The following is a 72089-nucleotide window of genomic DNA, read 5'->3' as shown; positions in this document are numbered from 1 at the left end:
AGAAGCCTGAATGGTTCGATAGTGTATTTGACCGGTGACAGACGAAGGCAGATAACTAGTCAACTTGTTTCAGGGTCTAGAGGATTTAGTCCGAATGTACCTTTAAATATGTTTATTGTCTCTTAAAAGATAAAACACTTTTGTCTCAATAAAGATTATTTATAATAACAGACATGTTTTATGATCAATGCCTCGAACATTTCATGCATTTTTGTATTTTGCATCTACATTTCATTTTTAAGTATTTTCATAAACATTGAAATTTCTTCATGGAGGATTCGATGAAGTGGTTTTAACCACATGACACCACAAGCAAGATTGTAACATCAAAAGAAAAAAACTGAAATCAGTACAGTGGGAGCCCGATCAACTGATTGTATGACTAAGACTGCCAGGATGATCTGAGAAAGGTGTTCACATATCCTAAGGGCTACGATGTTGAAGCTGTTTGCAGTTGCCATATAGGATGCTCCAAACACTCCCCAAATAACTATAAGGCACCGAAGCGCAAAACTTGATGGATTCAGGGGCATGAACAACCGAAGAAGGGGGCATTGCATATACTATTTACACTTAGAGCATTGTTTTGTTTGAACACGTCTTTGATCTTTCATGTTTTTCTTAATCTTTTAAACGATTGAATGTATGCTACTTTCTAAGGTGGAATAATTGAACAAATTTTAATCTTTAGTTCGTCGAATATTAAATGAATTAAGGATTCTTTTAATTCTTCAAGAATTATAGATTTTTGACATATGAAAAGATTAGACCTTTCTTATCTTGTCTCAAACCCCAAAATAAAAATACCTTAATTCTTTACCTAAAATAATTCATGGTCATTACCAAAAGACCAGATTTTGACATTACCACTCTTTGAAACTTTTGAACCTTTCTCTAGTCAATAAAGTCACACCACTGTCTTTTTAGACTCAAAATTGACTTTTTTATACCACTAAAACCCAAGGTATTGAGTTGTTCATTTGAACATGAGTATTCTTTTAAGACACAACCTGGGGCATCTCGTAGGGAGCCTGAACATTGAGACATGTTGGGAGCAAGAAGAAGAAGAAAGAATTCATTCGAAATAATTCTATCATACATTAATTACATTGTTTTCATGTGAATAAAATTAATTCTGAAAATCTATCCCCCTAGGATACCTCTTCTGTGAAGACTTCTATATATGAAATGATGAACGTCTTTCTTTCTTTATCCCTTCACAGCAGTAGAAAATATATATATCCCTTGTGTCCCCTTTTGAGCCTATGGTATTTTTCTTCTGATTCAACCTTAACCAAGGATCACCCTCCACACTGGGGGGCAAAGTGGAAGAAATCTGTTCATATGAGTGAAGACATCAATCCAAAGGAGATACCAAATGCCAAGTGCGAATATCCAATCAGAACAAAAAGAAAAAAGAGAAAAAAACAAAGAAAAAGCAAAGAGAAACCAAAACAAAGGAAAAAGTGAAGAAAAAGAAGACATGACGCATATGCAAAGATTCACTCGATTCAAATGACGCGTCGAGATTCAAATTATGAGATTGATCAAGCACAATCATTCCATAATCACTTCACTCGAAGATCATGGAACATCCAAAGAAAATCAAGAGAAACACATACGAGCAGATTCAAATTGGTCAAGACAGGATTGAAGGCATCATAATGAATTGATCATTGGTTCAATACCCTGAAACACTTGTTTGGGCCTATTTATCCTTTTCTTTCATAACCATGAACTATGGCCTACATTACGTGCCTTAAAAGTCCCTTCTAATCATACATGAAGTTCTGAACAGAAGAGACTATCTTCATAATTCATCTCGCCCATCAGGATTATTCTTTATTTGCAAAAAAACAATGTAATTAATGCATGATAGAGAAAAATAACGTAGGGAGATTCAAGACGTAAATTCTGAATGACGTCTTGAAACCAAAGGAGGATTCGAGTTGAAAACATGAAAAGGCAGCTCGAATATAAAAATTGGGCAGCTGAGGCGATCGCACAAATTCCTTGATAAGACATCGCACAATCCGAGCATGACCATGAAAGCTGGGAGTCGGAGAACACTTCCAGTAGAGGAGTATACAAGCTACCTCATAAAACCTTTGAGCATCAAATGAACAAAAATGTCAACCCTTTGACCAAACACAATAACATGAGACTTTTTTCCTTACTTAACCATTTCCCAAAGATAGCTTTGATCTTGGTAGTTGTCAAATAGCTATAATTTATTGAAGGATTAACAATGTAATTAATTCTTTGATATCCAATGAACTCTAGTTTTATGATTCGTCTCAATTGTAAAACCGCGAAAAGGGCAATATTTTCAAAAATTTTGATTAAACATTTTTCGAAACTCTTTTTTGATATTTTCAGAACTTTGAAAGAGAAAGAAAAATATTTTTTTTCTTAAAAAACAAGACAATCTCTCTAGAGTGGATCTTGGTAAACGACATGTGGCTCTCAAACACAAAGTTCATGCTTAGAATAAATGCTGAAGCAATAAATGAGGAACAATGAGGGCATCTTTGAAGATTCAACATCAAATGTTGGGGCATTTTTTGGGAATTCAATATCCTGACGGGAATTATCAGATCTTCTGAAGATATTTCTCCACGTGCAGGAACCAGCAGACAAAAAATGAGATTTTGTCTGATAAATAAAACAAGAACTAATTCATTATGCATGCATTTTAGAGCATCATTTTTTCACATACATAATTTTTGCAGCTTTAGAGTCAAGTTTCAACTTCAAGACGAAAGATACTCGATTCAAAGCACATTGATGGTGGTGCTCAACTTCACAGCGAAGGGGCAACTGTCTGTCGATAAACAACTTTCCAATTTCATTCAAAGTCAATTTAAACTTCACAGCGAAGGATATTGGACTCAAAGCGACACAATTTGCTCGAGAGTAGATTTCAACTTCACGACGAAGGATATCTAGATCGAAGTCAACCTTCACAATAAAGGGGTCATTCACAGTTTCAACTTCACGATGAAGGGAATTGTGTCCACCCGCAACATACAATACTTGGATTTCAACTTGACGACGAAGAATATTCAAGTCAAGGCTCAACTTCACGATGAAGGGGTCATCCACGATTTTAACTCCACGACGGAGGATATCGTACCCACACATCCACGATTTCAACTCCACAACGGAGGATATCGTGCCATTTGAGGCTTAACTTCATGACGAAGGGGCTTCCCAGTTTCAGAGCCAATTTCAACTTCACAGCGAAGGATATTGGACTCAAGACAACACAAACTCAACTTCACAACGAAGGGGCTGCTGGATGTCAACAAACAACTTCCCAATTTCATAGCCAATTTCAACTTCACAGCGAAGGATATTAGACTCCAGACAACACAAGCTCAACTTCACAACGAAGGGGCGGCTGATTGTCAACAAACAACTTCTCAGTTTCAGAGTCAATTTCAACTTCACAGCAAAAGATATTAGACAAGAGACAGCACAAGCTCAACTTCACAGCGAAGGGGCGGCTGGCTGTTAACAAATAATTTCCCAGTTCCATAGCCAATTTCAACTTCACGGCGGAGGATATTGGACTCGAAACAATACAACTTACTTGGATTTCAACTTCACGATGAAGGATATCCAATTAAAGGCTCAACTTCACGATGAAGGGGCCATCCACGGTTTCAACTTCATGACGAAGAGAATCGTGCTCACCAGTAACATTCATCTACGATTTCAACTTTACAATGAAGGATATCGTATCCTAAAGATTAACCCAACTTCACGATGAATGAGTCATCTGCAGCACAGCAACACCAAAGTCTTCAGGTCAAGTTTCGGCTTCACGACGAAGTATCTTTAGCTAGAAGACGGTTCAGAGGCCACGTGCAAAAGGCTTTGAGTTCGATTTCAACTTCACGACGAAGGATATCGTGCTCAGAAATTTCTAGTTCAACTCAACCTCACGACGAGGGATTCATTTCGAGATTCAATTCAGATTGACAAACCAGTTATGACGTCGGGTTTCAACTCTACAATAGAGGATATTCGAAAAAGATGGGAATTCATCCCTATAATGGATGGTGTTAAATTTGGATACATTCACGAAAAGTGTGTCTTCTAATATTTGCCCTATACCCCGTTACATGACTACGGGCAAAGAGGGGCATCTGTAGACACTTTTTTGACCATACAAATATACATTTATATAAATTATTATTATTATTTTATTAATATTTTATTAACATTTTTGCACAACAATCCACTCAAACACTACCCAATCACCCACCTTCCACTACCCCATGTTCAACCCACTAAACCACTAAACACCTAACTACCAACCCCACCCACCACCTATCACGTTTCTCTCTAAATGAAATTGGAGTGTTGCCTATTTATTGAAATCAGTTTTTGACTTTTAAACGAGGGGGGGGGGGAAGAAATGGAGAATGGGGGGCCACCATTTTTGGCTTTATTAATGGATGATATATCTGTTTCTTTTTCCATTTTTTTGAGGTAACGAAAACAGTGCTTGTAAGGCACAATGATCCTTTCTGGATTCAATTTCCCCACCGGGCCTTTGGCCATTTTTATTCGATGTTTCTCTCATCTTCAAAGTCTTCTTCTTCCCTCGTTTTAAGCTTGGAAATTCCTAAGCTCCCTTCCTTTCACTCTGAAATCCACGCCTCTCTTTCACACTCTCCTCCTTGCAGCAGCTACAAGGTCTGAGCTTTGAGTGTCATTGTTGTCAATCAAGCTATGACTTTGGTCTTGCATGATGGAAACACAAACAAAAATGCCTTTAAGGCACTCATTGCCGCAGAATACAGTGGTGTGGAGGTCAAATTGGTTCAAAACTTTGAGATGGGTGTATCAATAAAACTCTTGAGTTCCTCAAGATGAACCCCATTGGAAATGTTCCTGTGTTGGAAATACCCGAGGGTCCCGTATTCGAGAGCAATGCTATTGCTCGTTATGTTACTCGCTCAAAGGCTAACAACCCTCCACATGATTCTACATTGATTGATTATGCTCGTATTGAACAGTGGATTGATTTTGCATCCATGGAAGTTAACGCTCATATTGGAAAATGGCTCTATCCAAGATTGGGTTTTTCTGTTTAACTTCCTCCAAGCCCCCAACAAGAAGAACAACAACCATCGTCGGTGAGAAGATTTGGATGCGGAAATCAACAGTCCGACTCACTTCCGATGCCCAATTTCTCTTGATTTGATGAAAGATCCCGTGATGATGTGTACTAGGATCACCTATGATCGAGAGAACATAGAGAGATGGATTGAAGCCGACAACGAAACTTGCCCATTCACCAAACAAATCTTGAACATCTTTGATCAGATCCCCAATCATATACTGCGAAGGATGATCCAAGATTGGTGCGTTCAGAACCGTTCTCTCGGCGTTGAACGGATCCCTACCCCACGAATTCCAGTCTCTTCATTTGAAGTCTCCGAGATTGGTTCAAGGATTGCCAGTGCTACTCAACGTGGAGATGCAAACAAGTGTGGGGAATTGGCTAGAAAAATCAGCTAGGGCCAATTCATTTTCTGGAAACACGCGCAAATGCCATAGTTTTGGTTTTATTGATTTTTTTGGGGGAAATTTTTATTGATTAAAGGTAATTATTTGAATTGAATTTTTAAATTTAAATTTAAATTTAAATTTTTTGTAATTAAAGATAATTGACGAATTAATTAGTATCGAAAGGGCGGTTCAAGGGTGCTAATCATTCTTTGACTGTAATCGACTCCCGAATCTGATATATTTTTTATAAAACACAGATCAGATAAGAAATATGGTATCCGATCAACTTATTTGTTTTAAAATAAATTATCGGTGGCGACTACTAATCATTTAATCCAAGTCAAAGCCCAATTCAAGGCCCAACTGAAAGACGGTCGCGACAGATTGCATTACTCGTATTCCTATCAATCTGATCATGGACCTGATCAGAGAATTGAATAGAAGGAATATAACCAGTTCGATCCGTAATAACATCTTTATGACAACTTCATCGTCCATAAAACATGATGTTGAACCTTTCTTACCAGTCAACTGCTTGCCATCCGCAACCATGCTTGCATAAGTAGCTTTGTTCTTACCATTCTGAGCATGCGTTTCATCACCCATACCTTCCTCATTATTATTAATTTTCGATTTAGGGCTATGAGGGACCACATCTTCTCCATCAGCATCCATAGCAGAATACGACCTCATGGTCCTCACTTTCATTCACGTCTCTACCCTTTTTTAAGGCTCGCTCAACACTCAACTGCGTTGGGGAGACTGGGCGTTCTCGAGCAGGAGCGATGGGGATGATCGAAATATTCTCCTACAGGGTTAACTTACGTTGAGAATAAAAAATATTTTTAACTTCCATGTCCAACACATTTTAGTCTCATCTCAGCACTAAACTACCATGTAATCCATATATTAATGAGTTAACAAACCAATGCTCAAATTGAAACCAAAACAAAAATATAAAACTAAAATTGATTTTTTTAAATATAATGGAAAAATCGATACAAATTTTAAAATTAAGTGGAATTTAGTTTATCCGGAAATTATTGTAGGAGCCTCGCCCTCACCCAAATCGACCTATAAGCATTTGATTACAAGAGTAGCGACAGATATTTCTTCCCCGGCAGCCATGGATAATATAACATTTATCTCCGGTTTTAAATTTTTAATTAATCCAAACATCCTTTGTTAAATTACCCTCTCTTTCTGATTCGTTTGTGCATCTTTTTGTTTCTTCATTCAATCAATGACTCTATTTCATCCAACAACGACCACCAAATCAACCTTCTTTGATTCATTTCAAGCCTCTCTCTCCAGGTTCCATGGCCTCCCTCTCCCTTTTTTCAGGTCTAATCTCCCTCTCAAAACCCTAATTTTTTGTGCTGCTAACCATACCATCGCTTCAAGCTCACATGTTCACCGATACCCAGAAAGCCAAACCAAAACTTTTCCCACCGTGAGAAGTAATTGGTTAGATAATTGGAACAAAACCCTCAAAAGAAATGGGCCGAAACCACCGAAAACAGTGTTCAACTATAGAAAAAATGGGAATTCATGGAGCTTGTCTTATTCAAAGAGTGGTAACAATGGTAGCAGCACCAGCAGTAGTACAATAGAGAAAATAGTGGAGAAATTGAAGAAATTTGGGTACGTTTGAGAGGAAACTGAACAGAAAGGAAAGGGTGAAGAACAACCAAGGAGAGAGACTGAAAGAGGGTCTATAGAGGATATGTTTTATGTGGAAGAAGGAATGTTACCAAATACCAGAGGTGGGTTCTCAATGGAGTCGCCTTTGGGGGTCGAAAGTGTGTTTGAAAGTGATGGGGAAGTATGGTTTCAATGGGAGAAAAGGAAGGAAGAAGAAGAAGAAGAGAAGTGGACAGCCAGAAGAGATGCTAAGACTTCAGTGGCTGAGTTGACTCTGCCCGAGTCTGAACTCAGAAGGTTAAAGAACTTGACATTTCGGACCAAGAGTAAAATGAGAATTAAGGGATCTGGTGTTACTCAAGAAGTGGTGGATACAATTCATGACAAGTAGAAGACTATGGAGATTGTGAGGTTAAAGGTCGAAGGGGCACCTGCGCTTAATATGAAAAGGACGCATGAAATATTGGAGGTTTGCCTCTGATGAACTTTCATTATTTTTTGTTTTTATTGTAGAAAGATCTTAACCATTTTCTTGGAAAGTAGAAATATTTGAAGAATTAACCTCTTTGAAAATGTGTATATACATATCCTGTTGCTATGTTTACTCCATAGATCGTTTGGTTGGGGAATGATATCATCTCACATGAGGAATGTTGTACAAAACTGAAGGAACTATAAATAATAATGTAATTTTAGGGGATGAAAATATGTAAGAATGTTATAAGTCCTATCTCTCTGAGTCGGTATGAAATTGTTAGTTATCTATCTGTTGCTAATTTGGCTGTTTTGTCTTCTCATTTGTGCAGAGAAAAACTGGAGGATTGGTAGTTTGGAGGTACGGGACGTCCGTTTCTTTATATAGAGGTGTTAGTTATGAGGTTCCCTCGGTGCACCTGAACAAACAAATATATAAGAAAAATGAGATGTCTACATATTCATCACCCCCAGTGTCTAATAAAACTAAGGATCCTTCTGACTCGGGTTTTCAAAATGATGGGGCTCCACCAAAGGCGAACTCTGAAACTGCAGCTGAGGAGCATAAAAATGCAGAGCCATTGCCGGAAGTAAAGTATGAAGATGAAGTGGACAAGTTGTTAGAAGGCCTGGGTCCTAGGTATGCTGATTGGCCAGGATGTAATCCCTTACCAGTTGATACTGATTTGCTTCCTGGAATAGTTCCTGGGTATCAGCCTCCATTTAGAGTACTTCCTTACGGAGTAAGATCTTCTCTCGGAGTAAAGGAAGCAACATCTTTGAGGAGACTTGCCAGAGCTCTTCCTCCGCATTTGCTGTAGGTATGCTACAGTTATTGTGTCACTGCATATGATCTAAATACGGTTGTTTTGAATGTCTAATGAAATATACATCACCAGGTAGAAGTAGGCAGCTCCAAGGTCTGGCGGTGGCCATGATTAAATTGTGGGAAAAAAGTTCTATTGCTAAGATTGCACTCAAACGAGGAGTGCAACTAACTACTAGTGAGAGAATGGCGGAAGATCTCAAGGTAATTGAACTAAATTTTCTCAGCCATTTCGTTGTATCTTTGTGTCAACTAGTATCCAATGCTTCTTATCCTTTTTATGGTGTTATCTTTATCCTCTGAGATGTGAAAGGTTTTTGGTAAAACGCTTAGCTTTTTGAACAGTTAATGAATCAAACATGAATGTATTTTGTTTTCTGTTCAAGAACATAGCCTATGTTGAGTCGTTCCGACTAATGGGAATATGTTAGTGAACGTTGTCCAATTGTCCCTACTATTATCTTATTGCACACCTGCCTTCTGTTTCTAGAAATCCAGCTTCTGAATTCCTTGTGATTGAAGCCATGAGGAATAATTTGAATATGAAATATTTGTGCTATTTATGCGCAATAATAATTCAGCGTTCCTTCAGTAATCAATGAAATCATTCAACTAAATTAGACAACTTGATCAAACTTCCCCCATTCTTCTGTTTTGGCTATCATCATCTCGTAATCATTCTAACAATGTGTTGGTGGTACACTACTGCCCGAGGCTGAATAAGTAGTACATATCAGTTATATTTCACAAACATGTTATGTTCAACTATTTGTGCTCCGAAAACACCAGATTGAACTGTAGATCACGTACTTTTTATGATTGGCTTCAGAAATTAACGGGGGGGCATGCTTCTCTCCAGAAACAAGGACTTCTTGGTCTTCTACCGGGGAAAGAACTTTTTGTCAGCGGATGTTGCTGAAGCATTATTGGAAAGGGAAAGATTGGCAAAGTCCCTGCAAGATGAAGAGGAGCAAGTGCGGTTAAGAGCCTCAGCTTTGTTTGTATCAAGCACTGAAGTAGCCAAGCAATCAGGGGCTGCAGGTACCCTCGGAGAAACTTTGTATGCAGATGCTAGATGGGGAAAGATGCTGGACAATCATCGTAAGGAAAAAGTTATGAAGGAAGCAGAAATGTTGAGGCATGCCAACCTAGTCAAGAAACTTGAAAAGAACTTGGCTTTTGTGAGTTCCTTGAATAGTCATTAGCTACGTTTTCATGCATTGTTTCTTAGTTTTATACTCTGAATACTGCCACTAGTAATTTGTATATTTAAACGTACATAGGCTTGAATGTGAGGTTTTTTCCATTTCAGGCTGAGCGAAAGCTATTGAAAGCTGAACGAGCTTTATCTAAGGTTGAAGAGTCTTTAAAACCAGCTGACAGACAGGCAGATCCGGAAAGCATAACTGATGAAGAAAGGTTTATGTTCCGCAAGATCGGGTTGAGGATGAAAGCTTTCTTACTTCTTGGTATCTCTCTTCTACAAGAGTTATCATAGTCTTCGTTTTTAGAAATCGAGATTTTTATGGGAGTTCAATTTCTCACTTCAGGTAGACGTGGAGTTTTCGATGGTACTATAGAGAACATGCACTTACACTGGAAATACAGGGAATTGATTAAGATCATTATGAAGGCTAAAAATTTTGATCAGCTAAAAAAGGTCGTGATAGCGCTTGAAGCCGAAAGTGGTGGAGTTTTGGTTTCTGTTGATAAAATCTCCAAAGGATATGCCATAATTGTTTACCGAGGAAAGGACTATGAGCGACCTTCTACAATGAGGCCGAAGAATCTTTTGACAAAGAGGAGGGCTTTGGCACGTTCTATTGAGCTTCAAAGACACGAGGTATCTCTCGATAACTCCTTAATTTACCGATTGACATTGCATACACCTCTGAAAGGGCTAATCTTTTCTACTCATTCTGTTAACAGGCACTCTTAAAGCATATTTCAGCACTGCAGGCTAGGGTGGAGAAAATAAGATCTGAAATAGTATGTTTTCTTCTGTACCATATTAGCTTTTTTCTTCTTCGTTCAATGGTTTGACCATGGATATAATGCATTAACCTTGCATGCAACTTTGGTAGGATCAAATGCACAGCATGGACGGCCGAGGAGACGATGAATTCTATGACAGTAGATTCTTCATATCCTACTGATGACGATGATGCCGAGGTATAGCCTTTTATTCTCACGCTCGGTCTGCTGCTGCTGCTTGATGTAAGATATTTGATCGAATGCTTTGTTTTCTTTCGAAAATTTTCCGGTATCTACATGAGGAAGGGGATGAGGCCTACCTTGGGACATACGACAGCGAAGATGATGGTGAAGACGAAACCGAGTTTCCCGTTCCATAACCGACATCAAGAGTATAAATCATATCACATCTCGTCTCTTACTTGCGGTGTTTTTTTTATATCCATATCAATTTAATTATTTTTCTACTTAACTTCCTAAAAACTATTTCTTTTTTACTTTCAACTCTTATAAAAATATTTTTGAATAAAATTACCCATTTATATAATCAATAGTGTTAATTGCATCATACACTCAAAGTTTGATATTCATTACAAATTGATCTATGAACTTTTAAATATTTTAATTTCATCCCCAAACTATAACTATCATTCTAAATTAGTCCTCAAACTTTTTGAATATTTCAATTTCGTCCTTAAACTATGACCTTCATTCTAAATCAATCTCAAACTTTTTGAACATTCTAATTTTATTCCAAACTATACGTATATACTATTCACATATATTATTAATAAAATCTTTAGGCTAAATCATATTATAATATGTATGGAACAAAGCAAAATTTAGGGTAAACTATAGTTGAAACTAATTATATATTTGGATGAATTTGAGGATGACATTAGAACATTCAAAAGTTTGATGACCAATTTAGAAAGAGGGTCAAAGCATAAAATTTATCAGGCTCATTCGCGTCTATTACCCTATCAAGTTGGGCGATGAAATTTGAAAATATTGTAGGCAGATTTTTTTTTTGAAAAATATATGCGTTGAAAAATTATTTTAGATTCTAAATTGTTTATTATAATACACATAAATTTATCATGCTCATTCGACGAATTATATAAAATATATTAAAAAATAAAACATGTCATATGGATCGAAAAAATTTATGCAAAATTCGTCTTGTTCTCATGATAAATTTTAATTATTTATTATATTTTATACTTATCATATCCCCTTATTAATTCTGAACAAATAACTTAGATTTCAAATTAATTTCTGAATCAAATTGAGATAAATTATTTAAATTTCTATTTAAATTTAATTATAATTATTCATACTATTATTTTATTTTAATTTAAATAATTTTCATAACCATATATATTATATAGAATGCAAAATGCAAAATTGAAGGACTCAAAATTTAAAATTATTTCACTAATTATTAAAAACTTTGCACTAATAAAATTTTATTTTATAACTCGACTCAAATTTAATTTTTTTAGTTGAATCAAGTTTATAAATTTTCAGTCCTCTTTAATCCACAATCTTGTTAATCTACTATATTCAACCCTTTTCCCCCCAAAAATTTCTGTTCTCTATGAACCCTAACCCACAATCTTCATCTTTTGATGAAATAATATTAAAATTTTAACAATTTTCAAGGAGAATGACGGATCGAATCAAATCACATTCTAGTATCAAAGTAAAATTAATTAATTTACTTATTGTTTTATTTGAGTTTTCAATGTTTCAATATTTTTAAAATTATTATTTGATATCGGTAACGAGTTTGTGTTTTTAATGTTTGGAATTATTAAAGATATTAGGTTGATTTTAAATTTTGAGATAATTGTTGTTATTATCCAAGATATGTTAATAAGTTCATTATTTTTGTTCATCGTCTAAGATAATTTCGTTCAATTTTAATAGCATCGATAAAGAAAAAACAACTCAACGATTTCAAAACATGAAAAAGCTTCTTGGACAATTGTAAGAAAAATGTATGAGTTGTTGAACTTTATTTGATGTTTCTTTTCTTTTAGTTATTTTTTTAATACTCTTATGTTACTGTAGTTATATTTTACATTAATTTATCGAGTTTTAGTGTCATGCATTGCTTTATGTGATTTTATCTGAATATCGTTTAAAATTATGATACCGTAATTATGTTACATTTTTTCTTTCATTTAATATTATAGAGGTTTTCAATTAGACATAATTTGGATAAATTTGATTCGATATATAATAAAATCATCTTTCCAAGCAAAAAGAAATTGATTTCAAATTCTATATGAAATATTGCGAAGTGTTCCCATCTTGGTATTATACGAAATCAAAAGACTACTTCATTACACTTCAGTATAATATGTAAAGCTTCTGTGCCATTCTGCTGACCATCAAAACAAAACATGAATCCTTGGAATGCTTAATTATTTACCATGAAAGCTCTAATTCTCTTGTAATAAATTTCCCACATCTCGTGTTATTGCCATGTCATTTTATCATTTTGATTTCTATATTGTTTTGGTATAAAATAGCTTGTCTGTTTTGTAGTCACCATGGAAGCGTAACTTTGTGTATATTTTCAGTTATCCAAACTTTGAAACCGTAAGATTTTTTTTTTGGGATAAGAAAGAGAGACCTTATTAAAAAATTCTTTCATAACCGCCGAAACGTCAGTAGGTATATCAACAGATATTGGAATGAGGAAAAGAGTTCCTCGGAGGTTTTATTACCAAAACAAAACAAAGTACAGTCTTACAATCCGCAACACAACTTAAACCATGAAAAACTACCTCCTAACAGAACATAAATATATCACCTACGACAACCCTTTACAAAGCAGAACCGAAACACCAAACACAACGACGAAAACACACAAACAAGAGAAGACAACACCCCTGAAACCCATTAGCCAATTCCAGATTTGGCTAACTCATCTGCCTCCCAGTTCGCGCTTCTCGAAATGAGCCTCAGAATAATCCTTCTGTCCGAGATATATGCTGAAATTTCCTTCACCGAGCAGAAAAGAGGAGAACACGACCCCAGATTCTTTATCCCCTCAACAGCTTTAGTACAATCAGTTTTCAAAATTAGGCGACCCTTGTTGCACCAGACTGAATCCGCAAACAGCTTCAGCCCAACTTTATTGCCAATAATTCTGACAGAACAGGAGGGCTAGCATTGACATTTTTAGAAAAAATATACAGCACATTACATTGTGTCCCTTAACAAACCACCGATTCCTTCTTTGGACCAGTCCTTAACCATTGCACCATCAACATTAAATTTGTAAATTCCCACATGAAGAGGACACCACGCCGAAACAACAGAAGGATCTCTCAGGCCACCTGACCACTTGTCAGCCAAAGATGGATCACCCACCAGACAATCAAAAGGAATAGCAACTTTAGGGAATTTTTCTGAAAACCACACAACCACCTTGTACCTTGTTAAGAAAAAAAATGAGCGTAGAGTCTACTTTTCTTCTCTCAAAGACTACCTTGTTTCTATATTTCCAAATTGACCACAACGCCGCACTAGGGATGAAAGACCATATAACTGACCTAGGAGTTAAACTAAACCAAGCAGACAAAAGCCCTGCAAGGTTCCCAGGCAAAGCAAAAGACAAGTTCCACAACCGCAGGAACTTTGTCCAAACGTCCCAGGCTACTCCACACGAGATAAATAAATGGGATATTGTCTTCGAAACCAAACCACAAAGAGGGCAAGCAAAGTCTTCAATCCCTGAAACTTTACGTTTCAATAAATCAACCCTTACAGCCATTTTCTGGTGAGTAACCTGCTACACGAAAGTTTCCACACGCAGTGGAGCTACACCAAGCCATACTAAATTAGACCAGAGAAACTCCTCCTCCCCTGATCTATTTAATAACTCAACACATGAACTTACCGAGTAGGACCCCTCACCATTACCTGTCCAAACAAAAACATCATCCTCAAGGAACTCAAAAGACATATTGTTCAGCACATTATAAAGAGACATCCATTGATCCAACTCCCAATCTGAGAGGTTCCTCCTCATTTATAAGTCCCACCACCATCCAGCTGAAGAAAACTTCCTAAACTCAGCAACTTTGCCCTCTTTATTCACCGATAGAGCAAAAAGTCGCGGGTATTCCACTTTTAGAGGAGAATTACCCAACCAAATATCATGCCAAAACCTGATATCTCTTCCCGAGCCCACTTTGAACCGGATAAAGAACGCCTTAAAATAATCATTTTCCATACAATTCCTAATCACCCCTTTCCACATCCACGATGCTTGAGACAGAACAGAATTATCCACCAAGATTGACCTCGAATCAGAGTTATTTTTATAGCAGATCACTTTCATTAGCATATTTTCACACCTATTTCCCCAATAAAGCTCTGTTCAACAAGTTCAAATTCGAAACGCCTAGGCCACCCACATTTTTCGGCTTATAAACATTTGACCAGCTTACCCAGTGAATCTGACTCCTATCCACTGAATCACCCCAAATGAACTTTGCCATTATTAAATTTAATCTCTTTAGAACACACTTAGGTAGTTTGAATATGGACATAAAACACAAGGGTAACAAGCAAAGAAGAGATTTAATTAAAACTACCCTTCCTGCGAGGGACAAAGAAGCTGCCTTCCACCCGACCAACTTTTTGTAGAATCTTTGGATAACAGGATCCCATAACAAAACGGAGTTCTTTGCCTCTAGAGGGAGGCCTAATATTCTATCGGGAAGGCCCCCACCGAACAACCAATCACTGCAGCCCACTCACTCAGGACTTCAACACTGACATTGATTCCAAACAACCGACTCTTTGTCAAATTTAATTGCAACCTAGACATTATCTCGAAAATTATCAAAATCCTACTCACATTCTTTAGCTCACCAAGAGAGGCATTACAGAAGATTAAAAGGTCATTGGCAAATTGAAGGTGAGAAAACATAAAAGAATTACTCGGTTTCCCAATTTTGAACCCTCTAAACAGCCCCAAACTTACAACCTTGGACATCATCAAGCCCAAAATCTCTCCCATTAAATTAAATAACAGAGGAGATAAAGAACACCCCTGTCTAAGGCCCCTCTCCATCTTAAACTCTTCTAAATGAGACCCATTCACAAGGATGGAAACAAAGGCTGAATGTAAACGATTATGAATCCAAGAGAACCACCTCTGACCAATGCCCATTAATTCCATAACTTTCACTAGCAACTTCTAATTCACTGAATCATATTCTCTTTTGAAGTCAACCTTGAAAGTAAATCCTTTGAGACATTTCTTCCTCCAAAAGTCGATGCCCTCAATAGCTATAAATAAGCAATCCATTATTTGATCCCTGGAATGAAAATAAATTAAGAAGGGACAATTATCGAATCCAAGCAACACCTCAACCATCTTGATAACACTTTTGATAAAATTTTATACAGCCCTCCAACAAGGCTGATTGACCTATAATCCTCTATATTTACCGAATTTACCTTTTTCGGAATAAGGGTTATAAAAGAATGGTTAACCACATTCTCCCACCCTCTTCCTAAGTAGAAAACATTGAAGAAACTTAAGATGTCATTTTTCAACCTCGGTCAAAACTTCTTAAAGAACCCGGATTCATACCATCCAGACGACACTTTATTACTATCTGATGAAGATACCACATCCCAAATTTCATCCTCCGAGAAAGGCCTCTCCAGGAAAGAACTATGCTTCTCCGAAATCTTTGAGAAATTTAAATCCATGTCCTCCACTTCAATTGTAGGATCTCTATTAAAAGCCTCTTTAAAAAAATTCCACAATGTTGGATTTTATCAATTTAGGATATGAAATTACCTTGTCAGCCACTCTCAGCATCTTTATAGCATTTACCTTTTATCTATTAGCTGTACATAAGTGAAAAAAACCTAGGTGGCGTTTGGTTGGATAGAATTCCTTGGAATTGGTGGGAATTGGAATCCAATTCCACCACTTTCCCATGTTTGGTTCAAGTTTTTCAAGGGAATTAGAATCCCTGATGGAATTCAATTCCATCAAATGAGGGAAAGTGAATTCCATCAAAAAATGGATGGAACTCAATTCCCTTGTTGGAGGGAATTGAAATTTGACCATACTACCCTCATCAATCCTTTGATAACTTATTCATATGTTGAATAAATTTTTTTTTTATTATTTCGGGTCAGGTCGGGTTTCTAATTCATATATTCGGGTCGGGTCGGGTTCGGGTTTAGGGTAAAAAATCAGACCGACTCGAAAATATATATAATTCAGGTCGGATCGGATTAAGTCACTCTTTTTATTAAATAAAAATATTTTTTTATTATTTCGGGTCGGGTCGGGTTGGATTTCTAATTCATATATTTGGGTCGGATGAAACTTTATTTTGTTCGGGTCGGGTCAGGTTTTTTAAGTGAGATATTCGGGTCGGGTTCGGGCTTAGGGTGAAAAAAATCGGACCGACCCGAAAATATATATAATTTGGGTCGGGTCGGATTAAGTCACTATTTTTATTAAATAAAAATATTTTTTTATTATTTCGGGTCGGTTCGAATTTCTAATTCATATATTCGGGTCGGGTCAGATGAAACTTTATTTTGTTCCGGTCGGGTTTTTTAAGTGTGATATTTGGGTCGAGTCTGGTTTTTTTAAGTGTGATATTCGGGTCAGGTCGGGTCGGGTTCGGGTTTAGGGTGAAAAAAAACTGGAATGACCCGAAAAAATATATAATTTTACCTTATATATTTAGGAATAATTACAATAATACCCCTCTATATATAATTTTTTTTCAATTAAGTCAATGTTTTTATTGAATAAAAATAATTTTTTATTATTTTGAGTCGTGTCGAGTCGAGTTTCTAATTCATATATTGAATAAAAATAGTTTTTGGTATATTTTTTGGTAACTAATTAACATACTCCGATTGGAATGTATCGAAATATTGCTCTATTTTTTGGTAATTTATTAACATATTTTGATTGCAATGATTTTAACTTATAATGTTTATTAGCATGATTTTTATAATTTATTGAAATGAATAATCAATCAATAAAATGAAAAATTAATATATTTTTTTATTTTTTATAATATATTACTACATGTAAGTTGTAAAATAAACTAAAATAAAGCAAAAAAAATAAGAAGGGTAATTCTGTCATTTTACATTACTAAAATCAAATTCATCTGACATGTCTGCGAACCAAACAGAATATGGAATTGGATTCCAATTCCTTCACATATTCCAATTCCCTCATAAACATTCCAGCGAACCAAACACCACCCTAGAGTTTCAATCTCTTTCAGAAAATCATTTTGCACGAGACTTCTGAATCAAAATCTGCTCCTCCTCCTTATATAAATCCCATAACTCCTCCTTCGCCTTCACCAAACCTTCACTAGAAACGAACTTGGACCCTTGCTAGAGAGCTAATTCCATCTCATGAATAGACTTTTCCAAACTCGAAACTGAGTTCTGCAGCTTTCGAAAACTTTTTTTGGACCATCTCTTTATGGCAGCTCTTGACCTTCTTAAGATGCTAAAAATCCCCTTTTTTCTGCTGCCCCTCTTAATCTTTTGAAACTCTGATTCCATCATCTCCTTGAATCCATCCTCTTCCATAATATAATTAAATAGCCTGAAAGGTTTTGGGCCCCAATTCACCCTACGGTTTTCCAAGATCGCATTATGGTCCGATAAAGACCTTGGCGGTAAGGTCTCACTAATTCTTGGAAACTCAATTTCCACCAGTGACGTCCCCCCTCCATTCTCCAACGTTTTAGATTCTTCCCTCTTCCTCTTGTTCGAAATCAAGGCTTCTTTATAAGATATGTCATCTCTTAAACTACGTAGAGACTCATCTCCCTCCCTAGTATTCATCTTCTCAGCCTCAGATTGCTTTTTCACCACTGTGGACACTTTTCCTTAAGCAACTGCTCCTTTCCTAACCTTCTTATACTTCGCAATCTCAACTGAGACTCTCCTCCCATCAATCAATGTACCATTGACATTCGCGATAGTCTTCCTCAAATCTTTCTCATTAGCAAACTGAACAAAGCAAACATGGAGGCTTTGTACTTTGGTTTCTGTTATGGTTGGAGAAGAAGAAGAACGGGGAGGAGAGGAGGATTTAGGAATGGACGAGCGAGGGGAGAAATTGGGAATGGATGTGCAATGGTTAGGGATTGGAAAATGTAAATTGGGAATTAAAGCACGAGATAGCCAGGTGATTATCTTACCGACGAGCTGGAGCAGGCCAGAAGGATCCGAGGAACACTGGAGCGGCCCAAACAAGATGACCAATACCTGCTGAAGAAAGGAAATGACACAGAACCATTCTGTTAGTACAAATGCCAGCTGGCATAAGTTAGATTCTACGTACTACATTGTAACTAAATAAAATACCTGCTTGTAGTCATCTTTTCCTTATGAAATGAATGAATGAATTCTCAGCTTTCTTGAATCCCTTTTCTTCTCTTCTTTAATCTCAATTATGTCTATTCTTCGTCTAATTTTCTTCTCTAATCTCCTAGGGTCATAACAATTGGTATTCAGAGCCATCATTTCCTGGCAATTTGAAGCAAAGAACCAAACCATGGTCGAAACTCCTAATCTTTCTTCAATCCAGCAACAGATTGCAGAACTTACAACTCTGGTGATGCAAGCAACGAATGGCACAAAACCTCCTAAATGGTGGGAAGAACAGGATAATCGGATCAGTAAACTGGAAGCTAGGATGACAACGACTCAAAGCTACATGGAGCAGATATTGGGGATTTTAATAGGGAGAACGGAGGAGCAAGTCCAAAACAGCCCTGAAATTGTGCAGATGTCACATGTGGCAATAGAAGATACAAATGATAGGTATCAAGTGTTTGATAAACTGCCAACAAGAGCATTTGATGCAATTCCATTCATTACTGGAACCATAAAAGTTGATTCACGACTACAACAAAATGATAATCTGAGTGGGCTTAGCAAATTGATTTCGTGGGAAATTCTAGTGGACATCGAGGAACAAGAACAAACCATTTCAGAGAATGCTCAAGTAAGTACTCCTAACATCCTTAAGACTGATGGAATGAGGATTCTGGAAAAATTGGGAAAGATCACTGCCACTTATTATGACACAGGATGGAGGGCTAAGGACAAACTTGTTTACATGGACAATAAAGGAGATAACGGTAGGTTGGGTCATGGAGATGTTGAAGATCGAAAAACTCCTACTCTGGTTGAGGGAATGAAGGATAGACATGTCAAGTATACAGCTTGTGGTTCAAACTATAGTGTTGCTATATGTCTCCATAAATAGGTATCCGGTACTGAAGAATCTCAATGCTCGGCTTGTAGACAAGCTTTTGGGTTCGCTAGAAAAAGGCATAATTGCTACAACTGTGGACTTGTGCATTGTCGTTCCTGCAGTTCAAGGAAAGCACTAAGAGCAGCTTTGGGCCCTAATCCTGGGAAACCTTTTCGTGTCAGTGATTCCTATTTTGTTAAAATGAACAAGGTTTTTGAAGCTGGTAATAATAGTAGGAATTTTGTACCTCACCTTTCAGCTGAGAGCAAGAACAGGTTGGATAAGGCTAAAACAAGATTATCCAAATCTGCTTATACTTCAAATATAGATTTGATTAAGCAGTTAGATATCAAAGCAGCCAAACAAGAAAAAAAGGATAGTCATCCAGTTCTTCGGGTCATTATGACAGGGGAGATCTCTATTTCATCAGTTAAGGATTCTCATCGACAGGAACAAAAAGAACGTTCTCTTGCACTGCTACATCAGATGATTGAAGATGCTCATATGAGCAAACGAAAATTTCTTAGCGGTAAGCTTCATAATCTAGCAAGAGCTATCACTGATGAAGAAATGGAAGTAAGTTTTACCAATGGTGAAGGACCAGAAGTTGATCTCAAAGTACAATCCGGTATTGACAAGGATGGTGTTATTGGACTTGGGTTAAAAGCTGTCAAACAGATGTCATTAACTTCCACGGCCGGAGACAATAGCATGCGGTTTGTTGGATATGATATGATGGATGCTGGGAAGATACTATTTGCTCCTATAAGTGCAAAACCCACAACCTATTTGTCACAATTTATTCTCCATATTGCTACAATAGGTGACATAATGGATGGAACAGATACAACTCACGATTTTAACTTTTTCTCACTTGTATTTGAATGGCCTAAAGATCTTTTAATTCGTTTGGTCTTCGACCAAGGAAGCACAGATGCAGCTGGCAAAGTAGCAGAGATAATGTCTGCCGACTTTATTCATGAAGTGATTTCAGCATGTGTACCCCTAGTTTATCCTCCATATTTTGGTCATGGATGGTGATAACTCCTTGAAAATGTCATATTTTAGGACCTTTTCACTTAAGTTATTGAATGTCTAAGAGCCCATTTAGGACCATTTAGATGCATTTAGGAGCATATAGTTGCATGTGGTGGATTTCAGTTTGCCGTGGCATTTTATTTTTACAGCGGTACTGCTTTATGGGAAAGGTACTTGTCTGATGGTGTGCAAGTATTGAAAGCAAGGAAAAGAGGAAAGAAAATGCCGTGGCATAAGGAGAATGCTGAGCAGAATGAAAATGCCGAGTCTGATTGGCATTTCGAAAACGAACAAAGTGAAAGAATATATTTTTGCAGCCAGCGGTCTCTGACTCCTCGAGAGCTATGCCCAAGAAATCTGCCTCGAAGATCCTGCTTGGAGGAACCGGCACTGCAACCGCCGACTTTGATAATAACGCCGCCTGACCTTGCAGGTTCTGTCTATCCTTGGGCGTCTGCAGTGGGATTGTGCCGGGTCTAAGCCAGCAACCCAGGCTGGATCACAACCAGCTCTGCCCGACTCCCAAGCAAATTAACCATGGTTTTGGGGTTTCCTAGGATGGTTAACACCAAAGCTTAGGATTTCTTTTCCCCTATAAATAGAGGAGGAAGCCATATTGAAGAAGACTTTAGTTCCAGCCACATTTGATCTTAAAAAGTTAGAGAGAGAAAGTCTCATCTTTCTCCGTCAATCCCACTTGTCGTGGCATTTCTCCTTGACTAGTAGAAGGGAGTGGCGTTCTAAGCATCCAAGAGGAGCTAGTTCGCTGGGAGAAGTCCTTGGTGGCCGAGGAAGGCATTTGGCAGTGCACGTTGAAGGCTTTTTCTCCTACCCTTAGTACTTGCTTTTATATTTTGTTGTTGGGTTGTAAGGAACGAATGAATCTTGCTTTCTGCTTGTTGATTTCGAACCCCGCCATGAACTAATCCTATTTGGTGGGAGTTCACATGGTTATTTAAGTTGTTATTTTAATGAATGGTTGTTGTTTCATGCTCTATTCTGTTTTGTTTATGATGCTTAAAGCCTTGAGGTTGTAGGAGCTATGAGAGTAGCCTTTCCTTAGGAGGGTTCATGAGGTTCGATAGAATGCCTTGGCAATTTATCTTTAGTCTTCGAGAGAAGCTAGGGAGGAACTACATAAACAACGGGTTCTAGATAGTAACTAGGCCTAATCCACCTTAGAGATAAGGATAGGATTTCATTCGACTAAAAGGAGTTGTGTATAAACGATAGGTTAGATGTTAATGCTACCGCAAAAAGGTATTACCGAGACATATTCTATTAGCTGAGTCAATAGGATCACTACTTGGGCTTACGCCAATCGGTTTTGCCAGGGCATCTTTAGTCTGTCGAGTCCCTTACTAGAGATAGCATAGGGCACATTAGTAGACTCTGTCGGGCAGGGTAAGCAGACAAGAAGCACCATTCAGAGAAATAGACTTAAGTTTTCCTTGTGTCTCCCATCACTCATTTCCATTGCTGCTTGTCTTGTGAGAAAGCTAAAGTCCTACATATATTAAATCTAGTATTTGCATTTTATTTTGCCTTGACATTTCCATTTGTTTTCACGTATCACAATTTAATTTGCCACGACATATCCATCTGCTACCACACTATCACCATTCCATTTCCACTACGTCCATTCCATTTTGCCACTGCATTCTCATCTGTATATACCATAACTAACTTTACTTAGGTGACAAAGTAAAGTGCCTTGACAAACCTATTTGATTTCCCCAATTCCCTGTGGAGACGATACTCTACTTATCACTTTATTACTTGTTCGATTGTGTATACTTGCACACATATCTGCATCATATTTTAGTACTCACAAATAGCGGACAAGTTTTTGGCGTCGTTGCCGGGGAATTGGCAACTGGATGTTAATTAGTTTTGTCATAGCATTTTTATTTTACTTGTTCAATTTTTTTGTATAGTTTTACTTGTTATTTTCCTTGTCTTTTTCAGGTTTTTATTTTACGTACTCAAAGTGCTCCAGCAAAGATGTATCAAAATGGAAATCAAGGAATAGGTCAAGAGGAATATCAACATGCCGAGGCAATTCCAAATGCTGGGAATGCAGCTAGGCCTCGTAGTATTCGAGATCATTTAAATATTATCATGGATGAACTAAATCCTGGAATTTTGGCACCCATGATTCAGATAGCCCACTTTGAGCTCAAACCGGTTATGTTCGACATGTTGGACTTTATTGGACAGTTTGGTGGTGCTCCTCATGAGGATGCAAGGTAACATGTTCGGGCATCCAACTCAGCATGTCTATTATGCCACGGTAATCACAATGAGAGTGACTGCCCGACCAATCTAGAGTCCATCAACTTTGTAAATAACTACAATCGAGGTAACAACAACCCCTATTCTAACGATCTTGGATGGTGTCAACATCCAAACATTTTTTGGGGAAATCAAGGAACCAGCAACTCTAGTCAGCCCGCTAGGCAGCAGAACTTCAGTGACTCCCAGGGTTTTCAAACGAATATGCCATGGCATAATTCTAACGAGGGAGTACCATATTCATCTAACACAAGCTCTTTGGAGGCCACGATGCAAGATTTTATCGCAACAATGAAGACTATGTTGCAAGACCATGCGACCTCTATAAAAAGTCAAGAAGCTCTGCTTCAGAGCCATAATTCGTCGTTGAGGGCTTTGGAGGGTCAGGTTGGCCAAATTCCCACGGCATTACATTTTTGCCCACATGGCAGTCTACCTAGTGATACTGAAGTCACTAAGGATCAAGACATGGAGCATTGTGGTACATTGAGCTCAAGGAGTGGCATCAAAATCTATAAAGATGCTAAGTTTGGGGGGAAGACACTCGGAGAGCCCGATCATGAGATTATGCACGAAGATCGGAAGGTGCAAGAAGATTCACATTCGCTGGAAAATAAGGATGAGGGTTCGAAGAATACAACCAATGAAGAGAAGAAAAATTTTGCCACTGCAAAAGAAAAAACCCCATCAGTAGGAGTTGATGACCAAAAGAAAGCTGCAGAATTTTACCGCAACAAATTTTTATGCAGTGATAATCACTTCAATCTTGATGAAGAAGACGAAGAAGAGCTCGAGGATATTCCAAAGGAGATGAGTAAGTCTAGCTCACCCATAGCTAGACCGGGTATGAAATTTGAACCTTTGAATCCTATTGAATTTACTCATCCTAAACCTCAACTAGCTGCTCATTTTTCTAGGCTAGAAATTGTGAAAGAACTAAGGAATGAAATGGAGATTAAAAAAAATCACTAATGAGAAATTATTATTTGCCGCGGTAATTTCGTGGTATGCTGACATTGTCAAATTTCTCGTTAGTGTTGTTTTGCTTCCTTACTTGACTGGCCTAGGAAAGAACAAGGTCATACACGATGGTGGCTACTAGTATAGGGATGACCTCGACCTCTCCAACGAATTTGATGCCCAAGTGATTTCAAGTTGCCACAGCAAAAAGGAGCGAAAAGAGATCCCATTCCACTACCATTCAACTTCATGCATAGAGCACTTTGAAGGAGAGAGGACTACTGCAAAGGTCCTAAAATTTAGATGTGAAAGACCCGAAATGCCAAGGCAATTTATTTTTAAGGCAGAATTGTTATATGTGTGGGGCATTTTGGTCTACACTGGTGCTCCAATCGAGCGTGACAAATCTGCACTTTTATTGGACGATGTCGATACCGGCTAAGCATCTTGAAGATGCCGTGACATTTCAGATTTACTCTTGTGCATAAATAATATTTTATTATGCTATCGTTTTAGTTTATTTTCTTTTAAGTGCTTATTTTTCTTTGCAAGGTCCATCCCATGTAGCCCACCGAGTCAATGGAGGAGAAACAATATGAGATGCCACGACAAGTTCCTTTGCAAAGGAGCCGACGTCGCCTTAGGAAGGCATCTTAGCGTACAGAGACCCCGCTCCCAGCCGCCCCAGAAGGTCCTAGCACTCCTCAAGTCGCACCCGCGTCTGACTCCAAACATTCCTGCCCCGCTAAGCTCCGCAAGCGCACTCGCCGTGCGACTGCTGCACCACCACCATGAAGCCAAGGTACCTTGCATTGCATTGCATTCATAGCATGTAGTTTTCATTTTTCTTAGATTTAGTAAGCATTGGGGACAATGCTTCTCTCAAGTTTGGGGGAAGTAGGGTTCTCGCATCATTGTATGATAGTATTAGTAAAATGAATATGCCATGACATTAGTAAATATAGAATTAGTTTTCTGGAATTAATTGAGGATGCCTGATGATGAAGAATTCTTGATGGCTAGGATAGAATGTACATGACTGGTTGAGAATGATAGAACCAACTCTAGGACTTGCTTCTTTGAAACCCTTGAACACGAGTGTATGTTTTCCATGCTTGAGAAACTTAGAAATTTTTTATAAGAGAATTCTTAAATGTCGTGGCATAAAACTGTGAATGATGAAAACCCCACATAAAAAAAAAGAAATAGAAGTTATAAATAAATGCCTTGGTATATCTGTAGAGGAACACTCCGCTATGTCTTGGCATATGAGTGAATGAAAGTAGTCACAGGATGACTCTACCTGACTAGCTCGGGGGTGAAAGGTATGCTCCCTTTCATCTAGAGTGTGGGATGGTAGAGTGATGGGCTGACTCTCCTCGTAGCAGAAGTAATAAAAGAAAACAAAGGGGAGTAGTAATTTGAAAATGTCATGGTAAATTGAGAAAGCTTGAGTAGAAAATTTTTAGGTTTATTAAGCATGGACTGGATACAAACACGCACACACCCACATAAAGAATCTTGCCCTAGGGGACGGTACTTGATTTCTCAAACTAGTCTAGCATGTTGAAGCCAAATGCTGAGGGCTGAAATTTTATCCCATATAATTATTCTGCTTCTGAACTTGTCATGGTATTTTTGTTTTGCTTATCACTATCCATTGCTTGAGGACAAGCAATAGCTTAAGTTTGGGGGTGTGATAACTCCTTGAAAAGGTCATATTTTGGGACCTTTTCACTTAAGTTATTGAATGTCTAAGAGCCCATTTAGGACCATTTAGATGCATTTAGGAGCATATAGTTGCATGTGGTGGATTTCAGTTTGCCGTGGCATTTTATTTTTACAGCGGTACTGCTTTATGGGAAAGGTACTTGTCTGATGGTGTGCAGGTATTGAAAGCAAGGAAAAGAGGAAAGAAAATGACGTGGCATAAGGAGACTGCTGAGCAGAATGAAAATGTCGAGTCTGATTGGCATTTCGAAAGCGAACAAAGTGAAAGAAGATATTTTTGCAGCCAGCGGTCTCTGACTCCTCGAGAGCTCTGCCCAAAAAATCTGCCTCGAAGATCCTGCCTGGAGGAACCGGCACTGTAACTGGTGACTTTGATAATAACGCCGCCTGACCTTGCAGGTTCTGTCTGTCCTTGGGCGTCTGCAGTGGGATTGTGCCGGGTCTAAACCAGCAACCCAGGCTGGATCACAACCAGCTCTGCCCGACTTCCAAGCAAATCAACTATGGTTTTGGGGTTTCCTATGATGGTTAACACCAAAGCTTAGGATTTTTTTCCCCTATAAATAGAGGAGGAAGCCATATTGAAGAAGACTTTAGTTCCAGCCATATTTGATCTTAAAAAGTTAGAGAGAGAAAGTCTCATCTTTCTCCGTCAATCCCACTTGCCGTGGCATTTCTCCTTGACTAGTAGAAGGGAGTGGTGTTCTAAGCATCCGAGAGGAGCTAGTTCGCTGGGAGCAGTCCTTGGTGGCCGAGAAAGGCATTTGGCAGTGCACGTTGAAGGCTTTTTCTCCTCCCCTTAGTACTTGCTTTTATATTTTGTTGTTGGGTTATAAGGAACGAATGAATCTTGCTTTGTGCTTGTTGATTTCGAACCCCACCATGAACTAATCCTATTTGGTGGGAGTTCGCATGGTTATTTAATTTAATGAATGGTTGTTGTTTCATGCTCTATTCTGTTTTGTTTATGATGCTTAAAGCCTTGAAGTTGTAGGAGCTACGAGAGTAGCCTTTCCTTATGAGGGTTCATGAGGTTCGAGAGAATGCCTTGGCAATTTATCTTTAGTCTTCGAGAGAAGCTAGGGAGGAACTACATAAACAACGGGTTATAGATAGTAACTAGGCCTAATCCACCTTAGAGATAAGGATAGGATTTCATTCGACTAAAAGGAGTTGTGTATAAACGATAGGTTAGATGTTAATGCTGCCGCAAAAAGGTATTGCCGAGACATATTCTATTAGCTGAGTCAATAGGATCACTGCTTGGGCTTACGCCAATCGGTTTTGCCAGGGCATCTTTAGTCTGTCGAGTCCCTTACTAGAGATAGCATAAGGCACATCAGTAGACTCTGTCGGGCAGGGTAAGCAGAGAAGAAGCACTATTCAGAGAAATAGACTTAAGTTTTCCTTGTGTCTCCCATCACTCATTTCCATTGTTGCTTGTCTTGTGAGAAAGCTAAAGTCCTACATATATTAAATCTAGTATTTGCATTTTATTTTGCCTTGACATTTCCATTTTTTTCACGTATCACAATTTAATTTGCCACGACATATCCATCTGCTACCACACTATCACCATTCCATTTCCACTACATCCATTCTATTTTGCCACTGCATTCTCATCTGTATATACCATAACTAACTTTACTTAGGTGACAAAGTAAAGTGCCTTGACAAACCTATTTGATTTTCCCCAATTCCCTGTGGAGACGATACTCTACTTATCACTTTATTACTTGTTCGATTGTGTATACTTACACACACATATCCGCATCATATTTTAGTACTCACAAATAGCGGACAGATGGGCATGTATTCCCGTCATCACCACATGCCCTCGTAGTTGTTCAGATAATAAAGTACTTTCTCCTTCTGCTAAAGAAGCTAAACCTAGTTGTTACAATCGTTCCTCTACAACACCTGGGATCCCTCTTTATCCTCTCCAATTATATATAGTGAAATATTTGGTTAAAATATTTCCAGTCAGGGCTGTCTTGGCATGTGTTTTTAGAAGCAGTATGTTACACAGCGGCAGTGACTCCTCTATATCTAGCTCCTTGGATGATGATTTATTGCAGACACCTAATGCTGATCGGCTGTTTTATGAGTTTTCTCTTGATCAATCTGAAAGGTTACCTACTTTGAATAAATGGATACAAATATATACTAATCTTCATAGGGTTTTAGAATTTGCTGTGACAGCTATGCAAAGCGCTAATGGTGGCAATGTTAAACCTGAAACAAGAACTGTTATTAAGAGACTGCACGAATCTGACAGTGACACTGAGTCTGATGTTGTTGAAATTGTTAGTAATTCTATTGTCACGACATCCTTGGACCTTAATGTTAAAGATAACACATCTCCAGACCCATGGCATGATTGCATAAAGCTTGAAATAGATGAAGTTGATAGTACAGTTTTTCTTTATTTTGGCCTAAAGAATGAAGATCCATATGAGAAAGTTGTGGAATGGTTTATTGATGAAGGAAAACTAATGGATTCTCTTGCACTCTCTGATCGCTTTCTACGTAATGGAGCCTCGGACAAGTTGCTTCAACTACTAATTGAACGCGGAGAAGGAATTCATTCAACCTCTGGACAACCTCAGGGTTACGGGGGGCATGGCATCTGGAGCATTAGTTGGCAGTATTGCCTGCGGTTGAAGGACAAACATCTGGCTGCTGGACTTACCCTCAAGTACATGCACAGATCGGAACTTGATGCTGCATTGGATGTTCTAACCATGTTCAGATGCCACCTGCCTCAAACTGATCCAGTTAGGAAAGAGCTGACAATCCAAGAACCATGCCTAGCTATTGGGTTTCTATCTCTCCATTCTGACCAATACAAGAACCATGACTATTCGGTTCTAAAAGGACATTTTCCTGGGTTCGATCCTTGGGGACAAGGATCATCTCGTGGGGCGGGTATTGTTATGGTTGGAGAAGAAGAAGAACGGCGAGGAGAGGAAGATTTAGGAATGCACGAGCGAGGGGGAGAAATTGGGAATGGATGTGCAAGGGGTTAGGGATTGGAAAATGTAAATTGGGAATTAAAGCATGAGATAGCCAGGTGATTATCTTACCGACGAGTTGGAGCAGGCCAGAAGGATCCAAAGGAACACTGGAGCGGCCCAAACAAGATGGCCAATACCTGCTGAAGAAAGGAAATGACACAGAACCATTCTGTTAGTAATCTGTTAGTACAAATGCCAGCTGGCATAAGTTAGATTCTACGTACTACATTGTAACTAAATAAAATACCTGCTTGTAGTCATCTTTTCCTTATGAAATGAATGAATGAATTCTCAGCTTTCTTGAATCCCTTTTCTTCTCTTCTTTAATCTCAATTCTGTCCATTCTTCGTCTAATTTTCTTCTCTAATCTCCTAGGGTCATAACAGTTTCTTGATAACTCTTGGGATGAACGCTCTAATAACCTTACCCTGATAATGAAAAAGCTCCCATAACGCTCTCCTTGACACTCTCTTACTCAGATTGTCGACGAAAGTTGTCCATTCCTCACTGATGAATGATTGACTTTTCGAATTCTCACTCGCTCTCCCTCTTACTCTCTCTCCCATTGATGAGATGCGGATAATCCATCTTTTCACTGATATTGTCGATGTGCTGGGAGTGGCTGGATGCCAAGGCATAGTATGCTATGGAAAGCTCTATGTTCATGGTTTTTTTTTGTTTCGACATGGTATGGGACTTTTTGGGTTATTTTGCATGATGTTTGTTCTTAGTGTTTTCTTATGATTTGCTTTCTTTTAATTTAATAATAAGCTTTTTTTATTTTATTTTTGTTAAACCGATTAATTTTATTTAGTTTAAAATGTTTCCCAAAAGGAGAATAACAAAATTGAAGAATTAAGAAACCTCAAAAGAAAGTATACCATAATGTAACACATTTAAATGAAACATATAAAAATTTTGTATCACAGATCAATTTCAACATACAACTCCTATTTCAATGTTGATACAAGCCAACCACTCATATTTACTAGGTGAATTGAAAGCTTAGGACTGATTTTAATCAGAGGCCACACCCAAGATGAAGTAAAGATGTGTTGAAGCAGCTATCACCATCACGCTTTGAACATAGATTGTCGTTGCACATCTGATTTTGCAAGGCAGACTAGCATTACGTTGCAGTTTCTGAACACATGCATGAGCAAATCGGATCTTGATAATCTTGCGGATCAATCGATCAATATCGACAAACGTCGACCACCAACTCCACGGGCGTTGAAGTGGATTGTTAATCCAATTCAAAGCCACTTTAGAACTAGATCCTATCAACAACGCAACCTTTCCTACCCAATTAGCCTCTACAAACACTTACATCGTTATTTTAGTTGCAACAACTTCTGCAAAATCAGATCCCAAACCCAATGTTGGCGGCGTCAGAATCTGTCTGATTCAGGTTTCATGTTCATCCCTAATCATAGAGGGCGACGCTAATAGGATTGTGAGCAAATTGAAGAGACCACGACCGGATCCTTCCCAATTAGGCCTACTCATTGAGGCACAGTCTTGAACTAGTTCTTTCATTTCTGTCCGATTTAGCTATGTCCACCCTACGAGAAATAATGTAGCGCATTGGGTTGTAAATTGTCCACGACCGGATCCTTCTCTATTATGCCTCTCTTTGCTAACATACAAAACCCTTTAAGCTTCATGGGCATTCTTTTCTCTTTTACTTTATGGACTTTCAATGGTGAAGCTTGCCATAACTAAGCTAAACAATGTATATTTCCATTCCATAAAAAGCACAGCTTCAACCCCAACAAAGCACCCCCCCCCAATGCCCCCTCAACCTTTCCCTTCATTTTTCATCTCTTACTGGCGGCAACAACCATAATTCTTTGCAAAAAAGGCGAAGAGGAAGAATAACTTACAAGTTGAGTACACAGTCTTCACTTGGTTCATAAGTTATGATAACGGTTACTGCCAAGGATGGACCGAGTGGAAGCCGGGGGCAGTCACCTCCCTAAATATTTGTATTTTCTTTGTATATGCTTTTATTGATAATTGGATTTCATCCCTAAATTTTTATAAGTTTGTCTCCTCTAACAAAAGATCACGTGTACATCCCTGATTACTGGCTTTACCCTTTTACAATTTCACATAGCATCTATACAACCAGTAATCCAAGTAACCAATGTCTGTTTTGGAAAATAAACACCAAGGAAAATATGCATCAAGATTGTCAGTGTTAGTGAAAGATAACAGCAAACTAAAGGATTGCAAGAATGGATAAATATAGAGGTAATGGTCTTTGCCTCCTCTCCTATGAGCCCTCTAAACAATGAGATTGGAACATATGATCAAATTTTATTGAATTGTTCAAATAAGTGATTGGAGTCTCTTGACTGTGAAAGATTACAAATCAGGGACATTTATATATGAACATAACTTACAGAAATTTACACTTAATAACAATACCCAAAAAGCAACAAGTCTTTGCAGCCTTAAGTTAACAAAATAAACATTCTTTAGGGCAATCACAAGAAAACAAGGAATGAGCCATTCCCCTTAAATTAGAAAACTCACCAGAAACTCAAGATAGGAAATCAATGTCCGAGCCAGTGTGGCCATTTGCCTTTGAATTTCAAAGGAGCGTTGCCATTCTGGACGTTGTTCGGATTCTTTTCATTTGCTGAACCAAAAGCAGCGACGATAATGTCTTCTCCCTGACTACCCAAACTGTGACGATTTTTGTGATAAGCACCTTTTACCTTCTCGCCCTGACTTGAACTGACTGGACCGCTACAACTCTTCCTCCGACCAAGCTTCGGAGACTTTGCACGAGTTGGTGGCATCTGGCATGCACACAAAACAAATTTAAGCAGAAAATGTGGAGTGTATATTTCATTGACAATGAATCATACACTTATTGTTGCTGATATCTAATTAAATAGTGAATTATCTGTTTGGCCAGGCTAATTATGGATAAAGATCAATGAAATTCAGCACTATACCTTTTTTAGCTCAACTTTTGGTGGTGGTCCCTCATGGTAGAAGCTTGGCATTGGAATTGCCTTGAATGCCAAACTCTTCCTGAATTGCTTGATGGCTGCCTCCCTCTCTTCCTTGAAAATTTTCAAAAAGAAAATAAAATTATCAAGTAAGATGCAAAGGAGAAATAATAGAATTACCATTGTTGGGTTATTTTGAAACTTAATCATCTGCCTCGGACAGTAAACTAGAACTGGTAGACATGAGACAGAAGATCAGAGATAGAGAGAGATGCAGGCAGCATGGTGAGCTGTTGCACCTTAGTCCGGGCTTCACTTTGGGTTTTTTCTGCCTCCAGAGCTTGGTGTTTCTCCTCCAGTTTTGAATAGAACTACAAGAAAACAACAAAGTGGGACAAGGATTTGTGTTTCTAATGTGAAGGTAAATGCATATATCATATCAAAGTCACGGCAATACCTCCTTCCTCTTCTCTGCACGCTCAGAACATCGAAATGTAGGAGCTGATGCAACAGTTGACTTCGGCTTAGCAGTCCGGGAAGACTCCAAAGTGCTTTTTATAGTCAAGGGATAACATCTGTGATTTCAGGACAGAGATGAATTCATGCTTTGCCATGGGCTTGCAGTGCCATCCAATCTAATGCATTTTTTTACAAATTTTTAACAATAAACATTTCCATTTAACCATGTTTAGCGTTCATAATTTGACACGTTTTTTGTTATTTGAGCTATTTTTTCTCAATTACAACAGCAGAACGCATGGACATTTTGGAAGATAATATCAACCATTCTACCAAATTTTCAAACAGACAATACCCTACATATAAGAACATATGGATTTGAACAGAAAGAAAGCATGTCAAGATAACAACAAACAAGTGTAGAAAAAGTATAAGTGAGCTTAAAATACGTGTAAAAGAGGATACATGGAATTAACAGAATAAGATTCATCGTCATCAGGATGCTTCTTGTTATTAGGTTGCAAAGGTTTCCTCAAGGCCGATTGTGGCTGCTGACAAACATATAGACACTTCATGAGCAACTATGAGGGAGAGAAAACAAAGGAAAGATATTTCTAAGCTTGTAGTTGATCAATCTATGATTCACTGCTGAGTATATTATTCCCTGTTGTAAACATCTCCATTTCTGAATTTTAATTAAATAAAAGAGCAGGCTATTAATTGTGGCACGATGCTATTCCTTCAGGTTTTCATTATGAGCATGTACCAAAAACTGAAGTCAAAAAAACTAAAGATCCCAGAGAAAGAAAATTTTGCAGATATTACCAATCAATATAGTTTTCATCAATTTATACATATTCTAACACATATAACTTAACCTAAGCCTGTTCCTTAAGTATAAATTACTTGCACTCACATGAATCGGGGACTTCAAAGAAAGATATATCTTTAAGAGGAAGGTTACCTGGTTCTGTTTTTTTGTGTCCGGATGAAGTGCACCAATTGTGTTAGAATATTTGTTCAAACCAGTCCCAGTGCAAGCTTCAGCTGATGCCAGACGAGTTCCAGATGAAGCACGCTTTTCAGTTGCAAGGGCAAATGGTTGCGGAACAGTGTGCTTCGTTCTAATATTAGCTGCAGCATGTTTTGATACATGCTTGGATACTCTTGATTTGTTATACTTTGGTTTGCCAGTGTCAAGATTGGAGCTTAACAGGCTTTGCTCTTCCTTAGTGTTCTCAATATGACTTGGTTCAGATTTCACCACTGATTTTTCAGTAGTGCATTCCTTCACCTCGTATTCTTTTGCTTCAGAGCCTTCTTCTGTACCTTGGAGATCAGGATCCCCGTTCACATATGACTGCATGGCATCGTGCTGACTCTGAAATGTTTCATCATTCGAATCAAGCAACACACCATTTGACTGAACAATTATAGAATCTGATTGCTTGTCCATGCGGATATCAGTAATTTCTACTCCCATTGAGCTGCACATTTGAATTGCAACATCCAAAATGCCATCAGAAACCTCATATTGATGATTATTTACAGAAAACCATAAACAAATTCAATCACCATTAGATTGATGGAAATCATGCTATTTCAGAGCAATCAATCAATCATCTTTAGATGCAATGGCATATTATAAAGTTTTATCTCAATCATCCCAATGAAGAATAGAACAGGAGGAATAGTATAGACTATATAGAACCCAAATATAGCAGTTATAACGTAATTTCTTCGATTGCAATTCAAATGGCCCATAAAGAGAATATCAGATATGATATCAAGGGAAAAATCAACACTTTGCAATTTGAGAAAGACTTCATGACAGTATCTCTCTTCCTCAGCACCTCTCTTCCTCAGCACTAACAAAGCCCTGCACTTTGACAGGACTGTTCTTTATATAGGCTTATTAATCGATTTTTAGGTATGCTCCATACCTACATTATCCATGCTCATAATTAATGTTAGATAAGGGTATGAATCTAAGATCGTATGCTCATTTATATGATATTTTTCTATATACACGAAGGATTATACTCCGATACCCATGTTTGATATCCACTGGGCACAGTTATAGAGAAAATGAAATATCCCGTAAACTAAGTTCAATTATCATCAGGAATGAAACTAATCACTAAAAGGGAATCAAAGAACAGATTTTGTGAAAGATGAATAGTTCTTTCAAGGTGAAAGAGAAGAAGTACCTGCAAATACCAAAGACATTCACACTAAGCCAAAATAAAACCTTGACAATTGACATGAAAATACTTTTTTCATAAAATGAAATTGGCTTCACCGGCCTGGGAAGACATCTTTGATTTCTTTAGGGGAAAAATCAATTGATGTTCGTGCAGCGACCCTTCACAGGCTACGCCTTACTTTGTAAAAATTAAAGGAAAAAAAAGGAACCCTTTGCATCTATTAAAAGGGCTTGCTTTGTCCATAATTATCATAAAAGTCCAATAAGTTAACTCCGTTATACACACAAGAGAGCATAAAGCAACAATCATTGGTAAAAAGCCACACCAAAACAAAGGCAAAAGAATGGAGAACTTTGTTTCGATAGAACAAAAGAATATTCTTATCATTTGAATTTAGAATCAAAGGAAATTGAAAAAATCCCAGATTGACTCCAAAATCAATTCTATTCACGCCAAGATTGTAACATGTAATCGTAAATGCCACTAATGAAAAACGGTATGACATCTACTTAAAAACACAGATGTACTTTCGAGGATTAGGAATCTCATTCAACACAACAAAAAGGACAAGAAAAATGGTGATTGTGCCAGCAATGGTTTGGATCCTCCATTTGGTTCCAGGAAAATCAAAAGCATGAGAGAACCTAAAATGCTATACATAAACTGGCCTTAAATTTTCATTATTTTCACATCAAAGCAATATCCCTCGAAATCACTCAAAAAAGAAAAAAGTGCCTTCTGGAGTTGTGAATATTGTAAAGCAAAAATCAAAGTACAAAGTCTATAACCCAAAGAAAACCAAAACAAAAACACCCATTTCTGAATGCAGGAAAATAAATGAAATTTACGGTCAGATCAAACAATGAAACAAAAAAAACATTCAGACAGATTTGAAATAAAAAAAGGACATTTTTAGCGTGAATGTAATCAAGGAAGAATAAGGGATCAGAAGTTTTGAAATGGGAAACGGGGAATGAGTGGTAAATTACTCACGCTTTTGGTCGGGTTTGATGAACAACAGAAATCTCTTTGATTCTTCGCTCTGTGTCTGTGCTCCTTTTGGTCATGCGTTTTAGAATGTTTCTGTTTATTTATCACTATTAATATATGTAAGCTGCTTCGTCGGTGTTAACGTTGTCACTTAACACTGTTTATCTCATTTTTTATTTCTTTTTTTAAAATGGTCAAAATAATAAGAAGAAGAAAGGTGAGTTTGACGTTGGAATCATATAATCTTTCCTAAAAACACTTTTCCCTAAATTTTGGCTTTCCTTTTGGCTGTCGCTTAACTTTCCTAATATTTTGGGTCAATTACACTTGACAGTATCTCATAATTTTTTTTTGTTACCCTTATGGTTTCCGTCGTTTTGTCGTGACGAATTTAGATTGAATTTGACGAGTTTTGACTTAGTTCAATTTGATAGAATCAAAATTTTCTTGAAATTTTAAGTTTGATTTAAGTTTAAGTTTAGGGTGAAAATTACCTGACCTAAACTGATCCAAGAATAATAGTATAATTGATATTTTATATATTTAGAGATAATTAATTAATAATATCTCTCTTTTATATTTTTAATTGGGTCTTTATTTTATCTAATAAAAATGAAAACTATATATATCGAATCAAGTGTGAATTTTTATCTTAAAAATCAGATCGAATTTTTGGTAGATGATTTTTTTAAACTCATCAAATAAAATAAAATGTGAAAAGGTGTTATACTCGGATCAAATTCAGATAAACAAAAAAAATAGTTGAAAGGAAAGTTTACAATAAAATATTTTGATTATATATAATTTTAGTATAAAATGATGGTTTAGATTTTAACAGAAAACGTATTTGAAAAGGGGAATATAACATTGAGTACCTATATTTTAATATGATATCTAAATTATTAAATGTACTTTTAAAATGTTATTTGGAATATTTTTTGATAAAATATCTATTATAATATATATAATTTGATAAAATATCTAATGTAGTATTTATATGTAAATATTTTTTTTATTAATTTAGGGTAAGTACAAGACATTATCTGTTTAAAGATAACTCTTAACAATTTTACATTAAACGTTAACACCTCTGACATTACTAGTGTTCGAACCCATGACCTCAAAGAATAACAACATTACTTGAAAATTTCATCTCGTATATTATTATCGTACCTGAGTTAACATTACTTGTAAGTTTCATTCATGAACAATTATTTCATGTATTATTATGGTATACGAATTAACATTATTTATAAATATTAAATCAATCAATGAAACTTTCTTTTGGTAACAAGGTTAACTGCTAAGCAGTGGACTAAACGTTAAAAGCTTTGGTTCTGTCCTTAGACAGAATATGTTGCACGTCATGAGGAGCCTGCAACATCAGAGTGAGACTGCAACATCAGAGTGAGACCTATGGTGCTTGAACGACAGGGACGAGCCATCGCATCAGCTACGCTATTAGCTTCTCTTGTGATATGATATATCTTGACATTCCAATCGAGATTGAGAATTTTACAGATTTTACGAAAGATCGAGCCATCCCGGTGGCAGCTAGAAGAGTCGAGCAACGTAACAGCCTCGCTATTGTCCATCTCTACCTCAACGTGTCGAACTCCACTTCTCCAAGCAAGCGAAAGTCCATCCAGTACCCCCCCCCCCCAAAGCTCGGTATGTAGGATAGAGCAACGGCCTATCCTCCGATAGAACCATGTTATCCACGTCCCAGTATTATCTCGCAGAACTCCTCCACTAGAGGCTGACCTTGTACCCAAATTAATGGCTCCATCGGTGTAAAGTTTCAAGGCACCAGTGGTGGGAGGCTGCCATTTCTGGTACATGTTCTTATTGATAGAGGTGCATCCCTACTTGGTATGTTGATGGATCAGCTTAGCCCATGCCAAGGTTGCTTGAATGATCTCCGGTGCAGACCAAACCTGCCCATTAAAGTGTAGACCAAACCTGCCCATTAAAAACAAACTCATTACGTTGTTTCCATAAACTTTGGATAGAGGACAAGGAGATAGAATTCATGGTGATTCTATGGATGCGCTCAAGTCCCATATCCATCAGCGAGTCGGACAGAAAGTCCTACTCGACTCAGTCATACGCTTTTTCTAACTCCACTTTAACGGCCATCCAATGGTTTTTACCATGCTTTCTCTCCATCGAGCCACACTGATGTTGTCAGTGATATTCCGACCGACTATAAAGCTAGCTTGGTTTTGGGTAATGATCTTAAGAAATATGGGTCTAAACCGATTAGCAATGATCTTCATTATCAGCTTGTAGAGGATTGTGCATAAGTTAATCGGGCAAAACTCCGCGAAAGCCTCCAGGTTATTCACTTTCTGGATGAGGACAAGGAGGGTTTTATTTATGCTCGGGTCCATAGACTTACCATCGAAGATACCTTTCACCCAATCGCATATCGCACTACCGATAGAATCCCATTGTCTCTGAAAAAAGTGAGTATTGAGGCCATCGACACCCCGGGATTTAAACTGACTCATCTCAAATAAAGCTTTCCTGACTTCCTCATTAGTAACTGTAGCATTAAGGTCACAGATATCAGCACCGGAGATCCGAGGGAAGGCACCGCTAATAGGAAATTGAACTTTGTTATAAGTGTCCTCCCGATAAATATTGTCAAAAAAGTTGGTCGCTTCATCACGAAGGGTGTCACCATCAAAACACCACTCGCCATTTATCCTTAAAGCTTGGATGTGGTTCTTTTTGTGGCGAGTGAAGGCACGACTATAGAAGTACTTGGAATTCCGATCCCCTTCCATAAGCCACGTTCCCCCCGCTTTTTGTTTACATAAGAGCTCTTCATGGTCAAGAATCTCTTTGAATTGAGTCCGAATGTCAAACTCCTCAGCTTGAAGACGATTAGTCCTCTGATGGTTCATACGGTTTTGGACCAGAGCAAGTCTCTCTTTAATCTTTTTCTTCGTCTGAGAAATGTTTTCATACACATCTTTGTTCCACGTTTTGAGATCCTTAGCTAGAGTGTTAATAGAATGAGTTATGTCCCCCTCATATTGCTAAACATTTTAAATGAACAAGTGAAACTGAGGATGCTTCGTCCAGCCAGCAGTGCATCAGAATGGACGAGGAAGATTAAACCGGTAGGAGTTATTTGCAAGGAGTAGAAGCGGTCTGTAGTCCGACTTAATTCGAGGGAGATGTTGCGCCGAAGAGGAAGGAGCAATAGTGTTCCAAATGTCATTAGCAATGAAGCGATCAAGTCTCTCAAAAACTCCTCCCCGGGTCCAAGTAAACTGGGGTCCATTAAACCCATGTCTAGGAGTTTATGACGCTCCATAAAATCTTGGAATAAAGAACAACCCACACCTTTCCGAGCCTCTCTGGTCTTCTCCGAGCTTGAGAGTATGGCATTGAAATCCTCGCCAATGAGCCAAGATCTTCTAGTGTCTCTAGGAATAAAGCTAAGATCCTTCCAAAGGGCTTGGCGAATCTTCTTGTCCGGGCTGCCATAGACAAAAGAAATAAAAAGAAATGAATTATTGATATTACCAATAATTTTAGAATGAATGAACTGGGGGTGAGCCGCCACAATGTCCACCGAGACCGACTAGAATCATGAAACTTTTCAAATACTATAATAATACACATAATGATAATTGATGTATTACATTGGATGTTTTGTATAGTACAAATATGATATTGTCGCTTACTTCTTTTTTTTCATGTTTAGTTGGTAGGCGGCATATGTTCTTGGTGTTTTTGTTGTTATTGATATTTCTTTATTTTTGTATTTTATTTGTCATCTCGCATATTTATTTTTTTAATAACTTTATCTTTATGGTATATTTTTTACTGCCTTTATGATAAATTTTCTCTTCTTTTTGGCATATTTTTAATTTTTTTTCGATTATTTGACAATTTTTTTTAGAGTTGGCTTTGACATCGTCACCAATGGTCCAGATGATGCTCATTTGTTGTCTCGTTGATCTTCCCTGCTTTGGACTTGATAGTTTTCTCACATTGTTTGACTTTAATTTGCGTTTGTCAGTGGTCTTTCATAGTTTAATCCCCTATCGTAGTTCGCTTGTCGTAGTAGTCACATCTATTCGTACCTACTTTTTGTTTGAGTGTTTGGATGAGTTTTTCATTTTTTCCTTATATGGTCATTATTTGATCTTAAATAACTAGTTTATTATGTTAATGATTATAAGAGAATATCCTATTTATGTGTTTATGATTCTAATTGTAAATCTTCCTTGTAATTTTAGCTTAATAAAATTAAATGCTTATATTTTTAGTAAAAAAGTACACATATCATATTAAGCACATTAAAAATATATATTATTAAGAATTTGAGAGCGTAAAAAATAACCAAAGCGATATCAACATAAAAATAAGACATGTATAAGAGATAAAATTTAATGTGATTCGACTTAGACTACCTACACGGGTCGGTATATCACAAAACACTCTTCTAACATCCTTACAAAATTATTTCTTTAACATAAACCCCTAACATTCAAATGGTCCCCAGACTATAGGGTATTATTTTATTAAGTCCTTCAACTATTAAAATTACAAAATGATCATCTGGCTATAGAATGTTGCTTTGTTAAGTACCTCAAATATTAAAAGTTACATAATGGTCACCTGACTATTTATTATGTTCCAAATTAATCTCTGTTAAAAAATTGGCAGTTGTCTAAGCCGAATGTTAACATGATGATTGTGATATGATAATCGTTTGAGATTATGAGACCAGATTTTATCATATCACAGTCAGTTGGTTAATGTTCATCTTATAATATTGTCAATTTTTTAACAAAAAAGGATGAGTTTTGAACATAATGAATAGTTGACTGACCTCTGAAACTTTTAATAATCGAGGGACTTAATAAATCCTATAGTTGGGGGACCATTTGTGTACTTTACCCTACAATTTTAATGATGAGTTTTAATGATTGCTGTGTATTAAAATGAGCTTGGAGAGGCTATTATTTATAGGTTTAAAATTGAGGTTAAAGATGTCTAAAAAAACAGAAACAATTTTGCTTAAATGGTTTGTCTGAAATTATCAAAACATATTTAAAATATATACAAAACTGTTAAAAATGGTCTAATTAATATCCGTTGAAACAGATGAGTCTATAGCGTATGTTGTATACTATAACATACCATTAAAACGACGTACTGAAACACATCACAAATAAATTTATCGTTATTATGTAAATATTAAAAATATAAAGATTTATTTAAAAATTATTCATTAACAAAAATTAGTTTTACTTTTAACAAAATTATAATAAAATTATGATTCTTTTATTAAAAATTGTTGAAAACATTTTTGATATTTCGATATAACAAATTAAGTTAAATGAATTTTAAGATTTTACAAATGATTTTACAATTTTATATTCGATTCAATTAACCGAATATCAAATTATTACTCCAAGTTTTTCAAGATCAATTTTAAACCTTACTAAATGTGTAAAATTGTGATTTGTACTTAAACTATTTTTAAAAAACAATTTTCACAAAGTATTTTGAACCAAAATCAAAGCCTAAATTCAATTATTTGAGGTGATGCACCGATGCATCAACCATGCATCGATGCATTAGTGAATTAATTGAAACATCAAATGCATTCCATGCACCGATGCATTCTCCATGCATCGATGCACTCTGAATATTTTCAAAACATCGAATGCATTTGATGCATCGATGCACAAGCCATGCATCGATGCACTCAGGCTATTTTCAAACATCGAATGCATTTCATGCATCGATGCACACTTGGTGCACCGATGCATCAAGTGTTCCAACGGTCAAAATATTTGAATTTTACACTGATGCACCGATGCATCCTCCATCATGCATCGATGCATGAGACGCTCCACCCAGAAAAATTAATTGTTTTCACACTTGAACGGCTCTATTGACTCCACTAATTATCACCGACGTTCAGAATTGATTCAATGAGTTTTTAAACAAGTTCTGAAGCCATTGATCAACAAGAAGAAACAACAAGAAACATCAAGCAACTAGAATCAAGAGAGAATCAAAGATAAAGCATCAAACCTCAAGTTTGAGCATTTCAAGCCTATTCTTCATTCAATATTCATTTTGCTTTCAAGAACACTTTTGTACTCAATTGTATTCATCTTTGAGTGTTCTTTTCTTTGTTCTAGAATTGTGCAAACAATCAACCTTGTGAGGATTTCCTTGTAAGTTTGCAAATTTGTATTGTTCTCTTTGGGAGAGAGTTTTCTCAAGAATTTGGGGTATAATTCTTAAGGGTTTGTAAGGTTACTCTTTGTCCTCAAAAGAAAGACAAATTAGTGAATTTGTGGAAAATCCTTAGTGTGGATAGCTAAGGTAGTGGACGTAGACTTTGGTTGAGAAGTCGAACCACTCTAAATCGCTGTGCAAATCTTTTCAATTTTCTGCAAAAGCTTCCACAGAAATTTTTATTGCCAATTCACCCCTCTTGGCCGATTCCGTCAATCGATTAACTCAATAATTGGTATCAGAGCCTCACTCATTTGAAGGTTTAATCGCCTCTTGAGTCGATTCGGGAAGAGTTACATCGATTACCAAGTCATCAATGGCCTCCACTTCAAATTACGACTCCAGTCTTGATTCGATGCCCGTCAACAAGCCTCCTTTCTTCAATGGAGCTAATTACGCCTATTGAAAGAATAGAATGATGTACTTCATTCAAGCAAGTGACATGGGAGCATGGAATGTCGTAGAAGAAGGATACATCAAGCCTATCACTCATCCAAGGTTGTGGAATGAATGAGAGACAAGAATGTTCCAGCTCAACTCCAAAGTCATCCATATTATTTTTTGTGCTCTTGGACCAGATGAATACGGAACAGTTTCATCGTGTACAACCGCCAAAGAAATATGGGACAAGCTTCAAGTCACACATGAAGGTACAGATGAGGTAAAGAAATCAAAAATTAGTATTCTAACGCATAGCTATGAAAATTTCAGGATGAAACCAAATGAAGACATCAAAGATACGACGGATAGATTTTCAACGATTGTCAATGGTCTCAAATCATATGGAGAGATCATTTCAAATGAAAAGCTTGTGAGGAAGTTAGTCTACTCCCTCCCAAAATCGTGGCAATCAAAGAAGACGGCAATCATCGAGTCTAAGGACCTATCGTCCTTAACTCTTGAAGAACTTATCGGTTCACTCATCACTCATGAGATGATGCTTGAAGATGAGGTGGACCTTGATAAAGTTGAAGAGACACCAAAGGAGAAGGAAAAGAAGAAAAACATTGGAGTTGCTCTCAAATCCACAAAAGATGAGAGTGATTCTAATAATGATGATGATGACAAGGAAATGGCATTATTTGCCAAACGGTTCAGAAAAATGATGAGACCTTACCGAGGAAGAAAATTCAAACGAAACGAAGGCCTAAAAAATGAACCGAAAGAGAAGGACCCAATCATTTGCTACGAATGCAAAAAGCCAGGGCATGTTAAATATGATTGCCCACAATTGAAGAAAAAGGGTCAATCAAAGAATAAGCACAAGGCTCATGTGGCTACATGGAGCGATGAAGAAAGTTCCGATGAAGAGGAACAAGAAGTAGCAAACTTGTTCTTGATGGCATTCGGGGAAGATTCTAAGTTAATCTATGTTAGTAGGGAAAGGAGCATTGCTACAAGGCACGGGAAACAAATTCAAATTCATGGTACCTTGATAGTGGATGCTCAAGACATATGATCGGAGACAAAAGCCGGTTCATTGAGCTTAACGCCAAAAATGGAGGAGAAGTGACTTTCGGAGATAATTCAAAAGGTCACATTGAAGGTATTGGTACAATAGGTAATACCTCTTCCATATAAATTAAGAATGTTTTATATATGAATGGATTAAAGCATAATCTATTGAGTATTAGTCAATTATGCGATAAAGGATTCAATGTCTTATTTGAAATTAATGGTTGTAAAATCATTGACATTGCATCTAATCGGATTATGCTTGTTGGTCATAGAATAGGAAACATTTACATGGTGCATTTAGATTCTATTGATATGACTAATTTATGCCTAGTTGCTAAGGATGAGCATGATACTTGGTTATGGCATAGGAGACTAGGTCATGCTAGTATGAGTGTTTTGCAACGGTTAATTCAAGGAGACTTAGTAAGAGGGTTGCCTAAGCTTAAATTTGATAATGATAAAATCTGTGATGCTTGTGCTAAAGGAAAACAAAAACGAGTTTCTTTTAAATCTATTAATGATGTATCAACTAGTAGAGTATTACAATTGATCCATTTATATCTTTTTGGGCCAACTAGAATTACTAGCTTGGGTGGAAAACAATATGCATTTGTCTTGGTAGATGACTATTCTAGATATACTTGGGTTCTATTCTTAAGTACTAAAGATGAAGCATTAGAACATTTCATCACATTTTCAAAAATAATCCAAAATGAAAAAGGTTACTCTATAACTAGTGTTAGGAGTGATCATGGAACTGAATTTGAAAATCTTGGATTTATTGAGTTTTGTAATTCTAATGGTATTAGCCATAATTTTTCAGCACCTAGAACCCCTCAACAAATGGAGTTGTTGAGAGGAAAAATCGAACTTTAGAAGAAATGGCTAGAACCATGCTTTGTGAAAATAATTTGCCAAAATATTTTTGGGCGGAAACCACAAATACCGCTTGTTATATTGTAAATCGAGTAATGATTAGGCCAATTTTAAATAAAACTCCATATGAAATTTTCAAAAATAAAAACCCTAACATTAGTTATTTTCATCCTTTTGGATGTAAATGTTTTGTTTTTAACAACGGTAAAGAAAACCTTGGCAAATTTGATGCTAAAAGTGATGAAGGAATTTTTCTGGGTTATTCCTTAAATTCTAAAGCCTATCGTGTATTTAATAAAAGAACTTTAGTTGTAGAAGAGTCTATACATGTTGTTTTCGATGATAATCCCCTTCCGAGGAAGGATTCTTGTGTGAATGATGATGTAGGTGTTATAAATACAAATGACGTTAGACATGAAGTTGGAGAACCATCATCAAAGGAAGAAACGAAAAATGAGGAAACTCATGATCCTCTTGAGAATCCAACCATTGAAGAAAGGGAAATATCTTATCCAAGAGAGTACAACTATGTCAAGGAAGGTGAAATTATAGGTGATCCATCAAAAGGTGTAACAACTCGATCTTCTCTTAGAAATATTTGTAATTATGTTGCATTTATCTCATGCATAGAGCCTAAGAATATTAAAGAAGCATTAAATGATGAACATTGGATTATGGCTATGCAAGAAGAGTTAAATCAATTTGAGAGAAGTAAAGTATGGACATTAGTTGAAAGGCCTAGTAATAAATCTACTGTAGGTACTAGATGGGTATTTAGGAATAAGCTTGATGAGAGTGGTAATATAGTGAGAAACAAGGTTAGACTTGTTGCTCAAGGGTATACTCAAGAAGAGGGCATAGACTATGATGAAACATACGCTCCCGTAGCTAGGATGGAAGCAATTAGAATGTTATTAGCATTTACATGTTTTCATGAATTTAAATTATATCAAATGGATGTTAAAAGAGCATTTTTAAATGGTTTTATAAAAGAAGAAGTGTATGTGGAACAACCTCCAGGTTTTGAAGATTCAAAATTTCCAGATCATGTTCTTAAATTGACAAAAGCTCTTTATGGTTTAAAACAAGCTCCTAGAGCTTGGTATGAAAGATTGTCAAATTTTTTAATTGAAAAAGGTTTTTTCAAAAGGAAAGGTTGACACTACATTGTTTTAAAGCATAAAGGTAAAGATTTATTAGTAGTTCAAATTTATGTTGATGATATAATATTTGGTTCTACTAATGATGTTATTTGCCAAGAATTTTCTAAGCTAATGCAAAGTGAGTTTGAGATGAGCATGATGGGGGAGCTCTCATTTTTCTTGGGACTCCAAATCAAGCAAAGAAAAGATGGCATCTTCATTAATCAAGCTAAGTACGTCAAAGATATGCTCAAGAAGTTTGGACTGGAAAATGGGAAACCTCATGACACTCCAATGAGCTCTTCAACAAAGTTTGACTTAGATGAAGGAGGTAAATGTGTAGATGTTAAATTATATAGGTCAATGATTGGCTCTTTACTTTATCTAACTGCAAGTAGACCGGACATTATGTTTAGTGTTTGCTTATGTGCTAGATTTCAATCATGTCCTAAGGAATCACATTTACTAGTTGTTAAGAGAATCTTTAGATACCTTAAGGACACTCCTAGTTTAGGACTTTGGTATCCTAGAGACTCTAGCTTTAGCTTGCATGCCTTTTCTGATGCGGATTATGGAGGATGCAAATTAGATAGGAAAAACACCTCCGGTACTTGTCAATTCCTTGGAAATATGCTGATTTCTTGGTTTTCAAAGAAGCAAAATTGTGTTGCATTATCTACCACTGAAGAGGAATACATTTCAGTCGGTAGTTGTTGTGCACAAGTTTTATGGATGAAACAACAACTTTTTGATTATGGAATTGAAGTAGGTACCATTCCTATCAAGTGTGACAATACTAGTGCTATTTGTCTCACTAAAAATCCCATCCAACACTCTAGAACTAAGCATATTGAAATAAGACATCACTTCATTAGGGACCATGTCACTAAGGAAGATGTAGTTCTAGAATTTGTTGATACTTTGCACCAATTAGCGGATATTTTTACAAAACCCTTAGATAAAGAAAGATTTTGGACACTTAGGAGAGAATTAGGTTTAACTGACCTATCTTCACTTAGTGTTTAAAATATTTTAGCACTTTTAAATAATATTGAAAAATGCTTATAATAATAATTTTTGATTGCATTCTTGCTATTAGTTAGGGGGAGTTAGTGATTCTCTGTTAAAATTAATTTTATGTTCAAATAAAGTTTGAAGATTAATTTGATTGATTGAACATAATTAATTTGTGATATATGAGTTGCCAATACCATTAGAGCCAAATTATTTAGCATTTTAAGTGTTTAAAACGGATTTTTGACATTTTTGTGCTTTATGCACCGATGCATTTAACAATGCATCGATGCATCCCTTTGAATATGCATTGATGCATAAGACCATGTACCGATGCATCCGTCGGGTTTTAGGTTTAAAATCCTCATCTTCGTCATTTTTCTCAAACCCTAAACACTAAAACATACGGCCATTCGATCCCTCTCTCTCCAAAATCTCTATTTTTGCTCATAATCTTCGGGAAAACATCGGATTCTTCAAGATTTTCATCCTACAAACCTGCTACACTCATTAAATCGCGCAAAACATCTCCTCATTCCCCTCAATCCGAATTTTTCAAGGTATTTTCACAAAAACTCTATTTCATTAAATTTTTGAACTTAGGATTAGTTTAGATTAGTTCTAGTTTGAAATAATTATCGGGCATTGGCTATATGATGATTCTAAACTAGTTTCTACAATGAATTTCATCAAAAACGCATAATCTTTCAAAATTGTTTTTGAAATTTCGAATTAAAAAAAATTCGAAAATTACTGATTCAATTGTGTTGTTTTCATAAAAACTATGCGTATTATGACATTAATTTTAAATAGTTTTCAAAACTTTGCCCATTAGGACTTTGTTAGAGAACCTTGAATTATTGAGGACTCATTTGAGTTTTGGGATTAATTGTTGTGCATACATGTGTTTTAAAATTGCAGGTGATATTTCTTTTCCGATTCCCTAACCATGTCTAATCCCAAACGCCCTAGGTCATCCTCGAGTCGGTCTCACCAAAATCGTCCTCCCGCTCCTAGACCTCAAAATCCATCCAATATTCCTTCATCCCTCATTAGTACTTGTTTTAACATGCCTGAAAACCGTAGGGATGAATTGTACTCTAGGTACATGAACTCCTTCCAATCCTATCGTATTAGGGAATAGCGTATTCCTTCTCTACAAGCTATGATAAAACTTGAATTTGAATACCTCTCAATTCTTCGCTGATGGAAGTTTGATAAACTCTTTTCTCTTCAACCCATCGTCTTTCACCAACTTGTCCGCATCTTTTATTCTAATGCGGTTTGTATTCAGAACACAACTCAGTGCGGTACTATAGCGATTAGATCCTATCTTTTAGGATAATTATCACTATTACTTCTGAATCTATCGCATCTCATTTGGTTTAGATGACGAGGGTTTATTTAATGACAAGGAAGATATGGAATCCATATCTCCCTAATGCTAGTGTCAGTACCTTTAGGTCTCACCACGATCGATTTCTTCACTTAATGATCTCTTGGTGGTTTAGACCATCCGCAGGTCGGTACTCCACACTACGTACTACAGACTTATGGTGGATGCACTGTATAAAGAACAAAAAGAAAATCAATTTTCCACATATTGTCTTTAGCGCGCTTGTCGATATCATAAACATCATTCCCTCAAAGCATGCTCCAAAACCCAATCAATATCACATCCTTAAAGAAATCGGATTGGAAATTGGATGAGAACACCGGACTATGGTCTTTTCGACCCGGTAAGCAAACCCCGGGAGCTAGTTCTTCACGAGCTGCTCCTAGTTCTTCTCGTGCTCCTCCTCCTCCTCCTCCTGATGCTGATGATGATCCAGAGCTTCAAAGGCTTATGAGAGATATTGACGAAAACCAGCTCGGCAAGATGATCAAACCGTGATCGTATGGATGCTAACTCTTGAAGTTCGAGCTCATTATCCTCCTCCTCCCGATCCTCCGATGGAGTAGACTTACTTGCCATGCTTTCTTGTTCTTAAAACTTGGATTTTCTTAGTTGTTGGATGTTGTTTGAGGATGCTTGAACTTATATTGGTTTGACATTTTAACGCTTTCTGTTTATTAATTTTGCATCATTAGAAATTATGACCAAATTATCCATTTCACATTTATTATGAATATTGTTTATGAAACTAATGACTAATCTCTCTTTTGATTGTGATCTTCAGCCTATTATTAATAAATCAATTGGCTAATGTTTTCAAAATTCTTGTTTGAAAACGTTTTTATAGAGTCTTTTTGATTTAACAAAAGGGGGGAGAATTTAAGATTGCTATAGTAAGGGGAGTAAGTTTTCAAATCGATTTCAAAAATAATTTCTTAAACAAATCTTAAAATTACTCAAATGTTTTGTTATATCAAAAAGGGGGAGATTGTTGAACATTTTGATATTTCGATATAACAAATTAAGTTAAATGAATTTTAAGATTTTAAAAATGATTTTACAATTTTATATTCGATTCAATTAAACGAATATCAAATTATTACTCCAAGTTTTTCAAGATCAATTTTAACCTTACTAAATGTGTAAAATTGTGATTTGTATTAAACTATTTTTAAAAAACAATTTTCACAAGTATTTTGAACCAAAATCAAGCCTAAATTCAATTATTTGAGGTGATGCACCGATGCATCAACCATGCATCGATGCATTAGTGAATTAATTGAAACATCGAATGCATTCCATGCACCGATGCATTCTCCATGCATCGATGCACTCTGATATTTCAAAACATCGAATGCATTTGATGCATCGATGCACTCAGGCTATTTTCAAACATCGAATGCATTTCATGCATCGATGCACACTTGGTGCACCGATGCATCAAGTGTTCCAACGGTCAAAATATTTGAATTTTACACTGATGCACCGATGCATCCTCCATCATGCATCGATGCATGAGACGCCCACCCAGAAAAATTAATTGTTTTCACACTTGAACGGCTATTGACTCCACTAATATCACCAACGTTCAGAATTGATTCAAGGAGTATTTAAACAAGTTCTGAAGCCATTGATCAACAAGAAGAGAAACAACAAGAAACATCAAGCAACTAGAACAAGAGAATCAAAGATAAAGCATCAAACCTCAAGTTTGAGCATTTCAAGTCTATTCTTCATTCAATATTCATTTTGCTTTCAAGAACACTTTTGTACTCAATTGTATTCATCTTTGAGTGTTCTTTTCTTTGTTCTAGAATTGTGCAAACAATCAACCTTGTGAAGATTTCCTTGTAAGTTTTGCAATTTGTATTGTTCTCTTTGGGAGAGAGTTTTCTCAAGAATTTGGGGTATAATTCTTAAGGGTTTGTAGGTTACTCTTTGTCCTCAAAAGAAGACAAATTAGTGAATTTGTGGAAATCTTAGTGTGGATAGCTAAGGTAGTGGACGTAGACTTTGGTTGAGAAGTCGAACCACTCTAAATCGCTGTGCAAATCTTTTCAATTTTCTGCAAAAGCTTCCACAGAAATTTTTATTGCCAATTCACCCCCCTCTTGGCCGATTCCGTCAATCGATTAACTCAACAAAAATAATAATTCATTTAAGTAATTTAATTTATTTAAAATTATGATTTATAAATTATTTAAGTTAGGAATGACCATCAACAGTAGTCACTGTCGAAGATCTTAACTCGTCGGAATACTCGTCAAAAAATTTATTGAAAATATTATATTATAAATTCAACGCTGACGTATATTATCGCTCGGTTCGCCGTCGCCAATTGTCACCCCATAGTCACTGTTTCCATTGATTTGCACGTAGAAGACGAGTTTTAATTTTGAATGGTAAAATTACATTCAAATCCCCTCTATTTGCGTTTTATTTCGAATGGTTAAATTGCATGAAACCCCCCATAGTTTCTTCTATTTATATTTTACACAAACGATGTTTTTGTTTTGATAGACATGGCTAAATTACAATACCCCTATACTTTTGTTTTAATTTAAATGGTAATATTGCATGAAAACCCTCTCACTTTCCCCTGTTTATATTTTACACTTCTAGATTTTAAATCTTCTATAATTTGTACTTTATTTTTATTTTGATAATTAATTTTGAATTTACTCTTTGATTTTAATTAACAATATTATTACTAATTTATTTTATTCATTATTTTTATTAGTGGCTAAATTACATACCCCTATACTTTTGTTTTAATTTAAATGGTAATATTGCATGAAAACCCTCTCACTTTCCCCTGTTTTATTTTACACTTCTAGATTTTAAAATCTTCTATAATTTGTACTTTATTTTTATTTTGTAATTAATTTTGAATTTACTCTTTGATTTTAATTAACAATATTATTACTAATTTATTTTATTCATTATTTTTATTAGCATTAATTTCATACCATTTTATATTATTTGTTATCATTAATCTTAACAATTTGATACTTAATTTTATTTGATATTAATTGTGATTATTTGAATTATGATAATATTAATTTTGATATGTAAGTTTTAATATTGATTGTTAATTTTAATTTTGATTCTTAATTTTAACTTAATATTCATTTTTATCATTGCTTTTGATTTAATATCAATTTTTGATAAGTAAGTTTGACTTTGGATGACCTTGTATTTCATAAGTATTTGAATTAGTTAATGGATCTCAATTTGACTCCTTCAAAACAAGTAAAAATAGAGTGTAAACGGCATCTCAATATGAATTCATAAAATATCAATATTGAGGTACATTCGTGGTGATTAATTGAAAGAGTTATGTATGTTTAGTGTTGTGGTTAAAATGATAAATTTCTAGTCATGAAAGAAAATTTAATTTTTATTTATTAATTATAACAAGTTTTTTTTCTTTATGTAATGTTTATGTGGTTAATTTAATGAAAATTTTCATGGATCTCTATATGTGGTATCCAATTAATATCAAATTAAAAGCAATGATAAAAATGAATATCAAGTTAAAATTAAGCATTGAAATTAAAATTAATGATCAATATTAAAATTTACGTATCAAAATTAATATTATCATGATTAAATAATTACAATTAAATAAAATTAAGTATCAAATTATTAAGATTAACAATAACAAATAATATAAAATGATATAAGTTAATGCTAATAAAAAATAATGAATAAAATAAAGCATTAATAGTATTGTTAATTAAAATTAAAGGGTAAATTCAAAATTAATTATTAAAATAAAAATAAAGTACAAATTATAAAAGATTTAAAACCTAGAAGTGTAAAATCTAAACAGGCGAAAGTGAGGGCCATTTAATATAGGGGTATTGTAATTTAGCCATGTCTATTAAAATAAAGACGTAGTTTGTCTAAAATATAAATAGGAGAAACTATGGGGGGTTTCATGTAATTTAACCATTTGAAGTAAAGCACAAATAGAGGGGATTTGAATGTAATGTTACCATTCAAAATTAAAACTCATCTTTATTGTGCAAATCAATGGAAACAGAGAAGGGCATCGGCCAACTTATATGTAGAGCTTCTCCCGGGAGACGGTCGACTATTGGGTAAATGTTGTGCGACGACGAACCGGGCGACAGTAAATGATAGTGTTAGATTTATAAGAATTTTCCGATGAGTTAAGGTCTCCGACGATAATTTCCGTTAATGATCATTCCTAACTTAAATAATTTATAAATCCTAATTCTAAATAAATTAAATTACTTAAATTAATTATTATTTTTAATAAAAGAATCACAATTTAATTATAAAACTAAATTTTAATTGATGATTAATTTTAAATAAATCTTTATATAATTTTTAATATTTACATAATAAAAAAAGATTACTTGTAGTGTATTTCAGTATGACGCTTTAATGATATGTTTAGATATGCGACGTGTGGTATATAATTTACTATAAAAAAAGCAGAAAATCAACAGTAAAAAAGTTCAAAATTTTGTTTAAACAGTTGAAAAACATGTATTAATACAAATATGAAGATAAATTATATTGGGTTCAACAGAAGGTGAAATAGGAGACTTTATCAAAGCCTTTTCCCACTTACTATGAGGGTATACATTCTTTGTACTATCAACCTTATACGTATGTACATCTGCATTAAAAAAAGTGATAATTGAGCAAGTGAAATGGAGGTTTGATAGGAGACGGATGCAGAATCTTATGTTAGAAATGTGAATTTATAAAATTTTAAGAAAATTAAAATAAATTTTCGAACGGAAATATAAAAAATTTAAAATATATAAAAATTTAAAATGTTTAGGAGGAACGAGCGTTCCTACCCGCTCTCCTCTCAATCCATCATCTTTAGGTTTGATAGTTGTAGTTAACCGTGCACCAAAAAGGGAAATCGTGAACAAATTGGTATGAGAATTATTAAGCTTCCGTTAACAAAAATTTAATCGCAAAAAGATGCACTGTGAGAGAATATTTGCTAGACAGAGACTTCTCACTAATAACACCATCAGTAGGTTAGCATTGGGGGATTAGGTGGTGAGTTAGTGCTACATAAACACAAAGGAGTTGTCACATCTGCCCAAGAGATGTTCATATCTTAACCGAGAAATTACGAAAGAGAGGAAGGTTTACAATAATTGATGAGCCCACCCATCCCATCTTTGATTGTTCCTTTTGAACCCCTTTTGATAAAGCCCTAACACCTTCTCTATTAAATTTGATTTCATACCCACTCCTTTATTTGCTTTGAATTTCCCATTTTCACCCATGCGCCATACCCTACTAGTTTGGTGGACAGGAGGCTCTTCACTCCTGCTAACCTATCACTAACGGATCCACGTTATGCATGGGATGGACAACTGTTAATTATCTATATTTAGGGTAAATTACATGTTTAATATCTCAACTGTCACTTTTCTTTCATTTTGGTCACCTAACTATTTTTTTTTTCAAAATCATACATAACGTTACATTTTAATTTCATTTTGATCACTCACCGCTGAAAAATTAACAGTGATATTGATGTGTCAGCATAAGGTAATGACATATCATTATGATTTTTTTTAAATATCACGTCAGTAGTTTTGTTACTTTTTCAACTGCGAGCAACCAAATTAAAACAAAAACGCAACATTAAGTATGGTTTTGATTTAGTGTTTAAAGTTTGGGATTTATTGCGTGTGTAATCCTTGTTGCTCTGTCTACTTTAGCACTTTGCCAGCAAGGGAGATCACTAAAGCACGATAGTTTTGGGTAACTTTGGGTTGAAGAGAGATTGATAGAGTAAAATATATTGACTCGAGTTTTTATGTGAAACAGACATCGTAAACATGGAAAATGAATTTCTGAAGTTTCATTTCCCGTAATCAAACACACCTAATTTTACACTTACTAATAATAAACCCATGTACCAAAATATACCTAATATGATATTATCTTATGATGAAACACTTATTTAAAATTTTTAAGAAATTGTATGAACCAAATGATCTTAGTTTTTAAAGGAACGGTTGTCATCTCTAAAGGTTCTAAATTCGAACACCGGCCGGAAAGTATTGAATTAATTGTCAAATAATTAGTATTTTAGAACAAACTCTATCAATTGTAATAACTCTAGATTAACAAAAAAATTAAGGAATTGTTAAGCAAAAACAAAGAACTAATTAGAAAATTTCAAAAAAAGAAAAAAAAAAAAAAGAGAGACAAATTAAGAAATATAAAATAAGATTAAAACTAGAAAAAGAAAGGCAGCCGTAAGAACGCTCTTACAAAATGTTTTCCTTAAGAAAAGAAAAGATTACAAACTCACTCCAAACCTAGGACCCGTCAAATTTTCCTCGAATCAATTATTTATCAGACAGGCAACATTCGAATTGTAGACAAATTCCATTGTGTACTATTTTCACTGCTCATTTGAAGGTCGGAATACGGTATAGTCATCGATGTCACATGCCATATTCAGATACTCTGAGCTGTAGTATGGGTAACTTTCACCATCTCCATTCCTCATGCCAAGTAAAGACGGATTGGAAAATGCCATTTGCCACCGGGTTGGGACCAGTCCATCAATTTGCTGGACACCGGCATAAGGTAGGGGGCTAGCTTGTGGAATAAACTCCCTCAGTGTATCGAAATTGTTGCCTGCGGAACTACTGTAACCTCGTTCGAACCTGCCACCGTCGTAACCCGTGCTCGCTCAAACCTGCATGAGACACTCAAGGATCCCATTTCACCTGACAAGCCAAAATCGGATGGAAAAGAAAAATGCTGATTTAATAATAAATATGATCCATTGCCAAGTGCAGGGAAGCCTGTTCCTGCCCTACCAACATTGTGTTCCTCATCAAGCAACTCATTGATGATGTCAAGATGTGGAAATTCATCTGCCAACACACTTGGGTCTGGCGCCCAAAGTACAGGCTGAAAACTCCATTGATAAGTGTTTCCCTGGATCCATTACGCACAGATCGACTTGTACAAGACAAGATTTTCAATCTCACCGAGCAAAGAGGATCGGAGTGCATGCTTCTAGTGCTACCCCTACGAAACTCTCCATCGAGTTGGGAACATCACTAAAGGTTTCATCAGTTACCATGCCTAGTGGAAGGCCTAATTGGACAGAATTTCTCTCCATCCTCTCAGAACTCTGGGGCATATACATTGGAGTAGAAACAAAGGCAGGTGGTTGCGAGCATACTAGTGATGGGTTGACTGCTGAGCTAGGGGAGTTGGAACGAGTAAAACCAGCTGAACTAGAAGCAACATTATGGTTACCTATTATGGCCTTTCTATAAGATTGAGGATCATAAATAGTAGCTGGAGATGGATCAGGACCTAAACGGCCAACGGCACTAACTGATCGAGCAAGTAAAGGCGATGTTTGAACCATAGAAACAAAAGTAGCAGTTGGCCTAGTACCAGGAATTAGAGGAGCACTGGAGGGCCTTGACATCACAGGTAGTTGTGGGGTCGTAGGTTTTTAAGTTGGTTTCAGACCTGCAGCCTTCTGAGTCTCTGATTTCAACACACCAGCTATTTTGACTGATATACTTGAAGATGCAGGTTTATCACTCTGTTGCAGGCAGTTTGATGAATTCCTAACCGACGGAGAATCTACTCTACCAGCATTCCTAACCGACGGAATCTACTCTACCAGCACTCCTGTACTAGACCCAGACTGAGCAGATGGCAGATTTCTGGGAGGGCTTCTTGGAGAGGATGGTACAGCAGCCATGTTCTCTTTAGGTCTTTCTAAATCAACTGAATCTTGGGTACTTGGTTTCTTTTGTAACAGAACTTGTTCCTGAATCACATTGAGAAGATAAATGTCAATCATTACAACTTTTGTAGTGGCAGAAAGACTCACTGAGATGGAACATAAATATACACCACCTTCCTAATAGTATCATGCTCGGCCCACTTTGTCTGATCTGACAAGGAAACAGCAGGCTCGAACTCGGACTCACCAGCCTTACTACTTTTAGAAACATCATTTTGATGCCCTGAATCTAATGCCGGACAAGGCCGATTATCAGATTCTGTAGTCCAACTACTGCAATCGCTACTGTTTTACTTCGCTGGTTCCTCTCCTCTACAAATTTGAAGACCCAGATGAGATAAATACCTTGTCTTATCATCCAGAAGCAACGAAATAAACCTAAGCAATACTTTACCTGCTCAGTGATTGTTTATTGTGGTTTGAAAACGAGTTCCCTTTATAGGTAACACTCATTACCACTGATGGTACCGAGTCTGTCGAACATGTCGATGAACTATCATCCATTATAGATGGGCTCCTCTCATCACCTACTCCGTTCTGTACACATGACAGTCCACTTATTCCACTGGCACAGGCTTCTGCAGGAGGATGAATTTCTGATGTATCAGTATCCCAATTAACAGGATTAGCATCTCTGTCTTCTGAGTCAGGCTGAAGAACATCCGTGGCAGCATCAACTGAACCAGAAACATCACACAGAACATCAACCATTACAGGCACTAGCGGCTCCTCCACCATCATGGAGGCTTCTTTTCATCATTGGGGGTCCTCTTGGGCTTCTCCTGTGCTGCCACAATAGCCTCTCCTCCCTCCCCTTATCTTTGCTTTTCCGATTATTCCGTTTTGCTTAGACTGCAGTATGTAAGCATTGGAAATGCCCGTATTCAGAAAAGAACTTTTCAAATTAATTTCCACGATCTTAACTTTTTACAAAATGGAAGTCTATATATACGTTATGAACATCACACATACTCAAATTGCTTCCAAAGTAAATTAGGGAATGTTCCAGATAATAACCAAATAAAATAAATTTTGAATATGAAAAAACATAATTTTATTAGATTAGGTGGTCCATGGAGAGTATATTCAGGATATTTGCCAAGATTCTATCATGCCATAAGCAACGAGTATACCTGTTTTTTCTTTGGTTTTTTCTCCTTTTCAGATTGAGCTCGTTTAGCCTTCTTCTCGCTTTCAGCCAACCAGGCAGCTTCTTCACGGATTCTTGCATTTTCAAAGCAACAGCTTCCTGATAGGCAACTTCAATCTTGTTGCTGTATGTAATCACAAAAAATTAGGGCATCCATGGGTACAAATAAGTATCACTGTCATCCTTTAATATCCTACGGAGATGGCTGAAAAGAAGTTCGAAACGCTGAAAATTAAGAATCCAAGCTTTCCATTAAGCTGACAGAAGAAGTCATATAAAGGAGTACAAAATAAAGTGTAACTGCGCATTACCACCAAATTTGTGCACATAAACGTCCATCAGAAAATATGACAATGCCCTATTTCTAGAACAAATATATTTAGCTGGTAGGAATACACTTTTGTTCTATACCATTTTGGATAGAGTTCTCATGTCAACTGGACACATCATGCAGATATACATATGCATTATGTAAGAGAATGCAAATCCCAAAGTCCTGGTGAAGAAAATTCAGCATTCATTTAGTACGAAAAATGTACGCTAAATTCTAAAATTTGCAATAATTAGTGGTAGCATAGACCCTCAAACTTTTGAGAAAAATAATTAGTGTAGTCCCTGAACTTTTTTTTTTGCACCAAATATGATTGTTAAACTTAGGAAAAAAAAATTAATCTAACCCTTAGAATAACGGAATCAAACATCAACTATCACAACGCTTACATTACAATTCACAAATTTACATGACAATATACAATGTTAATGTAACAATTCACGATACTATTTTGATAGTAAACGATGGATGATGATATGGTAGATAGATTTAATTGATTATTTTAGAAAGTTTGAAGATTAATTAGTTTTTTAAAAATAAAAAAAATATATTTAAATTAAAATATAAAATATAAACAATTAAGATATTCAATAATTAAATGTAAAAATACTACAAATCAATTATTAAAAATAATTTAAGGATTACATTGAATGTAAAAAGTTTAGGGACTATATTGAATTTTTTACAAAAGTTTGAGGGTTTCAGATACCATTAAATCAAATATGTTAGAATGATTTAAACATGTGTAGGTTTAGGTTAAAATCTAGAGAGTTCTTAAAGCAAAAAGCTAAATCCATTGGCTTAAGGTGATAAATGTACCAGATTCTTTCACTTAGTAATTGCTTCTAAGAGGAAAAAAAACACCATTAGAGTGATTGTTGAGAGTAGGAAAGGCTCGACCTTCGTGACATGTCCTCAAAGTTGTTAATTTCTTCAAAAGACTCCTTGGCTCCTATGACTCTAATGTCAAAGAATGTCCCATTAATCTTCTTAAAGAACTCTTGTCCCCTATTCCTTCCTTTAATGATTTTAATGGCCTCAAAAAGGAAGTCTCTTATGATGAAATCAAGGAGGCTCTTTTTAGCCAGGGAATGATAAGGCTCCTGGCTCTGATGGTTACACCCCTCTCTTCTTCAAAAAGCGTGGCCAGTGATTAAAAGCGACGTTACTGAAGCAATTAAATTCTTCTTCCAAGAAGCTTATTTTTCCAGCTTTTAATGCCACCACTATTGCCTTGATCCCCAAGATCCTCAACCTCAGCAAAATTTCTGACTTCCGTCCTATCTCTTGCTGTTCTGTCATATATAAGACTATTACCAAGATCATTGTTAAAAGAATGACTCCATTGCTGCCAAAGATCATTTCCCAAAACCAGTCTACCTTGTCAAAGGGAGAAGTATCATTGATAATACTCTTTTAGCCCAAGAAATAGTGAAAGGTTATAGGAGGAAATCTACCTCCCCTAGGTGTGCCCTCAAATTGATTTGCATAAAGCCTTTGATTCTATTCACTGGAACTTCATTCTTTCTATTCTCAAGGCCCTTGGTTTTCCAAATTCCTTCATGCAGTGGATTGAGGCTTGCTACTTACTCTATTGCTTTCAACGGTACCTTAATTGGGTACTTTAAGGGTGAAAAGGGTCTTAGACAAGGCGACCCTCTCTCCCCTATCCTGTTTGTTTTGGTGATGAACATCCTATCAAAACTTTTAAATACTGCTGCTGCTAAAGGGATCTTTAACTTCCACCCTAAATGCAAGAGAACTTGCCTTACACATCTAACTTTTGCTGATGATCTGCTTATTTTCTGCAAAGGCAATCTGGAATCTATCATGGGAGTAACCTCTGTCCTCGATTATTTCTATGAAATTTCAGGTCTCAAACTCAGTGCTGCTAAATGCGAATTTTTACTGCTTGAATTTCTGCTCTTTCTCTTGACACCATTATTAAGTCCTCTGGTTTTAAGCTTGGTTCTTTTCCAGTCAGATACCTAGGGATTCCTCTAGTCATGAGGAAACTTATAGTTAAAGATTGCCAGCCTCTCATCGACAAGGTTAAACTCAAACTTCATCAATGGTCCAGGTTGAAGTTGAGTTATTCAGGCAGACTTGTGCTGATAAAAACGGTCCTTTTTAGTATGGCAAATTACTGGTGTAGGCAGCTTATTCTGCCTCAATCTGTCATCAATAAAATCGAACAGATTTGCTCGAGATACTTCTGGAAAGGCTCTGATATTCCTGCTGTGGGAGCTAGAGTTAGTTGGGACAGAATTTGTAAACCAAAATCAAAAGGTGGACTCGGTCTCAAGGACATCAAATCATGGAATAAATCTTGCATGATGCTCCTCATTAGGCGCCTTCTTATAGGGGAGGGTTCTTTTTGGGTTGCATGGATCCAATCTTATTATTTTAAGGACCGAGATTTTTGAGAGATTGAAGCTCCTACGAACTCAAGTTGGCTTCTAAGAAAAATTATGAACCACCAATCAGCTGCTCGTCCTATCCTCGCCTCAAGAGCATTGAATACAAAACAGATTTGGGAAGAGGTTTGAGTGAAAAACAGTAAAGTATCATGGCAAAAGCTGTTATGGTTTTCTTTCCACAGTCCCAAATATAGTCTTATCTCTTAGATGGCCATTTTAGATCGTCTCCCCATAAAGGATAGATTTCAAAGATTCGGTGTAACACCCTCAACCCGTATCTGACCCGAATACGAGTCGGGGGTGTCACATTGACTTTTCAAACTTTGACTCTTGACAAAATTCAAAGAAAATTTAAAACTTTCATTAAAATAAAGCTGTTTATTTACATAAATTGACCAAAATAACATTCAAAGAAAATTTAAAACTTTCATTAAATAAAGCTTTATTACATAAATTGACCAAAAATAACCAAATCGATCACAGCATATTCAGCTCAATCAATTAGTACATGCCAACTAGTTCAATTAACCAAACACATTTAAATCATTTATTTTCTGATCTGAAACTTTGTAAGGAAAATGCTGACCTGTCTTGCTCCTCTAAACTTCTCTTCTTGCTTTCCAGAACCTACGTGTGAAACACTCACACGCTAAGTCTATGACTTAGTGAGACATTAAACACATTAAAGTAACTTTAACTACTTAATCATGCATGAACATACCATATCATGCTATCATACAAAACAATATAGCATTTCATGTAATCAAATATACACATAGACATCATTATATCAATCATAATACAATTCATATCACAAAAGCATATACTTACATGTAATATATATGTTTATTATTATCTCTTTGTTAGCCCATGTACATCTGTGAGAACTGTAGATATTTCTATTGAGTTGTGCACTATGCTGTCACCACAGCTCGTATGGGTCCCACTAGGCTATGTTTCCTGAAGGACTATGTCTATATTTGTCCCGAAGGACCACTCCTTAAGAACCTATACATATTTAATGATCACATATGTGTCTCATAAGACCCTGTAAATATTCCAAAGAATACATATATGTCTCGAATGACCACGTAGAACCCTCGACTCTTGGCATGACAACTATACCTCTAGCTCTCTTTACACATAACATGGGCATTAGCAATCTATCATGTCACATATTCACATGTACACTTTCATATCACGTCATATAAGCTCATAGCTTCTTTCACATATACATGTAGTCACATAGCTTTTTCATATTCTCATAAGATTACATAGTTTTATCTTTACTTGTTTTCTCATGTTCCATATATCCTGTCATATGGCTCATATATACATCTCATAGCACATACTTCTATATCATTACATTCAAAAGTATGTTAACACATATATCATGCATACATACAATTTATGTCATGCATATACGTACAATCATATATCATGCATTCAACTAGGAAATAGACTTGTTACAGTCTTGTTTCCATTTAGCACCATAACGAATTAATATGCACTCACCTGAGCCTCACTAAGTTCCAATCCACTTTTATGATTTTTCCTTTCTTTCGATCGAATCTTAACTTAATGATTGTTTCAGAACTTATTCGTGTTTGATATCTACATAATCACATATTGATACATATCAGTATCCAATTGATATACTCTAATCTATCATTTCTTAGACTAAAAGAAATGTCTATTTCAATTTCCCCTTGAAGTGCATCGATGCATTCTACAGTGCATCGATGCATTCTTTAACATGTGCATCGATGCATTCTTTAACATGTGCATCGATGCATTCTTTAACATGTGCATCGATGCACTACCCATGCATCGATACACAAATTACCTTTGATGTTTTCATTTTAAGGGGATGCATCAATGCACTCCTTATGCATCGATGCACCAATTGCATTCGATGTTTCTTCTTTAAAGAGTGCATCGATGCACATTGAATATGCATCGATACACCTTGCCCAGAATTTTCATTTTAGCACGAAAATCATCAACTCTTCCCTTAATTCTTCTATTTTAAGCCTCTAATATGTCATTAAACTCAACTACCTTACTTAAACCACTTATATCCATGTAAATCATCTTTAACCTCAAAATCCTATCTCCTTATGAAATTCAAAAATCATACTCAATTTCTAACATGTTCCAAATTCCATTCAATTACTTCTAACTTCTTAATTAGACCCTTGACAAGTCCAATCCAGCTTTAGAACTTCAAAAACCTTTCTATAACAAAGTCCATTTCTACACCCTTCATAAATTTCCTTTTTAATTCTCTATTCTTGATGTTTAAAGCTTATATAGCTTTCCTTAAGCTTATATAATACTCAAAGAATCAAAATCAACTTATAAATCCAAATTAAACAACTGAAATTAAACTCACCTTTGCTCAGCACGTGGAGAATAAGAAAGCAAAAGAAGAAGAGTTTTCCAGATACCTTCCCCTCCCACGTGTTTACTCTTCTTAAAGAGATAAAAAAATATCTTTTATGACAAATGACCACTTTGCCCTTAATTCCTTTAATAATTACTAACAACTTTATGAAATATTCCCAAATAAATCATTGAACTATTTCATTCTTCTACTTTAATCACCATTTCTAAAACTTTACAATTTGGTCACTAACCTGGTATTGAGGATGTTACATTCGGAATTGAACGAATGACCTGTGCATCCTTTGTTCATTAACTCACCTTTGCTCAGCACGTTGGAGAAGAAGAAAGCAAAGAAGAGAGTTTTCCAGATACTCCTCCCCTCCCACGTGTTATCTCTTCTTAAAGAGATAAAAATATCTTTTATGACAAATGACCACTTTGCCCTTAATTCCTTTAATAATTACTACAACTTATGGAAATATCCCAAATAAATCATTGAACTATTTCATTCTTCTACTTTAATCACCAATTCTAAAACTTTACAATTTGGTCACTAACCTGGTATTGAGGATGTTACATTCGGAATTGAACGATGACCGTGCATCCTTTGTTCTGAAGCTAGTGAATCAAGAAACCATTTTTGTTGATTAAGTTCACTGCACAATCTGGAATTCTATCCTTCAGCTCGTAGGCTTACAAAACCATCGCAAACTTGGGAAGATCTGTGGTATGGGCTACAAATTCATGGAAAGGTAAATCCTTACTTACTATGATCTTGAAGATTTCTTGGTGCACTCTCAATTATACTTTGGAAGAAAGAAACCAAAGATTATTTAGAGGAACTTTCAGAAATGAGAATTCAATTCTGGAATCTAAGCAAATTGTTGGAATTCAACTTAGTAATAAAATGTTAATAGATTATATAGAACTAATCTTTCTCTATGTTATAACTGGGTATAGATTGATTTTGTTGTATTAGATCCCATCCTTCTTGCTCTTTGGATTGTAATTGTTGTATTTTTTTGTAGAAGGCTACTGCTATTCTTGGGTAATACAAAGTTTAATTATCCAAAAAATAAATCTAGATACAATGTTTGCGTATTTTTTGAATTTCCAAAACAATTTTAATGAAAATATTGAAAATAACTTTTTATGTTTTCATATTTTAATTATTCTTATTTTTATTTTTCAAAATTAATTTTTTTAATTTTACAACCAAACACGTTTTCTTCAACATTTTCTATTTTCTATGAAAATTAAAATAGCCTATATTTTCTTAAACCAAATTAACCCTAATTTTTTATTATAAGCTTATTAAAGTAAAACTTTGCTCCATATGTCACTCATTAATTGATTGGAAGGGCCACACATATTTTTATGACATTAAGGGGCTATTTGTTTACTTCAGAATGATTAAGCGTGATAATTCAAATGTTGAATGATTCAGAGCTCTGTATGAATTAGCTCTGAATGTAATATGTTTGATAATGGCTCTGAATCATTCAGAATGTACTTATGTGTTGAATCATTCAACACTATTTTGCTGAATCAGTCAGCACTGAATCATTCAGAGCTGCAAACAATGCGCTAATGTTAACCGTTCAACATTCAACGCTGAATGGTTCCATTAAGAGGCAAACAAACAACCCCTAAGTGAAGGGGTCAAAAGCGATGACGAAATAAAAAAAGGCATTTATATATAAAAGAAACTTTAAGGACTAAAACAATAATTTGGATAATTTGAGTAGAGCCGACTCAAAAATTTCAGACCTATCACACCCCAAAAATTATTAAGATTTAATTATGAGATTAAAGTAAATTAATTTGAGGACTAGATTGTGAGTTATTTAAATAAGATTAGTTTTCTAGTTATCAGTCAATTCAGGAACTTAGAACCAAGTTTACCCATTTCTTTGACCCTTGAATGTTAAAAGCATGGTTATCAAAACCGGATCGGACCGGCCGGTTCAACCGATTGAACCGAACCGGTGGACTATCGTTCCGTTACCTCACAAAACCAGTCTGACATGAACCGGCTGAAAACCGATAAATCCGGGGTGAACCGGTTGAAAACGGCAAAACCGGTTTGAACCGCCGGTTCACTTTTTTTCTTTGTAAAAAAAATTAAACCAAACGACGTCGTTTGTTCAACGAGCCAAGTCAAATTCGAGTATTGCTGAGCTCGCCGCCTCGAACTTTAAAAGTAAGCTCAACTCGACTCAAAAACTCACGAGCTAAAAATTATCAAGTTCAACTCAAACTCGAATATAATATATATTAAAACTTGAACTCGAAAGGCTCAAACTAAAAAAAATTAGAAGTTCCATTGAAGCCTAAAATTTGAGCTCAATTGAAGCGAAAGAATAGTTCGCTCTGTGTTCACCAAAAGGCTCCATGATTTTGAATGTCAAATTACCTCTTATTTATAGAAGTAAGTTGGGATGCTCTATGTTTCTTAGTCATGTGGGATTATTTTTTTTAAAAAAATAAACCAAATGACATCATTTCTTATGATTTTTTTAAGCCCCAATTTTATTTTTTGATTATAGTTATATAATTATATTTATTATTTAATATGTTTTACCTTAAATATTATGTTGTAGTTGATTTGAATCATTTTGTTTCACTTGATTTTTTGGTTTTTAATTTATATGTTATTACTTGTGATATTTTTATACCTTTTAATATTGTAAACTTAAAAAAAGTGTTACATATATATTATATTGCTTTGAATATTATGTAAAATTAAAAAAAATTATTTTATATAAATCCGATTCAACCGCGGTTGAACCCAGTTAAACCAGTGACCAGTACCTTCACCAGTTCAATGTTCCTCCGGTTTAAAAACATTGGTTAAAAGGGAGAATAAAACAATTTATGGTTCAGAAGGCTTGAACCCACACCCAACAATATAGGTGCCCATGCCTCGACCGTCTAGGTTAGGTTACTATGTTAGTAGGTTATATTAAAAATTTTTATTGTAAAAAATCGAATTTTAAAACATTCAAAAAGGTCACCACCATTTGAAGCAAGAAATCACGAAAGAAATCCATCACCAGAACTTTCCAGCCGTCCCCCGTTGCTTCACCACCGTTCACCCTGTTCCGATCGTTCGTGGCATTCATCGCCGCCACCATCGACACTGTCATGACCCCTCGAAAGAACCTCGACCATTAGTTACCCGTAATTGATCACCATTCATTGGGAAATCGTGAAAAGCTGTACGAGTCTGACAATCATCAATCTCGATCACAGATTGTTGATGTTCATCACCGCTTTCACCATTAGAAGCGTCACCTCAGTCTGATCGTTGCCCAATGTTTCGATCGTCGTAAGCTACTGCCGTTCGCTGTGGAGAGCTCGTCGAAGGTTCGTTGGAAAACCAATGCTCTCATTCATTTTTCTTTGTTTTCCGACCGATCCCAATGCATGCTCCCCTCACGGCCACCACCGTAGGACTCCCTTCATCATTCGATCATAACCCAAGTAGTTCTATCACCTTACCATCGCGTCTTCATCGTTCGACATGGTAAGCGCTCTGATTTATTTTATCGATTAATTTGTTTGGTTTCAGCGTGTTTTCAATATGAGTTTGGGTTATTATGGATGAAAGTTTTCTTGTGGAGTATTAGGCCGATGTCCCAATCCCTTTCGTCTGCCGCACGTGCTGCCAATCGCCACCGAAATGCTTGGGCCTTGTCCTCTAGGAAAGAACTTCAGAACCGGTCCAAGTCAACTTGAATCGAATTGAGTCAACTCGAACCGAACAAAGTCAACTCAGTTCTAACCGAGTCAACCCGAATTGACCTAGTCAACTCGAACGGCTTGACCCATTGACCTTGACTGAACTTTTGACTTTGACCAAAAGTCTTTTTTTAGAAGTCTTATATTTTATATTTTTTTACGTCCTGAGTCTGAATCTGAAGTCTGTTTCGCCAAATTTGAACCTTGTAAGTTGTTTCCCCCCACGTTTTATCCTTTGATTCGATCTGATTTTCACATTTAAGCTTTGTCTCTAACGTAATTCGTTTTGCTTTGTATCCAAGATATTATGTTATGCTGAATTCAAGTTCAAAGGGGTTCGAATGTAATTTAAATGATCGATCATGTAGCTTGAATATCGAGGTAATACTCTACTACCTTTTGTATCTTTATGATACTCGTTGATAATTAGTAATGCATGAATGAAAATAATTAACCATGTGCTTATTGATGGTTTTCTGAAAATAATACTCTATAGGGTAAAAAGGCAGTAAACTGAATAAGAGTTAGATAACTCATTTAAGGAAATTGGTAGGCTGATAATAAATAATTTCAAGATCAGTGATTATTTGGTAATTAATTTAATTAACCTCGATCATTTAGTTCTGATTATTTTCGTTAAAGGTTAAATGTCAGAAATACTTAGACAAGAAATTACCCTCACAAGGTACAAAGAAAAGGATTGTCCCTAAACTAAAAAAAAACTCTGAATGCTCTACTTGATCCAATAAAACTGATTTCACTGTTAAAGACTTGTTTTTCCTAAAAACCCTAACAATTAATTATGACCTCCGAGATGGAGGGATTAGAATTCTAATTCTTGAATAACTTAAAGATCAATATTTTGAAGCGTTCTATACTCGAATTGATTGAAATGACCTAAATACTCTAGAACTCTGAAATGACTAGAATAAATCTTAAGTATTAAAATGACATAAATAACCTCAAGGCATAGAAATCAACGTATGCCACTAGATAAATTTTGGAAACACCGAAAAACCTAAATGTTGTACCCCTAAAGGATTTGGAGTATAACCCAAACACATTAGTCATTCTAGTTATTGTTGCGTTACAGAAATAAAATAAGTTCAAAGATGATTCTGAAGGTGTTTAGTTCAACTAATTCAATCAATATTAAGAAGTGAATAATTGTGAAGTATCACAGTCTGAATGATTGACAAGTATCACAGTGTTGAGATCTGTAAGCACAATTGAACTCGAAATCCTGATAATTCGATATAAATCCTATATACTACAAAATGTCAATTTACCCTTTGATTAAATTTGTAAGAGTTCTTCAGGAACCAAATATAAAACATCAAGGTTTGGTACATACGTTAAAAATCGTCCCGGAAGTGAATATGTAAATAATTTATAATTTTATTATTAAATTATTTTTAACATACAAAATTTTAAATTTTAAAATATAATATTATACATACGATAACGATAAATACATGAACCAAGCTACGGGGAAGTGAGAGGGGCAACTGTCTCCAACCTTGATGGCCTAATTGATTTTGGATCATCTGATAATTTTGAAATCATTACAATTAAGTCATTGTCCCTCCTAAATTCACTTGTTAGTTTTATATTTTAGGACCCTTTTAATTTTAAAATGAAACTTTGAGTTTTAACTTTTTTGGTTTAATTACCATTTAAGACAAGATATTGCTTTGTTCTTTATTAAATGTCTTACGGATTCATGTTTTATGGAAATGTTTACTTTTACTTTAGGTTTGAATTAGCCAATAAAAACATCATATAGTCAGTCGGAAACGTCAAAGAAGAGTGATTGACTTTAGCAATATTTAGTGGAAGTTTATACAAAAATTAAAACTTTTGGCATAATCAATGTAGTGATTCAAATTTCGAAACTAAATTTTATAATTTTGTTTTGCTCAATAATTTTATAATAAATTATTTTTTCTTATTAAATTGGATTGTTAATACTCTCTGATTAAGATCATGCATACCAACTGAAAATCACATAGAGGTAGTAATTTCTGTTAAAGAGATAAAAATGTACATCAAATATATATAAGGACAATCTAAAAGTATTATACCTATATACAAGTTTTTTCTAAATTGATTTGGGTGATTACAAGGGGTAATATTGTTTAGAATTTTTTAATCTAATCGATAATGTACACACCTGCAGATATAACTATTCGAACTTAGTATCTTTAAAAAGAGCATTCACTTTTATCACTAAAGCCACTTGATGGGTTCATACTAGAGATTTATTAACTAAAAATAATAACAATTTTCACCTTGCAAGAAGCGGAGGAGCTGATGATCCATCTTCCAAAACATCCAAATACAAATCATAATTCTTGGACAATGCATACACTTCCGCATCCTAGGCCTTCTAGTAGGATCTTTACTGAGACAAGCAATAGCAAGTGCCACTACATTTATCACACTCTCCATTGAACAAGACTCTTGTACTAAACGTGGATCCATCAAGTCCTTCACCATTTTGACCTTCCTCCCTTCATCGCCACCCCAAAATCCAACGCTTGCCCAAAGAAGCTTCCCTTGTTTCATCAATGGCTCCTTGCCGGACACGAGCTCAAGCAGAACAACCCCGAAAGCAAAAACATCCATCTTCGTCGAGACCGCCCCATCGGAGAGATATTCGGGTGCGATGTAACCTTGGGTGCCTACGATGTGCATGGTAATGGCATTGCAGCCCGATTTTGCGAGTCCAAAATTGGCAATTTTGGCCCTCAAGTTGGAATCCAAGAGGATGTTGCTGCTTTTGATGTCTTTGTGTACGACTTTTGGAGTTGTGTGCTCGTGGATGTATTGCAGGCCGTTTGCAACATCAATTGAAACCCTTAGCCTTGTTTTCCAATTTAGTTCTCCACTGTCGTTTTGATGAAGCCTGGAGTGAAGAGCCGTTTTCGATGAACTCGTATACCAGATAGCAATTTGTATCTTCTGGTTTATGCAAGCCTTCTAGCTTCACCAGATTTCCATGGTTTACCTTCACAATTGCCAAAATCAGAATCATATTTTACTTTTTTTTCCTTTCCTTAAAAGGGTTAATTGGGTAAAGTACAGAAATAGTCCCGACTATAGGATACTGCATTATTAAGTCCCTTACTATTAAATGTACAAATGATGCATCGACTATAGGAAGTTGCTTTATTGAGTCCATCGACTATTAAAAGTTACCAAATTGTCACTTGACTATTCATTATGTTTCAAACTCCTCATTTTCCATTAAAAAATTAACGGTCATATGAGTTGGACATTAACATGCTGATTGAGATATGATACTCGTTTGAGATTATGAGATCAAATTTTATCATATCTCAATTAGAGATTAACATACAATCAGATTACGATAAATTTTAACGGAAAAGGACGAGCTTGGAACATAATGAATTATGTGACTATTTTGTAGCTTTAAATAGTTAAAAGACTCAACAAAACAACTCTCTATAGTCAGAGGATCATTTTAAAAATTTTAATAATCAAAGGACTTAATAAAGTAATATCTTATAGTCAAGGGATCATTTATATATTTTACCCTAAATATTTTGAGAGTATAAATTTCATATATATTGGATCTCATCTCGTAAAAATATATGAGATTTAAAAAGTTTAAATTTATCAAATATATTTTTTTATCTTATGTTTTATCTATACGAAATGCTAAAATGTTGTCTTTTACGTTTCATTAAATAATTATTTTAGTTTATAATTTTTTATTTTTTTATATTAAATAATCATTTTAATCCGTAGTTTCTTTTCTGGAGTATTTAAACTTTAGTATTTTATTTTAGAACAGAAAAATTACTGTTTTGATGCATGACTAAACGGTTTCATCAAACGAAAACATTTTGTCTTAAATGAAAATTTTAGAAATTAAAATATTCAGAAGACCAAAATGTTAATTTGATAAGACAGTGAGAGCATCTTTTGACAATATACCTTTTATTACTATTATGACTATTTGGTTAATAAATATAATAAACTATTAGTATTTGGTTAAGAAATGTAATGATCTAAGAATATTCCTCCACAAAAGAACATGGGCAATGACATGATCTGATAGCAGTCAAAAACCAGTTATCGAATCAAAGAAACAGGCAGGAGATAGGTGGGCCATTAGAAGATGTAAAATATTATAAATAATAGGATCTGTCAACCTCTCCATGGCTTTTGACTTTGTATTTTTATGCCTATTTCATACTATATTATAATTTTCTCTATAGAGAATCAAAGGTTTAACCTTATAATTTATGCTACCATGTATTACATATATAATCTAATCCTTATGGTTATGTTTAGTATTTAAATTTTATTTTTCTAAAAATTATATCTAATGTTTAACTTAGATTTTTTTTTGTATTTTTATTAAAAATTTAATAAAATTATTAACGTGGTATTTTTTTAAATAATGATAAGAAATTATCTTACGATGACACATCAATATCGCTATTAAGTTTTTAATGAAAGATACCAAACTGAAACCTAAACTAAACATTGGGTATCATTTTAAAAAGAAATAAAGTTTGGGTATAAAACAGAATAAAAGTAATATGTTAGGTACTACACTAGTTTACCCTAGAAACGGCTTCATTTTATAATGACTTGATGAATAATAGACAGGTCGCTTAAACTAAGAATTATTTTATTGGTAATACAAAGTCAATGCTGTGTTATTAGTGAATGCCCTTCTAGTAAAGTCCTTATCTGCTAACAATGTTTTCAATCTCCCCATCAAACAACTCAGTATTTTCAATTTATGTCCATTTTATTAGAATTCCATTCACTTAAGTCATTCCAAAATATTAACATGTTAGTCCTAAACAAATGAACTAGAAAAACTGAAATAACAGTTGAAAAACAACCACAAAAAAATGTTATCAGAAGATAAGATTAAATCAAATGATACCTTTTGTAAGATCTTAAGCTCTTCAAAGGCATTCCACTTCATCTTCTTTATGGCATAGATACCTCCATTAATGGAACCTTTATAAACAGATCCTTGAATCAAGCAGCTCTCATCAAAGCAATCAGTGGCTTCTCTAAGTTCTTCCATGTCGAACACTCTGTACCTATCCAAGCAATCTGATACATCCGCCATTAAATTTTCTTCAGTACCCTTAATTTCCATCAAATGCCTATTAGACTGTAGCTTATGAGTATCATCGACCCTTTCCGTGTCTCTTTTCAATGAAAAAACATCCCTACGAAGGAATACAACCAAAAAACCGATCAAAAGAACCCCACAAATTCCCAGTCCAATTGCCAATCCTACAATAGTTCCTTTCCTCTCAGTCTTTCCATGAGAGGGCTGCAGGAGGGTGCTGAGGTTGAGATAATACAGGCAATCGATTAACCGGAATAAAAATTGTATCGAAAGGGCGTATTTCATTGCCATTGATGTCATTTATATCCCGAGTATGAACCCCAAATCTTGAGGCCACTAATGACAAGTTGTCATAAGGCTGAAACACATAAGAAACAAGGTAATTAACACCAGTTTGAGCCTGTGTTTCATTAGGACACTTGCAGAAGACTGGGAAGATGATTTCATCGCCTATTCGAAGCCGGGTCGGAACGGAACTCGGATTGAAAACTTCAACAGATTGGTAAGTGGTAAGGTTTTGGAAGTCGATAATCGAGACGAGATAGAAAGTGTCACCTCCTTTGATTGTGTAGGCGATTTTGGCAGCCGAAAGGCTATCGAAAGTGGAGTTGATGGAGTTGCAGGAACATGTTATAGGGATGAAGAGGGACTGATAGGGAGAGGAGAGGAAGGAGGAGATGTGCTGGGCTGTGATATCATGAGCCGACTGACATGGAAAAGATCACCGATGGACGCCAGGTCAAGGAAGTTGGGAGAAGTGGCTTGGTAGAAAATGTAAGTTTGGCATGGATATGTGGTTTGGTTGGCTCTGCAAGCGTAGCCTGTGGTGCTTGGCTGAGCTTGGGAACCATGGAGGAGAAAGGAAATAAGGAACCAAGAGAAATAGACATGATGGTGGGGTTTCATTCTCATTTTTTCTTTCTGTTTCTTGTTCTGGTTAAGAGTCTTTGACCCTCAGCCGGTTGGGTTTATAAGCGATCCAACTGTAACTGGAATAGCTTTCATTGAGAATCAAGCTGCCATGGAAATTATATATTACTTTTGCCGAAGGATTTGATTTAGGGTCGGTCAAAATATCTTAAGTGAGGATTTTGATTTTATAAAAAAAATTCAATGAAAGATTTTGGGTTAAATTTGAGTGGAATTTATGTTAAAAAATATGTAACCCCATTTGACCCGTCACAGATATATTTACTATAACGACTCTATAGTGGATTCTTTCTTTCTTTTATGTGATTCTTTTTCTCCTTCTCCACTTGATTTTTGTCTCAATATTCACTACAGGTTCAGAGATAATATCTCGGTCGAATCAAGTATAAGTTTTATCGTAAAATTCGAAACAGGCTCAAAGTGGATGGAACATAACTAAATGTGAGGGCATGTCAAAATTAGATGGAAGCCTTCACTTCTTGAGTCAAGGTCGATACAATAAAAAAACTGATCTATCTTATCTTGTGTATATCCTTGATTTAAATTCTATTTAACACATTGTACATAAAAAGTTCAAAATCTTCTTTTAAGAACTGAAGATATAGTTTATATAACAATCAGTGCTAATGAAATAAG

General features: G+C 35.8%; 2 protein-coding genes and 3 pseudogenes across 3 annotated transcripts; 2 read left to right on the top strand and 3 right to left on the bottom strand.

Moving 5' to 3' along the window:
* Positions 1 to 6634: 6634 nt before the first annotated feature.
* On the top strand, positions 6635 to 10885 carry LOC120174795 (annotated as a pseudogene).
* A 20250-nt stretch (positions 10886 to 31135) lies between these two features.
* LOC120174798 (protein WVD2-like 3) lies at positions 31136 to 35512 on the bottom strand. Of its 2 annotated transcripts, none has more exons than XM_039181541.1 (7): positions 35406 to 35512; positions 33170 to 33692; positions 32671 to 32756; positions 32204 to 32297; positions 32046 to 32117; positions 31750 to 31860; positions 31136 to 31590 (listed from the first exon to the last, which is right to left on the bottom strand). In XM_039181541.1, the coding sequence occupies exons 1-7, from the start codon at positions 35477 to 35479 to the stop codon at positions 31342 to 31344; spliced, it is 1209 nt and encodes a 402-aa protein (XP_039037472.1). In that variant the 5' UTR covers positions 35480 to 35512; the 3' UTR covers positions 31136 to 31341. The 2 variants fall into 2 exon arrangements, with proteins under 2 accessions (XP_039037472.1, XP_039037473.1); XM_039181542.1 differs by having other exon boundaries at positions 32671 to 32753; positions 35406 to 35511.
* An 18457-nt stretch (positions 35513 to 53969) lies between these two features.
* On the bottom strand, positions 53970 to 58145 carry LOC120174811 (annotated as a pseudogene).
* Positions 58146 to 58179: 34 nt separating this feature from the next.
* LOC120174810 lies at positions 58180 to 59269 on the top strand. The gene is made up of 3 exons (XM_039181552.1): positions 58180 to 58226; positions 58382 to 58716; positions 58824 to 59269. Exons 1-3 carry the CDS (start codon positions 58180 to 58182, stop codon positions 59267 to 59269), a joined length of 828 nt encoding a protein of 275 aa, XP_039037483.1.
* Positions 59270 to 67649: 8380 nt separating this feature from the next.
* On the bottom strand, positions 67650 to 71576 carry LOC120174801 (annotated as a pseudogene).
* Between the last annotated feature and the right edge of the window lie 513 nt (positions 71577 to 72089).

This window comes from Hibiscus syriacus, unplaced genomic scaffold (assembly GCF_006381635.1).
Source record: "Hibiscus syriacus cultivar Baekdansim isolate YM2019G1 unplaced genomic scaffold, ASM638163v2 tig00112124_pilon, whole genome shotgun sequence".
NCBI lineage: Eukaryota > Viridiplantae > Streptophyta > Magnoliopsida > Malvales > Malvaceae > Hibiscus > Hibiscus syriacus.
The sequence above is the reverse complement of the archived record's forward strand: the minus strand, read 5'-3'. Positions and strand labels throughout refer to the sequence as shown.

Excerpts from the sequence above, each read along its gene's own strand:
- LOC120174798 (XM_039181541.1), bottom strand. The coding sequence starts at position 35,479 with ATGACCAAAAGGAGCACAGACACAGAGCGAAGAATCAAAGAGATTTCT. Across the intron at positions 31,861-32,045 it reads AAAGTGAAGCCCGGACTAAG|GAAGAGAGGGAGGCAGCCAT; the intron begins GTGCAACAGCTC and ends AAAATTTTCAAG. Across the intron at positions 31,591-31,749 it reads CAAAAGTTGAGCTAAAAAAG|ATGCCACCAACTCGTGCAAA; the intron begins GTATAGTGCTGA and ends TGTGCATGCCAG.
- LOC120174810 (XM_039181552.1), top strand. The coding sequence starts at position 58,180 with ATGACTCCATTGCTGCCAAAGATCATTTCCCAAAACCAGTCTACCTT. Across the intron at positions 58,227-58,381 it reads TCCCAAAACCAGTCTACCTT|GCCCTTGGTTTTCCAAATTC; the intron begins GTCAAAGGGAGA and ends TCTATTCTCAAG. Across the intron at positions 58,717-58,823 it reads TTATTTCTATGAAATTTCAG|TCAGATACCTAGGGATTCCT; the intron begins GTCTCAAACTCA and ends GTTCTTTTCCAG.